The following is a 70,374-nucleotide window of genomic DNA, read 5'->3' as shown; positions in this document are numbered from 1 at the left end:
TGCTGGACAGGGTCATGGAAATCCCTGACTTCTGGCTGGTGGATGTAAGTGGCCTGTGGCTGCCTTGCAGCCCTGTCAGGCCTTGTTGCTCTCTCCATCCCTCCCTCCCAAACCCTGGTGTCTTGGGCACCTGAAGCCACCTGAAGGCAGCAGACAAGGATGGAAAGGGCAGCGGAGGAAATGGCCGCAATCCAGGGGCAGCACCATCCTCACCTGTGTCCCCTCCAGGTGCCAAAGATCATGAGGTGCATCCACCGAAACCTGGAGAGCATCAACGCAGCATCAGCCCGGCAGCGCGTGGAGTCCCTGCTTCTCCTGATGGCCAACAGGAGCCCTGGGGAGGTGGTCACGATGCTGCTGAGGATCACTCCACAAGGAGACAGGTACTGGCCTCAAAAGCCATCAGGGCTTGTTCTCTATGGGGAGAGGGACCCAGAGACGCTCTGGCTGCCAGAGCCAAGGAATCCTGCAGGACATTCTAGAGGAGCAGGACCCTCCATCCCACCACGCTTTCCAGCCCTGGGGGTCAGCCAGGCCTGCAGCAGCCACAGCTGAGCAAGCCAGCCCAGAGCCCCCCATTGCGCTCCTGACAGCCCCACGGGAGCACCAGCTCAGCCCTCTGCTGCTGCCCGGGGCATTCCAACCGTCCTGCAGCGCTGAGCCCGGCCACGCTGCTGTGGCCGAGGCTGCCCTGCTGACAGAGCGCTCTGGCTTGCAGGACTGCCCTGGACATGTGGAAGGTGGTGTTCTCTGCACCCAGGACTCTGGACAAGATCTTAATGGAGTTCCTCAGCAGACTCCTGATGGCAGACTACCTGTTGCTTGAAGGCCTCATCAGCCTGTCAGAAAGGCCTGACATGGTGAGCAGGGTGGCATCAAGGGGAGCCATGTTGGCAGCTGGGGCTGGGGCAGCGCATGAGGCGGCTGAATGGCCTTGGGTGGGGGTCAGGCAGTGGGTGAGAGCTCCAAATGCTCTCTCTGCCTTGCTGGGGCCTGATGGCTGCCCGGGGAGCTTTCCAGGCACGGAGGCTCTCCAAGCCATCTGCACCTTGTGGCCTGTGGGAAAAGCGGACAGCTGAGCAGGGCACGGGGAGTCCTTGCTTTTCTTCCCTCCCTGCCCTACTCTTTCTCTCCTGCATCCCCACCTGTGTGGCCATGGCCACCACCTGCCTGGAGGCTGCCACAGAGATTCCTGTGCCACCTGTGCCGGGAAGCTGGACAGGAGGCTGGTGCTCAGTGACCAGCATTTTTGCCAGGGTGCTCTTTGATCATTTCACAACAAGGAAACTGTTCTTCATACAGGCAAGAAAAATGCGGGTCCTCCCACTCTTTGTCATGGAGCTGATTTGGCATGGCAACACAGAAATCAAAAAGAAGGCGCTGGTCTTCTTAAAAAACATGATGGGTCACCTGAAGAGACAAGAGGCCAGCCCCATCGCTGAGCAACTGGCGAAAAATCTCCGGCCCCTCTTTGACGATGTAAGGCTGATGGAGGAGAACGAGCCCTGCGGGTGGGCAGCCTGCAGTGACAGCTGCCCTTCAGCCCAGCCCCGTGGGCAGCACTGGGAGCAGGCACTGCTCCCCTGGGCTCTCGTGGGCTGGCTTCTGGGCTTTGCAGCCCAGCACAGCTCCCTGCTGCATAATCTGACCCTGGAGCGTCTCCCCTCACATCAGCCCCGATACTGCCCCTGCTCACTGTGGGCAGACAGCTGCTGGTTTTAAAGTCCAACTTTCCGCCTTCCTCCCAGAAGTCCAGCCAGCTGCGAGAGCTCTCCATCCACCTCTTCAGAGAGCTGGTGCATTCAGTGGTGGGGTGCGACAAGAAGAGGATGAAGAGCTACGTGCGCCATGCACTGCACCCCCTCTTCTTTCATCTGAGTGATCAGAGCGACAGCGTGGCCATGGTACAGATTTCCACTGCCACCACCCTGGTCCCACAGGGCTCGGCAGATGCCCATGGCCACCGAGGCCTGAACAGGCTTGTCCCTACGGGCTCCTGAGCTGTCCCTGCAGGTGCTGGAGCTTGAGCTTTGAGCCTCAGTCCTGTCCCCCAGGGCTGTGCCCAAAAGAGCCCCAGATGTTTGAGCCCGGGCACGTCCCAGCTCCCAAAGGGCAGGATCGTCCCAGGAACAAAGCCAAGAGCAGGGGGACACCAAGTCTCCTTCCCCAGGCCGTGGTGCCATCTCCCAGCTTCTGCTGTTCTGCAGGCTGCCGGGGAAGCCCTCCTTGCTGCAGCAGAGCTGCTCAAGTGGAAACAGCTCAAACACCTGGTGCGGACGCAGCAGAAATGGAGGATTGGAGAGTGCTTGGTGAGGACAACCCCCAAGGCCCAGGGCCCAGGCCGGACGAGGGCTGCCCCACGTGTCTGGGCTGTGGGCTCTGCAGATGTGCCTCGCCTGCCCTGCTGCAGCCCCGAGCTGCGTCCTCATTCCCTGTCCTCAAGAGCAGAGCCCCCAAGGGCTCTTCTCTCTGCCTTTCTCCCCTCCCCTCTCCCAGCGGGAGGGAGGCCTCTCAGCACCCCTGGGACCCCTTTGCCTGTGTCTCCATCTCAGCCTCAGCCCCACAGGGCTCCTGGCTGGGAGATGGGAATTGCCTTGGAGGGGAAGGGGTACGGCTGCTGCTGGGAGGAGGGACTGGTCTGGCCAACTGGGGAGGGACAGTGACGTGCCCATCTCCCTGTGCTCTCTCCAGCTGGAGCAGGACAGGAGCAGGGCTGAAGAATACTTGAGTCAGAGCCTGCCATACCTGAGGGATGCTCAGGCCAGCTTGCGAGAGGCGGCCGTGAGGTTCATTGGTGAGTCACAGCCCCCGGGGTCCCTCTTCTGGCAGTCTGGCCCAGATCTCCGCTGCTGCTCTGGCACCAGGAGCAGCCCTGTGGCTGCCAGAGCCCCGGCTGCCCCGTGCAGGGCCTTGGCCTCCCCTCCCAGCCCTGCCCACGCAGGTGGCCTTGGTGGCCACCTTGCTCAGTCCCACCATCTCAGCTACTGGTCTCCCCTGGGGTCAGCTCTGATCACAGAATCACAGAATCACAGAATGTTAGGGATTGGAAGGGACCTCGAGAGATCATCTAGTCCAATCCCCCTGCCAGAGCAGGAACACCTAGGTGAGGTTACACAGGAAGGCGTCCAGGCGGGTTTTGAATGTCTCCAGAGAAGGAGAATCCACAACCTCCCTGGGCAGCCTGTTCCAGTGTTCCGTCACCCTCACTGAGAAGAAGTTTCTTCTCACATTTAAGTGGAACCTCTTGTGTTCCAGCTTGAACCCATTACCCCTTGTCTTACTGTTGGTGGTCACCGAGAAGAGCCTGGCTCCATCCTCGTGACACCCACCCTTTATATATTTATAAACATTGATGAGGTCACCCCTCAGTCTCCTCTTCTCCAAGCTAAAGAGACCCAGCTCCCTCAGCCTTTCCTCATAAGGGAGATGCTCCACTCCCTTAATCATCTTTGTGGCCCTGCGCTGGATGAGTGGAGGGATCAGGGGTCTGACGGTACTCTGTGCCCAGGGCTCGCTGCACGGCCCCTGAGGGACCGAAGGGAGGAGGAGAAGCTGTCTGAGGTCTGCAGCGGTGAGTAGGGGCTGTGCTGTGTTGGCCGGGGCTGGTGGGGCAGGGGACAGAGCCTGGGCAGGGTGCTGCCATGCCTGGCCCTGCTCCCGGGAAACATGAGGGGCATTTGGGGCATTCCTGCGCAGCCGCTTTCTCCTGACCGCAGAGCGAGGCGCTTGGGGCTGGCACGGGGGGGATGCCTGAGGGTCTCTGCAGACACTGGAGGTCATCTGGGCTCTGCTTCTTTCTGCTGCAGCCCTTCAGCCCTTGGAGAAGGACAGCGAACTCTCCATCGGCTCCCTGGCAGCTCAGACCACTCTCATCCTGAGCCATCCAAGGAAGCAGCCAAGATCATGGTGGACCCTGCAAGCCCTGTGCTGCTGGCGTTGCTAAGCCAGGCGGAGGTGCAGCTCTTCTCAGGGAAAGGGCTACATTTTATTATAATAAAGCTGGAGCAAGAAGCCCAAAGCCCTGGTGTCCTTCAGATGTGCAGCGCCCTGAGCGTGCTGAGCAGACAGCGTCATTCCTGGGCTCTCCCGCTGCTGCAGAACAGCTGCCCCTCAGCACAGCAATGGAGATATTTGTCAGCAGAAATAAGATCCTCTCAGAGGAAAATCCAGCGTCAGTCCAGTCTTCAAAAAGGGCAAGAAGGACGACCCAGGAAACTACAGGCCAGTCAGCCTCACCTCCATCCCTGGAAAGGTGATGGAGAATCTTATTCTGGACGTCATCTCCAAGCATGAGGAGGAAAAGAAAGTTATCTGGAGTAGTGAGCATGGATTCACCAAGGGGAAATCATGTTTGACCAACCTGATGGTCTTCTACGATGGTATGACCGGCTGGGTAGATGAGGGAAGAGCAGCGGACGTTGTCTACCTTGACTTCAGCAAGGCTTTTGACACCGTCTCTCACAACATCCTCATAGGCAAGCTCAGGAAGTGCGGGCCGGATGAATGCACGGTGAGGTGGATCATGAACTGGCTGGATTGCAGAGCTCAGAGGGCTATGATCAGCAGTGCAGAGTCTGGTTGGAGGCCTGTAGTTAGGGGGTTGCCCAGGGGTCAGTACTGGGTCCAGCCCTGTTCAACCTGTTCATCAATGACCTGCATGAAGAAACTGAGTGCACCCTCAGCAAGTTTGCCGATGACACCAAACTGGGAGGAAGGGTTGACACACCAGAGGCTGTGCTGCCGTTCAGCGAGGTTGTTCCTCCCCCTCTACTCTGCCATGGTGAGGCTGCATCTGGAGTTACTGGGTCAGTTCTGGGTTTCCCAGTAGAAGAAGGACGAGGAACTGCTGGAGATAGTCCAGCGGAGGGACACAAAGATGATGAGGGATCTGGAGCATCTTTCTTATGAGGAAAGGCTGAGAGAGCTGGCGTGTAATAATATAGAAACTTTGTCCTACTACTTTTTGTCTGGAATTAAAATATTTTATAATTTGATCTTATATCACATTTAATCTTTATAGAATATTTGCTATTTATATAATAAGTATATAAATTTCTCCCATGAATTTTTGTCTGGAGTTAATATATTTTAATATTTGATCCTTATATCATATTTGAGTAATATTTGACCTTTAGATCATATTTGAGCTCTATATCATCTTTACTATCTATATAACAGGTACATAAACTTTTCCCAGCAATTCTTGTCTGGCGGTAATATATTTTAATATTTGATCTTTAGATCATATTTACTATTTCTATAATAAATATATGAACTTTTTCCCACTGTTTTTTGTCTGGGCTTAGTCTATTTTCTTCTCTTAGACTTATCACTGCCTGGCAGTCGTGGTTTGTTATTCCACCTCACCCCACTTCTCTCACTGTCACTCTCTCCATCCCTTTGTCCCATTCTTCACCTCTTCCAGCTCGCACAGCTCCTCATCTGAGCTGTGTTCGCTTCAGCTGCCCCTTCAGTCCCCTCTTCCCCCAGCCCTGTTTTACTCTTCACATCACCCCCAGCACCACTTTTGTGCAGTTTGGGGTTAATTCCTGCCCGTAGGGATGAGGAAGCTTCTGCGTCCTCAGGGGCTGGAAGGGCTGTCCGGGTCGCCCCGTCTCTCCCCACGCGACCCATCGAGGGGCAGCAGCTCACCTCCAGCCCTCCCAGGCCCATCACAACTGCAGGAGCCTGGGGAGAGCTGAAGGCAAAGGGCAGCGAGGCAAAAGCCGTCCCAGTGCCTCAGTCACACACATCAACCTGCCCTTGCTGTGGAACAGGTTCTGCTCTTCTTTAAGCTTCTTTCAGTTTCAGGATTTCTCTTGTAACTGGGCCACTTAGACACAATTTTTACACCACCTTCTTCATGCAGTCTTTCTCTTTTGGGTCACCGAGTGACTTCTGCAGCAAGTTAATGCACAACAAAAACAGCTGTGAGTGTTTCCATCTTTTCGCCATTGTCTCTCTCTCAGCATTTTTTCCTCCTGGCCTCACAACCGGTACCTGCTTGGGTTTTTTCAAGCCCCTGCACACAATAGACGTGTTTGGAGTTCACATCACAGCCAATTCCCTTTGTGCACAGCCCCTCTTGCCCTCAGAGGAGCTGCCATTTCACAAGTCACTTCAGCACTGGGGGAGAGTCCTGAACCTGCCAGAAGTCACAGTGTGAGTCCCTGAGCTCTGGTCCCTGGAGACATCCCAGGCCAGGCTGGACGGGGCTCTGAGCAACCTGAGCTGGTGAAGATGTCCCTGCTCATGGCAGGGGGGGCACTGGGGAAGCTCGGGAGGTGCCTTCAACCCGAACTGCTCTTCGATTCTATGATATAAAAGATATATCTACACACATAAATATATGGTTGCCACCACCAACATGGACGGACATACTTGGTCTAGGGTGCTTTCGCTCCTTAGATTTCGGTTGCTTTGTTTGTTTATGGTTGGTTCTTTTTGGGAGGCGGTTTAGGTAGGTTGGTGTCTGTATGTGCTTTTAGGTAGGTTGGTTTAGGGAGGTTTGGTTTACACTGTTTAGGTTGGTTGAAGTGTTTCTGTTTAGCTTGCTTTAGGATGGTTGGCGTAGACTGGTTTAGTTGGTTTTAGGTAGGTTGGTTTAGGTAGCGGTTTTAGGTTGTTTTTTTAAGATGGGTTGGTTTAGTTTTTGGGGTTTAGTTTGGTTTAGGGTTGTTTAGGTTGTTTGTTGTAGGTAGGTTGGTTCAGGTAGGTTGGGTTTAGGTTCTTTGGTTTGAGTTGGTTTAGGTCATTTCGTTTAGGTTGTCTGAGGCTGGCTGGTTTCTTGAGGTTCGTCGGTTAGAGTCAGTTGGTTTTGGATGGGGGTTTTATGCTTTTTTAGGTTGTTTGTAAGTAGTTTGTTTCCAGCTTCTTTGTTTCTAGTTTCTTTGTAGCTTCTTAGTTTGTAGGTGCTTTGTTTCTACTTTCTTTTTCGTCAGCTTTTGTGTTTCTACCTTATTTCTACCCTGTTTGAATGCACGTTTCAGTTGTTTGTTTTAGCTCAGTTTATATTAGTTGGTTTTGGGTGGGTTTTTTTAATGCTGGTTGATTGAGGGGTGAATTTTCAGTCGGTTGTTTCGTGCGGAATTTGTTTATAGGTGATTTCTATGTTGTTTGTAGGGTGTGTGTTTCTAGGTCATCTAAGGTTGGTTGGTTTCTGTTGTTGAAGGTTGGAGATGTTTAGTTTAGGCTAGTTTTCTTAGGTTGCTTGGTTTAGGTTTGTTGGGTTAGCTTAGTTTAGGTTGCTGGCTTCAGGCTGGTTTATGTCCTTTTGTGAAGGCTGATTTGTGTTGTTTCCTGTAGGCTGGTTTTTCATTTTTTATCTTAGGTTGTTTGGTCTATGCTGTTTAAGGAAGGTTCTTTCGGTTTGGTTAGTTAGCTTGTTAGTTTGGTTTAGGTTTTTGGTTTAGATAGGTTCAGGTTGTTTCAGCTTGTTTTTCTGGAGGTTTTTTGCCTGTGGTTGTTATGGAGTCATTAGCACTTCAAAGAATGAATCCTGTTAGCAATGCCTAACCCAAGGATATGTAAATAGGTGGACACATTTCCGGGCAGTCTAGTCTTTTAAGAAAGAGAAGAACGATTTGAAGAACCCTCAATAAGGAGTTCTTGCAGCTTATACCTTCTTGCATCTGCACAGTTAGTTGAGTCTTCTTTAAGATATATCTTGAGACTGTTGTGTACAGTGTCCTTCAGCTGAACTTTGCTCATTATACACTCATTATTATACTAAACACGACACCCCCAGGAGGGAAGAGCCAGGCCCAGCCTGAGACCCCTCCTCAGGGAGCCTCCCTAGGGCTAAAATGGTTGTGTCACCGACATGCAAATGTGTCACCAACTGGCTCTTCAGGACTGGCCTGAGGGTGTGAATGTAGTGATGAGATTTTGTCTAGAATGGCTGCTCCTTTTCCTGCTGGCGTGCCGGCTTTGTTCCAGCATCCAGACGTGCACAACTCTGCGCTCGGCAGCCGGGTGCCTGCGCAGGGGTGCCGGGCCAGCTCAGGCCGCAGCCCGGCCCCGCTCCCCAGGGCTGTGCTGGGCCCTCGCGGGGGCCCCGGCCCCGGCCCACGGACACGGCGGCGCCGGGGCCGGTCCCGGCTTCCTCACAACGGCCGAACCGGCGCTGCCGCCAGGCTCAAACCAGCGCCCGCGGCCCGCCCCGCGGCCCAGCGCCGGCCAATGAGCGCCGGCAGCGGCGCAGGCCCTCGGCGGGGATTGGTCAGCGCCGCTGCAGGGCTCGGCCTGTCAGGGAGCGGCCGGAATCGGCCCCTCAGCCCCGGGCCGGGAAGCGGCGGCCCGTGGGGAGCACGGGGAGGGGGCGGCGTGGGCCGGGGCGGCTCCGCTCCCCGCGCCGGGCCCGGGCCGTGCGGCCCGCGGGTCCCCGGGGCCCGCTCCCCGGTGCCCCACCCCGCGCTGCCCCCCCGGGCCAGGGTGCGTGTCCGTGTCCCGGCCTGGCCCCCCGGGCAGCACCGGGCGCCCCCGGCCGACACGAGCGACTCGGCCCCGCCCTCGCCGCAGCCTCGGGTGGGCGCCGGAGCAGGACGGGGACGTTGGGGGGCGGCCCCCAGAGCCCCCCGAGCCGGGCCCTGCGGCCCTTCCCGGCCCAGCCCGAGGGCCCAGGGCCCGGGCAGCCGGGGCCGAGGCCGGCGGGGCAGCGGGCAGGGCCGCAGCCGGGCAGAGGCCCCGGGAGGGGCCAGCGCCGGGGACACGGGTGTCCGCACAGCGGCCACAGCCGGAGCCGCTGCCGTGGGCGGGGGGGCCGTGGGGCACACACACAGACCAGCCCAGGCAGGTGCCAGCCGCACGGGAACTGATGGTTCCTCTTCCAGCCCGAATCCTTGAACCGGCCAGAAGTCAAGAATGAAACGTGCTCTTAATCCGAGTCACTTGATATCTGTAAGAAACTGAAAAACGTAAATGTGACTGAGGAATGTAACTATTGCTCATCTAACTGAGATTGCATGTAAAGTGTATAATAGCAGGAATGCAAAACCAAAAAAGGCCAAAGGAGCCCAGGCCTGTGCTGTACAGCTTCAACATAAATTTCAGGCGTGTGTGAAGCTGCCAGATAAACTCAGCTCACTGTAGCCAAGGAGTCTGCCAGGGCCTGGCAGCTCCCGCTTGGTACCAGCGATTACGCCACCTCCGTGGCCTTGGCTGTATCTAAACTGCAGCGAGAAAAGAACAAAAATAGAAAAAGCTGCCTGCCTGCTGCTAAAGCAGCGAAAGGGGGGGCTTTGTCCCCCCGCCACAGCAATAGAGCTGTCAGAGCGGTAACACTGGATGAAGGAGCTGAGGGAATTTAAAGGCGTCCCTAGCAGATCCCTAATCCCAATGAAGCTAGGAAATTAAACCACCATTTTTTTTAATTGACTTATTGTGTAGTAACTAGTTGTAAGAGACTTCTTGGTAAATTCACCATGCCAGTTCTTGGGGTCATGGGAAAGAAAGAGAGAAAGAGAGAAAGAAAGAGAGAGAGAAAGAGAGAGAGAAGAAGGAAGGAAGACCATTTTTGAAACAGATGGAATTTTGAATTTGAAACAAAGTTTTAACCCATTAATTCTTGTATATGCCAGAAAGCCCTATACCTCTCTTAGGTCAAGATTTGTTCGGTAAATTGTAAGCTCAAATAGCGTTTTCTGAGAATTCTATGTAGTTGCATGTCCCACAGGAAGGTGCTTGGAAGGTGCAGATCTGCTTGCTGCAAGCAGGAAATCTCCAAGGAAATTTTGGATGCTGTGTTTCCACTACTATGGGCAGCTGAAGTATCTGGTAAAGCCAACACTACACTGATAGAACTGAAACAGGACTGCGAGCTGGTATACTTGGCTTACCTCGTGGATCCACCTCTTTTTAGACCTGTAACATGGTGGGATCCTGAAGTTCCTCTCTCCAACAATGACACACACTGGGTAGGTGGTACGTGGACACCACCGCAGGTCAGTTGCTGGAAAACAAGGATTGGATTAAATTTAATCAAACGCAACAGTATTTTGTCGAGACCCCTCCTGTATGTGTTTCTAAAAGGCCAATTAACAATTGTTTAATGATGTCAGAGAAGTTTCACTTGTTTTATCAACAACGAGAGAATGGAGGGGTAGTTCAAGGCAATTTAACTTTTATTTCCATTCCGGGTCTTGAACACCGAGATGTAGGTCACAATTCTACTTGGAAACCCCTGCTGACATTCCAACATGCAGCTATCTAGAGGAACCATAGGAGATGTTTGGAATTTGTACTGGGCCCCCTATAAATTAGAGGCACCAGCATGTCAAAATGGTACAAATTTACATGATTGGGATTGGGGACCCAGAGAGCATTTGATTTCAAGTTCATCTAAGCCTGTTAATTTTTCACAAGTAAGCACTGAGACATTAAAGTGATCAGAAGGCAGGTTTTCAGGACCAGTTTTGCAAGTACAAGTAAACGACAGCCTTAGTCCATTTCATTTGAAAATCTGGCAGTTAGTCTTGCCTTTTTTTATGAGGCATGTGGCTCATGGAAGTTATAAGAAAAGCCCAAATCAATACATATTAAAGCTCACTCACTGGCATAATGATACAGTTATGATTTGTGCTCACATCCTTAGGTGCTGGCAGCTGCTGCTGGTGTACAGGTATCAACGAAGGATTATACCTAGGTGGTAAATTTGACTAACCCTGTTTATGCCGACTGTCATCACCTTGACAGTCATTGTCCTCGCTGTCTTCTCGCTGGTGGCTCTGTACAGAATGTGCCAGAAGAAAACTCCAGAGAGACAAGAGAACGGCGCTGAGCAGGCCCGGTCAGATAAAGAAGTCGGACTTCTTTCTGTGAAGACAACTTCTGCGGGGACTGGAGAGCACTCATGTCAGGGGAAGAATAAACCTCAACAACTCTTCACACCTCTGCAATAAATATTTGTGAAGCAGCCTTGTTGTGGATAGGTGTGTACACATACGCAGGCACATCGCAAGAAGAGCCAGAGGCCACGAATGCATTGCAAAGAGCAAGTTTTATTTTAGTTACCTCTCTACTGGGGGATCTCCGATGTTGCACCTAGGCTCCCAGGCAGAGGTGACACAAGCGGGGACGCAGGCGCTGGTAAGTTCAGCCCTGTTGGAAGATCACTGCGCCTGCTGAGCTCGCCTGCATTTCAAGGCTTCAGGCAGGCGCAGCCTCCCGCTCTTTCTCACAACAAAGCAGGAATCTCAGACATAGTGATAAGGTGCGCAGAGTTTCTCACAGGCCTATGTCATCTAACACAGAGGTTCTACTCATCAAGCACACAAGGCCAGTAAAACAATTAGTGTGATGTACGTGCTTTTTCTACAGACAGGTGCAAGTCACTTTGAGCGTATTTACATTTAACTAACCTCCTCGCCAAATCTCCCGCTACGAGCCCATACAATAGGAGATAAACAAAATTCTTTGGGTACTAGACTAAAATTGAATTGGGAATATAGTTGTCCTGGTTTTGTTAAAAACAAGTTTCTCTTTTAGTGAATTTTTCCCTGTCAGCTAAAGTCCTCTGACTAACTGCAGTTTTCCTGAAAGTTAGGTACATGTTTTGGTAGGCATAGCAATGGAATGCAAGGTCATTGATATTGATGCATCCCACGAGATGTGCAAGCAGGAGGTGAACTGAAAAATTGACCTACTAAAGTATTCCATCCCATTCACGTCATACTTCATATAAAAGTGGGAGATCATGAGGATCTCGTTCCTTTTTCCTTAGGGCCGACATTGGGAGAAGACCTTGCGAGTTGTCCCTGCAAACTGAGGCCCAGTGACAGACTGAATCCAGCTCCGGTTGGCTGGAGAGTCCAGTCCAGGACTTTGGGTGCTGGCCCCAATTCTGCCAGAGCAGTTGCCGGGACTTTCAAGATTGGTTTTGTATATTTTGTCTTATTTTCTCTATTTTATTAGTAGCATGAGTAAAACATTTTTAATTTTTCCAACTCTCTTCTCTCTGTCCTTCTTTCCCTCCCAATTGCCTGTCCTTAGTGGGAAGGGGGGAGAGGGAGGGGCTAAAGGGGGAAGCGGGGAGAGAGGGTTAACAATACATCTGTCACGGTTTTATTGTCACCCCGCAATCAAACCACGGCAGATAATTGGTGCCCAACGTGAGGTGCAGAAAGGGTTAAAAATTTGGCACTAAAAAGTGGTACATTTGGAGGGTTTTGGCTTTCCCAGTGCTCTGACGTACTGTTCAATTTTCTTGGCGTGGTGCCAACTCATAGAGTTGTGAGACTTACGGGTCTGTGTGCTTCGGACATTATCTAGTGTCATTAAGGCAGAGTGAATTACATTGTTTTAAAGATGCTGTGGCCTAAGTTGTATCAGTTATTTTGTACATTGTGTTCCACGGTTCCCTACCTGTGCTGGGCATTCTTCGTGAATCGATGTGTATATTATATAACAACGAGAAACTGGACGATGGTTATGATGATACTGTGTGGTTTGGCACTGGTTTACTTCATTATACTGCAGCCGATAATGAATTTCTACTCGTTTCTCCTTTAGCTTGAAAAACCTCCAGGAGAGATAAAAGAGCAATACAGCTATGTGTTTGCTAGTTGGTCAAGCGAATCTTTAGAAAGGTTGACTAACAATACTTTTGCTTTCTCGCTAGGACAGTTTACAAATGTTTTTGAGAGCTTAGAGTATCCTTGGAGCTTTGATAGAACTATGATGGTGCTATCTGGCTTGCTGAATGTGCTTGTACTAGTGTTAAGAGAAATGAGGTTAAACAGGAGGTTCGCGTCTCTTTTGAGTCGTGAGACCTGCGTTGCGTCTGCTGAGGCAAAAAGCACTCCGAGCTGCTCGAAACGCAAGGCAGCTAAAGCCCCAGCCCCCCCGATCGAGGCTCAAGCTCCAGCTGCCAAGGTCACTGCTGCCTCCTCCACTGTAGATACTGTTACTCCTCCAGCCTCAAAGGCTGACAAGGCAGCGCCTCCTTCCTCACACACTGGGAGCTGTTGCTGTTGTAATCATAACAACCACTGTGATTATGCCAATGCCAGTGACAGTCATTCAGACTCTGGAAATAATTCAAAGGAGGGTGAGCCCATATCTGCATCAGTTGCCGGTTGTAAGAAAGTCACAAGAAAGACTTCTCATGCTGCAGGTGATGGCAAAGGGCTAGCAGGTGATGGCAAAGGGCCAGTAGATGATGACACAGGGCCAACATCAACCCAAGGGGCATCATCAGCGCAGGGACGAGAGGAAGTGACCACCACTCGGTCCTTTTCTCCAGGTGAACTGAGAGATCTGCGAAAAGACTTTAGTCGTCGTGAAGGCGAGAATATCGTAACCTGGTTGCTCCGATGCTGGGATAATGGGGCTGAAACAATAGAATTGGAAGGTGGTGAAGCCAAGCAGCTGGAATCTCTGTCAAAGGATTCCACCATTGATAGGGCAATTTCAAGAGAGCACAACTGCGCTACCCTCCGCACCCGCCTCCTGACAGCTATGAAAGTAAGATTTCCCTACAAGGAAGTTTGCATATGCACATTAGGGAAATGCAATACTATGGAGAGAGGTATCCAGTTCCTGAGAGAACTAGCTGTGCGAGAGATCATCTATTTTGGGCCAAACAGCCAAGAGGGGACAGACCCATATAGAATTGATTGTACACCACCTATGTGGCGCAGATTTGTACAAAGTGTACCACCTGCATATGCTAAGTCATTGGCAGGAATGATCTGGACAGCTAGTGGTAGATGTTTGTAACGGGATTGAGCAGCTTCGAGACTTCGAGGACAGCCTTGCTGGTTCTCTACGGGCTTGTGTCTCTGCTGTGGAGAGACCGTGTGAAAAATCTGATGACCGGTTTGAAAAGTTGTTGCAAGAAATCAAAGCACTCAGAGAAGACACGTACCATTCTTGACCTGCACGAACCTATGTTTCAGCTATTAGGAGAAGGTGCTTCCAATCCCAAAAGAGGGGACGGAGGCCGTCCACAAAAAGAGGTTCACTGTGGTTCCTCCTGCGAGAGCAGGGAGAAAACATGAATAGGTGGCATAGAAGACCTGCCTCAGAACTTCAAGGACGAGTACGTCAATATTGTTGGAGTGACTGGGAGATTCCAGGAACTGACTGTTGTAGAGGCTGAAATGAGCCTAACTGGAAAAAACTGGCAAAAGCATCCCATTGTGACTGGCCCAGATGCTCCGTGCATCCTTGGCATAGACTACGTCAGGAGAGGGTATTTGAAGGACCCAAAAGGGTATAGGTGAGCATTTGGTATAGCAGCTGTGGACACTGAGAAAATTGAACAGCTGTCTGATTTGTCTGGTCTTTCAGATGACCCTTCTGTTGTAGGACTGCTGATGGTTGATGATCAGCAGGTGCCAGTTGCTACCACGACAGTGCATCGTCGGGAGTATCGCACCGACCGGGACTCTTTGATTCCTATTCAGAAATTGATTTGTCAACTGGAAAGCCAGGGTGTGATCAGTAAGACTCGCTCACCTTTTAAGAGCCCAATTTGGCCAGCGCATAAGTCTAGTGAGGAGTGGAGACTAACTGTAGACTATCATGGCCTGAATGAAGTTGTGCCACCATTGAGTGCTGCTGTGCCTGATATGCTAGAACTGCAATTTGAACTGGAGTCAAAGGCAGCCAAGTGGTATGCCACTGTTGACGTTGCTAATGCATTTTCTCTATTCCTTTATCAGCAGAATGCAGGCCGCAGTTTGCTTTCACCTGGAGGGGCATCCAGTACACATGGAATCACTTGCCCCAGGAGTGGAAACACAGTCCTACAATCTGCCATGGACTGATTCAAACAACGCTGGAAGAAGGTAAAGCACCAGAACACTTGCCCTATATTGATGACATCATCGTATGGGGCAACACAGCGAAAGAAGTCTTTGAGAAAGGTAAGAGAATAATTCATATTCTTTTGGATGCTGGTTTTGCCATAAAACGAAGCAAGGTCAAGGGGCCTGCACGAGAGATCCAGTTTTAAGGAATAAAATGGCAAGATGGGCTTTGTCAGATCCCAATGGATGTGACCAACAAAATTGCAGCTATGTCTCCACCTACTAATAAAAAGGAGACACAGACTTTCTTGGGCGTTGTAGGTTTTTGGAGAATGCATATTCCTGACAACAGCCAGATTGTGAGCCCTCTCTATTGAGTGACTCGTAAAAAGAACCAATTTGAGTGAGGCCCTGAACGACAAGCCTTTGAACAAACTAAGCATGAGATAACTCATGCAGTGGCCCTTGGACCAGTTCAGACTAGACTAGATGTTAAAAATGTGCTCTACACTGGAGCCAGAGATACTGGCCCTACCTGGAGCCTCTGGCAGAAAGCACCAGGAGAAACCCGAGGTCGACCCTTAGGTTTTTGGAGTTGAGGATACAAAGGATCTGACGACAACTATACTCCAACTGAGAAGGAAATACTTGCAGCTTATGAGGGAGTCTGAGCTGCTTCAGAAGTGATTGGTACTGAAGCACAGCTCCTCCTGGTACCTTGGCTGCCAGTGCTGAGCTGGATGTTTAAAGGGAAGGTTCCCTCTATGCATCATGCAACCAATGCTACGTGGAGCAAGTGGATTGCATTGATCACACAACAAGCTCGAATTGGGAGTCCCAATCGCCCAGGGATCTTAGAAGTGATTACGGGCTGGCCAGAAAGTAAAGACTTTGGGATGTCCCCAGATGAGGAGGAAGTAACACATGCTGAAGAAGCACCACTGTATAATACCCTTTCAGAGACTGAAAAGCAGTATGCCCTGTTCACAGATGGATCCTGCCGACTTGTAGGTAAACCTTGAAGGTGGAAAGCTGCTGCGTGGAGGCACACACGACGAGTTACAGAAGCCACTGAAGGACAAGGTGAATCAAGTCAATTTGCAGAAGTGAAAGCCATCCAGCTAGCTTTGGACATTGCTGAATGAGAGAAGTGGCCAATACTTTATCTCTATACTGACTCATGGGTGGTGGCAAATGCCTTGTGGGGGTGGCTACAGCTATGGAAGAAAAGCAATTGGCAACGCAGAGGTAAACCCATTTGGGCTGCCACACTCTGGCAAGACATTGCTGCTCGGCTAGAGAGCCTGCCTGTGAAAGTTCGTCATGTAGATGCTCATGTGCCTAAAAGTCGAACCACCGAGGAACATCGAAACAACCAACAAGCGGATCAAGCTGCTAAGATTCAAGTAGCTGAAGTGGATTTGGACTGGCAACATAAAGGTGAGCTTTTCCTAGCTCAGTGGACTCATGATGCTTCAGGGCATCAAGGTAGGAATGCAACCTATAAATGGGCTCGCGATCTAGGGGTGGACTTAACTATGGACACTGTTTCACAGGTTATTCATGAATGTGAAACATGCGCCGAAATCAAACAAGCTAAAAGGTTAAAGCCTGTATGGTATGGGGGGCGATGGTTAAAATATAAATATGGAGAGGCTGGGCAGATTGTTTATATTACACTTCCACAAATTTGTCAGGGTAAGCGCTATGTACTTAAAATGGTAGAAGTAACCACCGGATGGTTGGAAACATATGCTGTACCCCATGCTACAGCCCGAAATATGATCTTGGGCCTTGAAAAGCAAGTCCTTTGGCGACACGGCATGCCAGAAAGAAATGAATCAGACAATGGTACTCATTTCAAAAACAGTCTTATAGACAATGGGGCCAAAGAACATGGTATTGAGTGGGTATATCACATTCCATATCATGCACCATCTTCTGGTAAAATTGAAAGGTACAATGGTTTGTTAAAACCTACACTAAAGGCACTGGGTGGTGGAACTTTTAAAAACTGGGATTCACATTTAGCAAAAGCCACTTGGTTGGTCAGCACTAGGGGATCAACCAATCGAGCCGGGCCTGCACAATCAGAACTTCTACGTACTGTAGAAGGAGATAAAGTCCCTGTAGTACACATGAAAAATATGTTAGGAAAGGCAGTCTGGGTCACTCCTGCCTCAGGCAAAGGCAAGCCCATTCGTGGGATTGTTTTTGCCCAAGGACCTGGCAGCACCTGGTGGGTGATGCTTAAGGATGGAGAAGTTTGGTGTGTACCTCAAGGGGATTTGATTTTAGGTGAAAATATTCAATACTGAACTGCATTACGTTAATTGCCATACTAACAGTGTCTAATAAGTGTCTTTCAGATCAAGACAGTGGTGATGAAACCAGAGCTAGCCTCTACGAGTGGCGCCTGACAACTTCTTCAAAGTTGATGTCTTTAACCCACAAACAGTGGTCATGAGATGCACTAGATGTATCATTTTTTCCTGCTCTAGGAGACTGTTGTGATGAATGAACTTAATGAACTTTTCGAAGGATGGACCATGGACTAAGAGAATGATGAATTACACCTGTGTATATATGTACATATGTGTGTATATATATAGTAGTTGTAATTAACTAGATTGTATTGATAAGGCCTAAGCATGCCATGAATGGCATGTCATAAGAGGTGGAATGTCCTGGTTTTATTAAAAAGAAGTTTCTCTTTTAGTGAATTTCCCTGTCAGCTAAAGTCTTCTTACTAACTGCAGTTTTCCTGAAAGTTAGGTACATGTTTTGGTAGACATAGCAATGGAATGCAAGGTCATTGATAATGATGCATCCCGCGAGATGTGCAAGCAGGAGGTGAACTGAAAATTGACCAACTAAAGTATTCCATCCCATTCACATCATACTTCATATAAAAGTGGGGGATCACGAGGATCTCATCCCTTTTCCTTATGGCCGACATTGGGAGAAGACCTTGCTAGTTGTCCCTGGAAACTGAGGCCCAGTGACAGACTGAATCCAGCTCCGGTTGGCTGGAGAGTCCAGTCCAGGACTTTGGGTGCTGGCCCCAATTCTGCCAGAGCAGTTGCCAGGACTTTCAAGATTGGTTTTGTATATTTTGTATTATTTTCTCTATTTCTATTAGTAGCATGAGTAAAACATTTTTAATTTTTCCAACTCTCTTCTCTCTGTCCTTCTTTCTCTCCCGATCGCCTGTCCTTAGTGGGAAGGGGGGAGAGGGAGGGGCTGAAGGGGGAAGAGGCGGGGAGAGGAGGTTAACAATACATCTGCCATGGTTTTATTGTCACCCCGCAATCAAACCATGACAATACTCAAAAGAATTTATATGTAACACCATTAAAATGGAATGATAGTGTTTATGAGTGGAATCAAGTGAAACAACATCTCCAGGGAGCATTTTCAGCTAGTATGCAAGGCCTGGTTAAGGGTTTATCCAGTGCCCTGCAAAAACAATTGCATAATTTTCAAGAATTAACACAGAAATACGTAATGGGGGACATTTTCTGATAGCATAAAGTGGTTAAACCCAAACCCATGGTTTTCAGGCCTCAATCTGTACACATGGGTTTTTGTGGGAATTGGATGTGCTTGTACGATATTTTTTTCTCGTAGTCCTCTGAATCATCTGAAGAATGATACAGAAAGTAACTAAGAATGAAGCCAGGGTCCTTGCTGCGCTCATTGTGAACCCGATGTTCCAAGACAAAAAAGATGTGGGAACGGCAGGACGTGTGGTTACAGCCACCTGGATGGTAAAAGAAGATAAATACTAACATGACCATCCTGATGAATAATACTAACGTGATTAAATCACAGCAATTAGTCAAAATATAAAGGGCCTTGGACAGGTTATACAGAAGTATGTTTTTATGAATGTAAGGAGTGACAGCCCAGGCCAGTGACAATGACATCTTGGGTTGCAACACCACGCCCATATGTGTGACATGTGAATGTTGGGCCTGGGCCTGTGTGTTTGGAATAACATTTTTTGAAAATATCATCCTGTTTAACCTCTTGGTCCAGGCCCGTGTCTGTGAAACTATAAATTGAGAAAGGCTAATAAAAGAAGTCTCAGCTGGCTCAGCTCTGCCTGGCTCTGCTCTCACTGCTAACAAATCTCTGTGTCTGCGTCTCTCTCTGCATCTCCATATGCGTCTCTGTATGTGTTGTTCTTAATCACTGCAGAATCCAGTTACTATACAGCCAGCTCAGACTCAGCGGATCCCCAAAACTTGAGGCTGATGATTACAGTTGTGCAATCACCCCCCTGGGTAAGATGAGGCTCAGCTTCCAAGAGGTTCTCCACACGGCAGCCCTGACCTAAGGGGATTGTCTCCAACTGGAGTTCCCTGGGTCTTCCTTTTCTCCCTTTTGAAAAATAGGGGTTACGTTTCCCCTTTTCCAGTCAGGGCGAACTTCACCAGACTGCCATGACTTCTCAAGTATGATGGACAGTGGCTCCACAACTTCATCTGCCAGTTCCCTTCAGACCCACCGCTTTGTCCCGCTCGGGCTCCTGAATAGTGGACGGGCTGTCAGTGGATCCGTCCGGGCTCTCAGGTTTCCCCAGGGGATACGTCTGACCCACGTCTGACCCTTCAGACCCACGGATGCATCTCATCAGGTCCCGTGTACTTGTGCACCTTCACGTTCCTCAGATGCTCTTGACCCTGATCTTCTCCTGCAGTGGGCAGTTCTTTGTCGCCCAGTCCCTGCCTCGCTGATCTAGTAGACACAGAAGTAACTGATGAGTTTCTTTCTTAGAATACATCTGTGAATTACTAGTAAAATAGAAGCTATGCACTCTGCTTCTAAACAATGTTTTACTTAATCTTCTGCCTCCCTCTTGTCATGCAGAAGAATCTAAAACTTTAACGATATCCCCTCATTTTGCAGGTGGTTAGAAAGCATCTCTCATGTCAATTGGTTCATGGTGGCTACGTCCTTTGTAACTTAACCACAGTATACATTAATTTAGCAGCTTCTCTTCATTTTGCTTGTGTGTCCAGATGCAAGCATGGGAGATATGCAGAAACTTTCTCCCAAACGCTGACAGTTGTGCACATGCTACAGCTCTTGTATAAATAAGGTGCCAGATAAACGCATGTGCATGTGCACCGACATGGACCAACACACGTGTCCACACACAGGAACATGTCCAAAAGCATCACTACCCACGTGTATAAACATACAACCACATGTACCTCTGTGCAGACTGACAAACTTATATGCAGACATTTGTACACTCACAGACACAGAGTTTGCTGCCTCCCTGGGGCCAGGGTTAAAGATGTTAGAAGGAAACTTCCTGCCCTGGTTAGGCCCTCAGACTACTACCCACTAATAATTTTTCAGGTAGGCAGTGATGAAACTGAAAAGGGAGAACTAAAGATGATCAAGAGAGACTTCAGGGCCTTGGGATGACTGGCCAAGGGATCAGGAGCACAAGTAGTGTTCTCCTCTATCCGCACAGTTGCAGGCTATGATAAGGAAACATACAGGAAGACCCAGCAGATCAATACCTGGCTGCAGGACTGGTGTCACTGGCAGAATTTTGGGGTTTTTCATCATGGGTCAGCTTACATGGCACCTGGTCTGCTAGCAACAAATGGGATGGACCTGTCTCAGAAGGAGAAAAAGATCCTGGGGCAGGAATTAGCAGGACTTATTGAGAGGGCTTTAAACTAGATTTCAAGGGGAAGGAAACCTGATGTGGCAGAGGCAAACCCAAAGGCGACATGCCAGCATCTGAGGGTAGTGTTAACAAGACTCTTCAGTCTGCCGTCGCAGTGGAATCAATGGTTCAGCTGAAGTGCATCTGTACGAATGCACACAGCATGGGCAACAAACAGGAGGAGCTGGAAGCCCTTGTGAGGCAGAAAAATAATGATTTAATTGCCATCACAGAAATATGGTGGGATGACTCCCATAACTGGAGCACTGCAATGGATGGCTATAAACTCTTCAGAAGGGACAGGTGAGGAAGGGGAGGAGGTGGGGTAGCCATGTATGTCAGGGAGGGTTTTGATTGTCTGGAACTTGAGGAGGGTGATTATAGGGTTGAGTGTCTATGGGTGAGAATCAAGGGGAAGGGCAACAAGGCAGATATCTGGGTGGCGGTCTGTTACAGACCACCAAACCAGGATGAAGAAGCAGATGAAATATTTTGCAGGCAGCTGGGAGAAGTCCCCTTATCACTAGCTCTTGTTCTTATGGGGGACTTCAGCTTACCCGATGTTTGCTGCAGGTACAACCCAGCAGAGAAGAAGCAGTCTAGCAGGCTCCTGCAGTGCGTGGGAGACAACTTCCTAACAGAGCTAGTTAGTGAGCCAACTAGGGAAGGCGACCACTGGATCTGTTGTTTGTAAATAGAGAAGAGCTTCTGAGCAACGTGTCGGTTGGAGATCGCCTTGGGCATAGCGATCATGAAATGATTGAGTTTACTATCCTTGGAGAAGTTAGAAGCGTGGTCAACAGAACTGCTACTATGGACTTCCAAAGGGCAAACTTTGACTTGTTCAGAAGGCTGGTTGGCAGAGTCCCTTGGGAGGCAAACCTGAAGGACAAAGGAGTCCAGGAGGGCTGGTGTCTCTTCAAGAAGGTAATCTTAGAGGCACAGGAGCAGGCTGTCCCCGTGTGCCGGAAGGCGAGCCAGCAGGAAAGAAGACCAGCCTGGCTGAGTAGAGAGTTGTGTCTGGAACTTAGAAATAAAAAGAGAATTTATAATCTTCGGAAGGAGGTGCAGGCCACTCAAGAGGAATACAAGAACTCTGTGAGGTTATGCAGGGAGAAAATCAGAAGGGCCCAAGCCCAACTAGAGCTGAGCCTGGGTACCGCTGTAAAAGGCAACAAGAAATGTTTCTATAAATATATCAGCAACAAAAGGAGAGCTAAGGAGAATCTCCATCCCCTGGTGGATGTGTGGGGAAACATAGTGACAGAATGAGGGAAAGGCAGAGGTATTAAATGGTTCCTTCGCTTCAGTCTTTAATAGTCAGAACAGTTGTGCTCCAGGTACCCAGCCCCCTGAGCCAGAAGACAGGGATGGGGAGCAGAATAAAGCCCTGGGGGGAAAGAGGAAATGGTTTGCAACCTGCTGCACCACTTGGATACCCACAAGTGTATGGGGCCAGGTGGGATCCACCCAAGGGTGCTGAGGGAGCTGGCAGAGGTGATCACTAAGCCACTTTCCCTTATCTACCAGCAATCTTGGCTAACTGGGGAGGTCCCAGTTGACTGGAAGTTGTCTAATGTGACGCCTATCTACAAGAAGGGCCGGAAGGATGATCCAGGGAACTACAGACCTGTCAGTCTAACCTCGGTGCTGGGCAAAGTCATGGAGCAGATGATCTTGAGTAACATCACACGGCACTTACAAGAGAACCATGTGATCAGGCCCAGTCAACATGGGTTTATGAAAGGCAGGTACTGTGTGACCAGCCTGATCTTCTATGACAAGGTGACCCAACTAGTAGATGAGGGAAAGGCTGTGGATGTTGTGCACTCAGACTTCAGTAAGGCCTTTGACACCGTATCCCACAGCATCTCCTGGAGAAGCTGCAGCCCATGGCCTGGATGGGTGTATCTGTGATGGATAAAGAAAAGGCTGGAGGGCCAGACCTGAAGAGTTGTAGTGAACGGAGCCAAATCCAGTTGGCAGCCGGTCACGAGTGGTGTCCCCAGGGCTCAGTATTGGGGCCAGTTCTGTTTGATCTCTTTATCAATGATCTGGATGAGGGGATTGAGTGCACCCTTAGTAAGTTTGCATATGACACCAAGTTGAGTGGAAGTGTTGATCTGCTGGAGGGTAGGAAGGCCATACAGAGGGATCTGGACCAGCTGGATTGTTGGGCTGAGGCCAATTGTGTGAGATTTAACACGGCCAAATGCCGGGTCCTGTACTTGGGTCATAACAACCCCAGGCTCTGCTACAGGCTTGGGGAAGAGTGGCTGGAAAGCTGCCTGGCAGAGAGGGATCTGGGGGTGTTGATTGACAGCAGCTGAATATGAACCAGCGTGTGCCCAAGTGGCCAAAAAGGCCAACAGCATCCTGGCTTGTATCAGGAATAGTGTGGCCAGCAGGACTAGAGAAGTGATTGTTCCACTGTACTCAGCACTGGTGAGGTCACACCTTGAATCTTGTTTTCAGATTTGGGTCCCTCATCATAAGAAGGACATTGAAATACTAGAGAGAGTGCAGAGGAGGTGATGAAGCTGGTGAGGGGCCTGGAGCACAAGTGTGATGGGAGCAGCTGAGGGAACTGGGGCTGTTTAGCCTGGAGAAAAGGAGGCTGAGGCGAGACCTTGTTGCTGTCTACAACTGCCTGAAGGGAGGTTGTAGCATAGAGGGTATTGATCTCTTCTCCCAAGTAGCAAGTGATAGGACAAGAGGAAATGGCCTCAAGTTGCACCAGAGGAGGTTTAGATTGGATATTAGGAAATAATTCTTTGCAGAAAGGGTTGTCAGGCATTGGTATAAGCTGCCCAGGGAAGTGGTGGAGTCACCATCCCTGGAGGGGTTTAAAAGGCATTCAGATGAGGTCCTTAGGGATGTGCTTTAGTGCCAGAGTTATGTTAGGTTATGGTTGGACTCGATGAGTTGGGGGGTCTGAAAGGGCCCAACAGCTAACATCCTCTGCTCCCTCCCGCTCTTGCAGGGTCATCTCCCTCTGTGAGACATGTCGTGCTACAGCCCATGCCTGCCAGCTGCCTGTGGCCCAGCCGCACTTGCCAACAGCTGCAACAAGCTGTGTGTCATCCAGCGCACCGACTCCAGCGTTGCCACCCAGCCCCTGCTGGTCCTGGTGACGCTGCTGGGCCCAATCCTCATCTCCTTCCCACAGAGCACAGCTGTGGGATCCACCACATTGGCTGCTGTGGGGAGCTCACTCAGTGCTGCCAGTATGCGCATGGCTTCTGGGGGCTCCCTGGGGCTGGGGGGCTTTGGGTGGTCTGGTCTGGGCCGTGGGCTCTGCAAGCCTCTGGGACAGGGCAATCTCTCATGCTGAAGCCCATGGATTACCTGCCCATGGTCAAGTGCCAGGAGCCTGGAGTAAACCCTGCAGCCAGTCCTGAGAATGCAGCCATGGTCTGCAGAGGAGCCGAGCTCCCACCGCTCCGCCTGGAGGAAAGGGCCTGCGCTGGCCTTCCACCTCTTCCCAAGGAAGACCCTCTCTTTCCTCCTCTTGCTCTGCTTGACCTTATGATCCCCATGAAATATGCCTGCCTGCCTGCCTGCCTGCCTTCCTGCCTTCCTTCCTTTACAGTGGGTCTAGGTAATACTTGATTGCCAGAGACTTGAAGATGAACTGGAAAAGAAGCATGCCTGGTGTGGAGGTTTTCCTTCAGATGGCAGCATTTCTCTGAGCTTTACTCAGCCTCCAAACTGCATTGCTTAAGCTCTCGTCTTTTCCATTTCCCTCTGTTTTTCTCATTAAAGACAGTTGGCATCAGCTCTGCAAAAGAGTCCTGTTTCATCCTCCCCTCTTCTCTAATGCCAGCCAGCTGAGTTTCCAAAACAGTTCCTCCCTTGGTAAAATGACAGGTTTACCCATAGTTCCTGGGTTTGAGAGAGCCTCGTCTTTTGCCCCTGACATCTCATAGCATTGGAGGCAAGACCAGATGGGGTGAGAGCTCCTGTGGAAGGAGCCCCATTACTCCTTGCCACACCTCAAAAGCCACAAAATAAAGTATGATGGTAGTCTGAAAACTCATAGAACCTCCCTGAGTGGAAGGGTCCTCAGAGGATGATCTGTTCCAAGGCTTTGTGGGAAAGAGAGCTTAGATGAGATTATCTAGTACCCTGTCCAGCCGCATCTCGAAAAGCTTCAGTCATGGGGACTCTGGCACCTCCCTGGAGAGGTTGTAAATTCCTTTGGAGGCACTGAACCACTCCAGGGTCACTCTCCCGTATTCCTTCCTGGGAAGGTGTGTGGGGCTCTGCTGTTCAGTCATTTTCTGATGTGAAAGCTGAGAGCTGTTTCCCAAAGGTCCTGAGAGCTCAGCCCAGGTATTGTGGGAGTGGGCCAGTCCCAAAAAGGCAAAAGCTGGAGGCTGGCTGCTTGCCTCCCATGTCAAACAGTGTAAGAGGGTGTAGGCATCAGGAGCAAGAGCTGGACTTAGAGCTGGAGCTGCAGCTGAAGCCAGAGCAGCAGGAGAAGGCACCGCAAGATCAGGAGCAGTGGCAGTGTCAGTGTCAGCAGCATCAGGAGCATCAGCAGTGTGCTGATGAGGTGGCCGAGTGGTGAAGGTGATGGACTGCTAATCCACTGTGCTCTGCATATGTGGGTTTGAATCCCATCCTCATTGGTCACTTGACAGTGGTCAGAATTCTTGAGTGTGAGCAGCTTGATGTGTGCCCCCCAGTTTTATGATGAGAGTTGCCTGAAAAAACCTTGCAAGGTTCTGAAGTGGCTCAGGACTCACCTCCACATAAGCAAGAAGAACAAGAAGGGAAAAAGGAAGATCCAGGGAACTCACAGGACAGTCTCCTCAACCCCTGGGAAGACAAGAGAGCGAAACAATCCTGGAAGTAGTTTCTAAACACAGGTAGCACAGGAAGGTGGTTGGGAGTAGAAAGCATAAAGTTGAAGTCATGCTGAACCAAGCTGGCAGCCTTCTACGGTGAGATGACTAGCTAGGTGGAGAAGAGAAGAGCAGTAGATGTTTTCACCTCGCCATCAGTAAGTCTCAACCAGCCACAGAAACAAAAAAGAAAACACACGTAAACCACTTTCTGTCACAGAACACATTTCAAATAAGATTTTTTTTTTTCTTTAATGGGAGGCATTGGTGTTATCTGTTCTCAGAATCTCTGAATCACTGGGGTTGCAAGGGACCTGCTGATATCCTTTAGTCCAAGCCAACTGCTCCAGCAGGGTCACCTTGAGCTGGTTGTGTAGGACATAGTCTACTTGGGTTTTGAGCATCTCCAAGGTTGAAGACTGCACAACCTCTCTGGGCAATCTGCTCCACTGTATGACACCCCACACCCTCCCAATAAGAAAGTGGTTTTTTTCCCTTCAGATGGAATTTCATGTGTTTTAATTTGTGCCCATTACATCTTGCACTGCCAGTACCGAGAAGAGTCTGGCTGACTTTTCATTCCCTTCCATTGGGTATGGTAAGAATCCCAGATCTCACAGCCTTCCATCATGTTTCAGACACACCAAGCCCTTAACCAGTTGTGTGACAAAGCAGGGTTCTGCAGGGAAGACCAGTGTGAGGGCTGAGTAGCTGGAAACCCGCCATGCCCCCAAGGGACGGCTTCAAAATGTCTAAAGTTGCAAGGTCAGTAGTCTCTATAGTTTCTGGTTAGGTGTTTTGCAAGTCACTCTTATCTCTGCTAGAGGAGGGATAAACCTAAAACTGAAAGGATTTACATATCTTTAAGTTAACAATTGCCAACAGGATTAATTCTTTTAAGTGGTAATGACTACAACCTCCCTCAACCTGCCGGCAATACTGTGTCTGATCCCACCCAAGACATCATTAGCCTTCTGTCAAAACGTAAAGGTTTTCTTGACCTGCAGGTCTGTAAAGATCACAACCATGGGTTCACAGGATTCTATAACACAGAAGATGGATGCTTTTATTCTCTAAATGTCTCTACTTTATTACGGATTACCACAAACAACTACAAAAATCACCACTAGCAAGTAAACTGCCACAAAAATCACCACTAGCAAATGTACCTCTAATTAATAAAGTTAATATGAATTAATATATATCAAGTTATTACAAATTACTATCAGCAATCAATAATGTATTATCAATCAAAAATATTATATCAATCAATAATAGCATCAATCAGTATTGTAGTACAAGCAGTTATGCACTATTACCGATGACAACTTACCATTAGTGAAGCAAACTTATCAACAATATGATATTGATATGACATTGATATGACAGTTTCCTTATATGAATATATACTATCACCGTTTACTGCAGGGTGACAATAAACCATGGCAGATGTTCTCTGTTAACCCCCTACACTCCCCACTAAGGAAAGGTAATAGGAGGAAAAGGAATAGAGACTTGCAAGTTAGAAAGTTTAAAATGCTTTACTAATGCTACTAATAAATAGAAAAAATAACACAAAATATACAAAACCAATCTTGAATTTCCCGGTGTAGTGGCAGAGCTGCTGTTGCTCCAGCGGCTGCAGGGCAGGGACCTGGAAGTTCTGGGCTGGCATCAGCAGTAAACTGGAACTGGATTCAGGGATGCAGGGCCTGGAACTAGGCCTAGGATCACAAGCAAAACTGGTAGGGTCCTCTTCAGATGACGGCCATGGTCGAAGAAAGCGAGACACGTGCGATCTCCCACTTTTATATGGTGTATGATGTGTATGGGATGGAATACTTAGCTGGTCAATTTTGGTCACCTGTTCTGTCTGCCCCTCCTTGGAAATAAGCCCCTCTCACTTACAGGACACGCAAAATTTATTAGTAACCTTGGCTGCCACAGCAATGAGTATAAACCTGTGCCTCTTCCGCATACCAACGCTACCGTTATCAGCTCCAGAGTGAAGAGTGTTTGAAGAAACATGCAGCTAAAATCAGAAAAGTGCTGTTACTTAGAACTTAGTTGAAGGAAAATTTGCTGAAAGAGAACTGGTCTTGTTTTAAACAAACCCAGGACATTACAATACCAATATGAAGCAAATTAGACACCTTCTTTGTAGCAAGGGCAAATTGCTGACTCACAGGACACCTTGGTCCTTCTCTGAAATGCTGCTTTCCACCTGGGTGGCCCCCAACATGTATTTGTGCATGGGTTTATTCCTCTCCAGGTAAGGACTTTGTTCGTCCATTGTTGAATTTCAAGAGGTTCCTGCCAGCCCACTTCTTCAGTCTGTTGAGATCCCTCTGGATGGCAGCACAACCCTCTGGTGTATCAGCCACTCCTCCCAGTTTGGCGTCGTCTGCAAACTTGTTGAGGGTACACTCCACCCCATCATCCAGATCATTAATAAAGATGATAAAGAGGACTGCACCCAGTATACGTCTCTGGGGTAGACTGCTAGTGACTGGCCTCCAGCTAGACTTCATGGTACTTATCACCACTGTCTGAACCCATCCATTTGGCCTGTTTTCAATCCATCTCATGTTCATCCAGCCCAAACATCCACAGCTTCTCTGTGAGGATCTTTTGTGAGACAGTGTTGAAACCCTTGCTGAAGTATCAGTAGGCAATATCCACTGCTCTCCCTTCATCTACCAGACCAATCATTTAATCACAGAACCTGGTTATCCAGTTGGTCAAGCATGACTTCCCTTTGTTGAAACCATGCTGACTACTGATTTTCTTGCAATTCATATGCCTGGAAGTTGTTTCCAGATGCTCCACCTCCTTTCCTGGGACCAAGGTGAGACTGACTGTGCTGTAGTTCCTTGAGTTCTCCTTCTTACCTTTCTTGAAGATGGGGGTGACATTTGCTTTCGTTGAGTCTTCAGACATGTCTCCCAGTCACCAGGACTGACCAAAGATTTTTGAAAATCTGCTGACAGTGATATCCACCAGCTCCCTCAGCACTGGTGGGCGCATCCCATCAGGCCCTATGGACTTATGTATGTGCAGTTTGCTTAAGTATTGCCTGACTTGATTGTCTTCCACTAAGGGTACATCTTAGAATCATAGAATCATCTCGGCTGGAAGAGACCCTCAGGATCATCAAGTCCAACCATAATTTAACTCTAGCACTAAACCTAAGAACCCCATCTATATGCCTGTTAAACACCTCCAGGGATGGTGACTCTACCACTTCTCTGGGCAGCCTGCTTCACTGCTTCACCACCCTCTCCATGAAGAATTTTTTCTTAATATCCAACCTAAACCTCCCTGGTGCAACTTGAGACCATTTCCTCTTGTCCTATCACTTGCTACCTGGGAGAAGAGACTGACCCTCTCCATGCTACAACCTCCTTTCAGGTAGTTGTGGACAGCGATAAGGTCTCCCCTCAGCCTCCTTTTCTCCAGGCTAAACAAGCCCTGTTCCCTCAGCCACTCCTCACAAGACTTGTGCTCCAGGCCCCTCACCAGCTTTGTTGCCTCCTCTGCACTCTATCTAGTACCTCAATGTCTTTCTTATGATGAGGGGCCCAAAACTGAACACAGTATGCTGGACATCTTATCAAGAAGGATATTGTGAGAGACAGTATCAAAGGCTTTACTGAAATCCAGAAAGATCACAATGACAAGTTTCTCCTGTTCAGCTAGGTGGGTAACCTTGTCATAGAAAGAAATTAAGATGGTCAGGCAGGACTTTCCCCTCTGCACCCGTGTTGGCTGGGACCAATGACTGCGTTGTCATTCATATGTCTTTCAGTAACTCCCAGAGCAATCCTCTCCGTGATTCTGCCAGGCATAGAAGTGAAGCTGACAGGCCTGTAGTTGTCAGGGTCATAGCTGTTGCACTTCTTGAAGATTGGAAGGTTTGCTAGCTTCCAGTTAACTGGGACCTCTCCCGATTCCCAGAAGCACTGAAAAATCATGGAGAGAGGTCTCATTACGACATTGGCCAGCTCTTTAATTACCCTCGGTTGAATCCCATCAGGCCCCATTGACTTGTAGGGATCTAGCTGGAGTACCAAATGGCACACAAGTACTGGATTGATTTGGAGTTTATTGTTCACGCAGCCATGGTTCTCTAACCCAGGGCTATTGGGGTCCCCAAGTCCATCTTTGGTGTTGAAGACTGAGGTGAAGAAAACATTAAACATCTTGGCTTTGTCTATGTCACTGTTCATGAGGTGGCCATGTTCATCAAGTAAAGGACCAATGTTATTTCTGGCTTGCCTTTTGCTATTAACATATTTTTAAAAGCCTCACAGTACTTTGCCAGCTTCGACTCTACTTGAGCTTTGCCCACATGGATTTCCTCCCTACAGTGGCGAGCAGCATCTCTGTAGTCCTCCCATGACCCCTGACTTTCCTTCCACTGACCGTAAACGTTCTTTTTTTGCTGTCATTCAAGAAGATCCCTGCTCAGCCAAGCTGTCTTTTTGCCTTGCCTACTTGACTTTTGACATTTTGGAATCTCCTGGTCCTATGCTTTTAGGAAGGTGGTACTTAAAAAGTGACCAACAGTGATGGACCCCAGCACCTTCAACAGCAGTTATCACAGAGACTCTGCCACCATTGCTGGTTGTGTCAGCTTTGGCCAGCAGTGGGTCTTGAAGCCAGCTGGAACTGCTCTGTCTGACATGGGGATAGCTTCTGGCATCTTCTCACAGAAGTCACCCCGCAGCTCACTCCCACCATCCTACTACCAAAACCAAATATAACCATTATCACACTCTGTACCCTTTATCCCAGGTCTTTTGTGGATCCCTATTTGGCATCTTGTAGTCCTGAGATATATATCTTCCTTGTTATGTTCTCAAAGTGCATGAAATACTGCAATAGTTTATTTACTTGAAGATGAACTTAATCACATCATAAAAATGTCTGTTTTCTCTATTGAAGTGATCAGCCCAGGTGTACATTCGCTTTGAAAACATGAGTGATACGAATTCCATGATTGTGTGGCTGCATGCAAGGAAAATATTTTTAGATGCTGATATAAACATAGTTTAAAATATACAAGGGAGCAGAGAGATAGATTATGGATTGTACTAGTAAAATAAATTACCATGGCCATTGAGACCTTTATTTTTGTTTATTTTTCTAATTTCAGGAATTCTCCATGGAGAATCATGGCGTGACGAAGACTGCAGTTGGCACAAACGAGAAGAAGATGAAGAAGAAAGTGCAGAAGGTCCTGCTCCCACTGTGAGTGACCAAAACAAGAGCGTGGCCAAGGTGCCGTGACCAGTGTCATCGGGAAGGGTGTGCTTCCTGGGGGCCACGGTCACAGCATGGGGCGGGGGGGACACACACCATCTCCCTTCAACCTTTACTTGGTTTCAGACACTCCCAGCCCCTCCCCGTCCCTGGGTGGATGCTGGTAGGGGGGCCCTGGGGGATGGAGGACCGCAGAGGACCCCCCTGGGTTCCAGGGAGAGGAAATGCCAGACCCAGTGCTATCCCTGACCACAACGCTGAAAGCAGGGGGGACTGCCAGGAGCTGCAGGTGGAAGGTGTGGCCGGTGACAAGACTCTGGTGACGCTGGAGGCTGCGCAGGGACAGAATGACCAAGGACAGCAGCAGCAGCCTTGGGGGGGATGTGGCCATTTCGGAGGTGAAGGAGTGTTGGGGTGTTGGGGTGCAGGGGGGGTCAGGGTATTGGGGTGCAGTGCATCTGGGGGGTCACCCAGCAGCTGCAGCTCTTCCTCAGGCTCGGGGGGTGACGGCGGCACTGGCCGTGCCAGCAGCAGGAGGTCGGGGCGCGGGAGGAGGGGGCTGGTAGCTGCAATGGCCACTGTCACCTGGCTGGCGGCCTCCCCGCTGCGGGTCACCTGTGGGGACAGGGACGTGGTGGCGGGGGGGGGGGTGTGTGGGGGGGGGAGATGGGGGGCGGGGAGATGGGGGGCGGGGGTGGTCATGGTTGAGGGGGTACAGGCTGAGACGACACAGGCTGGGGGGACATGGGGCCACGTCTGAGGAGACACCGGTTGTGGGGGGTGACAGGAAGACACAAGGATGTGGCTGAGGGGACACAGCCACTCTCCAAGAGCGGGCAGTTCCGCAGCTGCCCGTACCCCTCCTGGCGCAGGCAGCAGCACGGCCGCCGGCACAGCCAGCCCGTAACCGGGGCTGGAAGCGCGGGGGAGCAGCCCAGAAGGCGACATGGAGCTGGCAGAACCGGCCGCGGCGGCCCAAGGACAGGCGGCGTAGCCACCGCTCAAGATGGCGCCCCCGGCACGGCAGCGCGAACGACGCTGCGGGCAGGAAAGGCGCGTGGCAGCCCCGCCCCCTCCTGCTTTGCCCCGCCCCCATAGCGGGGGCAGCTCTGGAGTCTGGGGAGTCCCTGGTATCTGGGAGGGTCCCCAATACCTGAAGGGGTCCCCAGGGCCTGAGGGGGTCCCAGGGATCTGGGGGAGCAGTGGCAGCCCCCCAGTGTGTGCCTCTTCTCACACAGTGCCCCAATGGTGAGGCAGGTTGGAGGGGGGAAGGGGGTGATTTGGGGAGCTTTGGGGGGGTCATTGGGGAGTTAAGTTGGGATGTGTTTAACTGGGGGGCTGTGCTTTATTTGGGGGTGTATGTTTAATTTTGGGGGTGGGCTTAATTTTGGGGGGTGTTTAATTCTGGGAATGTGTGTTTAGTTGTGGGGGCTGTAACTGATTTGGGGGTTGCATTTAACTGAGAGCTGTGTTTAATTCAGGGGTTTAGGTCTAATTATGCAGCTGTATTTAATTGGGGGTCTGTATTTAATTGAAGGTTGTATTTAATTTGGGGAGGCTGTGTTAAATTGGGGAGTGTGTTTAATTGGGCTTGTGCTTTATTGGGAGGATCAATTGGAGTGGCTTCATTCTGGGGGTGCAGTACACCCTGTGATTCCCCGCCCTGCCCAGGGCTGGAGGAGGGGGGCAGAGGTGCCCCCCTGGAATAAACAGAATCCCCAGCTTCAGCTGCACCCACCTGCATCTGTCTGTCCTTCCTGGAGGGGATCCAGGGCTGGAAGGGGGACACCCACTGGCTGTGCTCACCCGTTCCCCCCCCGCCTCCCCATGTCCATCTGTCCTTCCTGGGGGGGCTACTGATGGATTGGGGGGTCAGGGGAGGGCCCCTGGGCTGGGGGAGAGGGGTGACAATGGGGTGACCCACTGGCTGGGTGGGTGTTGCCAGATGGGCCAAGAGACCATGAGACCCATGAGAAAGTTCATATTAGACAAATAATAAATGAGATGTCCAGCGGCAATTAACTTTTAATCGTAGAACAAAGCCTGTCCTGGAACTGATATGTCAGCCAGGAGCAGTCGATTGACTCCTGAGCGGTTAATGACACACTTGTGGATGTGCTTAACTGAAAGACAACTTTGCTCTTTATAATGTCATTTGAATACAAAGCCACATCTCCTGGTCAAAGGCTGCTCCCCTAAGGAGAAGCCCCCTCCTCCTTGAACGTGCATAAGAAGAGCAGTGTGCTGTACAGTGTGCTGAGCAGTGTGATATACCTTGTGTGCAGATGTTGTCAACATCAGCCCTGCCGGGCTGCCCTGAGCGGGGTGTGGAGTGATCACATTGGGTATAAATGAGCCCGACTTTGGGATCACTGGGCTGCTGCCTCAAGCCGACATCCAGACTGGGACAACGCTGTCGGAAAATCAACATCTGGGCTCAGTGGTCAGAATTTGGCTCTTTTGCAGCACAGTGGGTCAAGAGCCCTGTTTTTGGGACACTGCCGTGTCTGTCTGTCCTTCCTGGGGGTCAAGTCTGGTCCCAGCCCGGGGGCCGGAGGGGTGCACCCTCTCCCTTCCACCTTTATTGGGGTTCAGGCTCCCCCAGCCCTGCCCCATCCCTGGGAGGGTCCTGGGGGAGCCTCTGGGGGACGAGGGGCCGCAGGAGCCCCCCGGCCTCCCGGAGCAGGAAGAGGAGCCGGAGCCAGCGGCCGAACAGGCGCGGGAGGCGCGGGGGGGGCGCCAGGAGCTGCAGGTAGAAGGTCCGCCCGGTGACAAGACGCACGCGCAGCTGGTGACGCTGGAGGCTGCGCAGGGACAGACGGACCAAGGACAGCGGCAGCAGCCTGGAGGGGGATGTGTGCGTCGGGGGGTGATGGGGTGTTGGGGTGCAGGGGGGGTCAGGGTGTTGGGGTGCAGTGGGTCTAGGGGGGCTCACCCCAGCAGCTGCAGCTCTTCCTCAGGCTCGGGGGGCGACGGCGGCACCGGCCGTGCCAGCAGCAGGAGGTCGGGGTGCGGGAGGAGGGGGCTGGTGGCTGCAATGGCCACTGTCACCTGGCTGGCGGCCTCCCCGCTGCGGGTCACCTGTGGGGACAGGGACGTGGCGAGGGGGGGATGGGGCAGGGGGGGTGTGGGGCTGCGCAGGGGAGGGGAGAAATCGAGCGGGGGCCTCGGGGGAATTGTGGTTCGGGGACAGGCTGGGGGGGGCAGGGCCGGGTATGAGGGCAGATGGAGGGAGGGGGCAGGGACACAGCCGAGGGGACACAGGCTGCGGGGGCAGTGATGTGGCTGAGGACACAGGTGTGGGGAACAGGGCTGTGGGGGCCACGGCTGAGGGGACACAAGGCTGGGGAGGGGAACAGAGCCGTGGCTGAGAGCACACAGATCAAGGCAGGACAGGGAGGTGGTTGAGAGGACATGTAGGGACAGGGCCAGAACTGAGCGGGCAGAGGCCTCGGGGAATAAGGCCATGGCAGAAGGGACAGGTGGGGGACTTTTCCCATGGCTGAGCGGACACAGCCAGCGTGCGTGGGGCGGCCCCTCACTGCCCTCACCTGCAGGAAGTCGCTCTCGAAGAGCGGGCAGTCCCGCAGCTGCCCGTACTCCCCCCGGGCCAGGTAGCGCGACAGGCGGCCCATCCGCGTACTGGAGGCCGGGGAGCAGCCTGGGGAGGACACAGCGGTCCCAGCACAGGGACCCAGGGACGCCGGCTCGCCCCGGGGTGGCCCTGGGGGAGGCGTCGCTGCCACCGCTCACGGCGGCGCCCGCAGCACCGCGCGCTGCAGCGGGAACGGCTCGTGCCAGCCCCGCCCCCGTCTGCCCCCGTCACGCGGCAGGATGGGCGGGGCTGGGGGCGGGGCTGCCGCGGGCGGCGGGGCGGGCGGGAGGGGCAGGACGGGGCTGGTACGGGGCGCCGTTTGTGCTTGTGGGGGGGCCGGTTCCTCCCGGGGTGGTGCCCGACGTGGCTGGGCCCTACCCTGAGGCCGGGAGTTAATATTAATGGCGGGGGGGGGGAATCCTCCTATTGTCACTCATTAATATTAATGAGCGGAGTGGATCCCATCTGACGCTGGTTTGGTGGTACTACCGTAAGCCTGTTCGTTGATATTCATGAGGGGGTGGGTTCTGCGTAATGAGCAGTCATTCATATTAATGAGGATTCAGCTGTATCGAATGTACGTTGATTAGCATTAATGAGGATCGATCACTACTCCCCCACAGCTCATCTGTATGGGGGGGGGGCAGGCACTACCACGAGACTCATTAATATTACTGGGGGATGTGGGCTATCACGTGAGAACATTAATAGTGGTGAGGAAACGGTAGACCAGGGGGTAGCTCGTTAATATTCATGAGGGGGCGGGCAGTGTCTCACCCACGTTTATGAGGGGGCAGGAAGTACCCACTAGAAGGTCGTTAATATTAATGAGTTGGCAGCATTAGGGCTTCGCAATAGGAAAACTGTGTTTCATACAGGCAAGAAAAATCCTGGTCCTGCTGCCAGACATCATGAAGACCCTGCGGGATGCCAACGGCAATGTCAAGGTGAAGGCCCTGGCACTCTTCTGGAACATCACAGAATCACAGAATGTTAGGGATTGGAAGGGACCTCGAAAGATCATCTAGTCCAATCCCCCTGCCAAGGCAGGAACACCTAGGTGAGGTTACACAGGAAGGCGTCCAGGTGGGTTTTGAATGTCTCCAGAGAAGGAGAATCCACAACCTCCCTGGGCAGCCTGTTCCAGTGTTCCGTCACCCTCACTGAGAATAAGTTTCTTCTCAAATTTAAGTGGAACCTCTTGTGTTCCAGCTTGAACCCATTACCCCTTGTCTTACTGTTGGTTGTCACCGAGAAGAGCCTGGCTCCATCCTCGTGACACCCACCCTTTATATATTTATAAACATTGATGAGGTCACCCCTCAGTCTCCTCTTCTCCAAGCTAAAGAGACCCAGCTCCCTCAGCCTTTCCTCATAAGGGAGATGCTCCACTCCCTTAATCATCTTTGTGGCCCTGCGCTGGACTCTCTCCAGCAGTTCCCTGTCCTTCTTGAACTGAGGGGCCCAGAACTGGACACAATATTCCAGATGAGGTCTCACCAGGGCAGAATAGAGGGGAAGGAGAACCTCTCTCGACCTACTAACCACCCCCCTTCTAATACACCCCAGGATGCCATTCGTCTTCTTGGCCACAAGGGCACAGTGCTGGCTCATGGTCATCCTGCTGTCCACCAGGACCCCCAGGTCCCTTTCCCCTACACTGCTCTCTAATAGGTCATTCCCCAACCTGTACTGGAACCTGGGGTTGTTCCTGCCCAGATGCAAGACTCTACATTTTCCCTTGTTATATTTCATTAAATTTTTCCCCGCCCAACTCTCTAGCCTGTCCAGATCTCGCTGGATGGCAGCACAGCCTTCTGGCGTGTCAGCCACTCCTCCCAGCTTGGTGTCATCAGCAAACTTGCTGATAGTACACTCAATTCCCTCATCCAAGTCATTGATGAATATATTGAATAGTATTGGTCCCAGAACTGACCCTTGAGGGACTCCACTAGATACAGGCCTCCAACCAGACTCCGCCCCATTGACCACGACTCTCTGGCTTCTCTCCTTCAGCCAGTTTGCAGTCCACCTCACTACCCGATCATCCAGTCCACACTTCCTCAGTTTTGCCGTGAGGATGCTGTGGGAGATGGTGTCAAATGCTTTGCCGAAGTCAAGGTAGACCACATCCACTGCTCTGCCATTGTCAATCCACCTTGTTACGTCTTCATAAAAAGCTATGAGGTTGGTCAAACACGACTTCCCCTTGGTGAAGCCATGCTGACTGCCCCTGATGACCCTCTTATCCTTGATATGTCTTAAGATGGCACCAAGGATAAGGTGTTCCCTCACCTTCCCAGGGATGGAGGTGAGGCTGACCGGTCTAGAGTTGCCCGGGTCCTCCTTCTTGCCCTTTTTGAAGACCGGAGTGACATTTGCTTTCCTCCAGTCCTCAGGCACCTCTCCCGTTTCCCAAGACTTGGCAAAGATGATGGAGAGCGGTCCAGCAATGACTTCAGCCAGCTCCCTCAGCACCCACGGGTGCATCCCATCTGGATCCATGGATTTATGGATGTCCAGATTGCTTAATTGCTCCCTAACCCAGTTCTCATCAACCAAGGCAAACTCCTCCATTGCCCTGCCTTCCTCTGGGGCCTCAGGGGTACGGGGCTCCTCAGGACAGCCTCCGGCAGAGTAGACAGAGACAAAGAAGGCATTCAGTAATTCTGCCTTCTCTGTATCTTCTGTCACCAGGGCACCCACCCCATTCATCAGTGGGCCTACATTGCCTCTGGTGTTAGTTTTATCTGCCATGTGTTTGAAAAGGCTCTTCCTGTTGCCCTTGACCCCTCTCACCAGGTTTACTTCTCAGGAGGCCTTAGCTTTCCTAGTTGCCTCCCTACATCCTCTGACAACAGCCTTATATTCTTCCCAAGTGGCCAGCCCCTCCTTCCATGATCTGTAAACTCTTCTCTTCCACTTGAGCTTGCCCAGCAGTTCCCTGTTTAACCACGCAGGTCTCCTGGCTCCCTTCCTTGACTTTGTACGTGTTGAGATGCTCTGATCTTGAGCTTGGGCAAGGCCTCTGGTGTTAGTTTTATCTGCCATGTATTTGAAGAAGCTCTTCCTGTTGTCCTTGACATGATGCATCCCGTGGATGGGGAGGAGGCGAGCCCCATCGCTCTGCAGCTGGCGGAGAAGCTCCTGCCCGTCTTTGTCGATGTAAGGCTGCCGTGGGAGCCTGAGCCCCACAGATGAGCACTGGCAAAGACAGCTGCCCCTCAGCCCAGCCCTGTGGGCAGCCCTTGGGCAGGGCTCCCCTTGTGCTCCTCTTGTGTGGCCTTTCAGGGCTCTGGGGCCATTCAGTGGCAGCTACAGATCTGGCCTGTGGCTCCTGTGGTCAAGATCCGACCCCTGCCATCAGCCACACTGACACCCTTGCTCACCATGGGCAGGGAGCAGCTGCTGTAATTGAAGTTCCCCATGCTCCTCCCTACCGAGAGTCCAGCCAGGTGCAGGAGCTCTCCATCAGCCTCCTCATTGTAAAAGAGATGATCGAACGGTTGCAGCAGCTGTGTCATGCTGAGCATGTGCAAAGAATGCTCTTAATTGTGGAGAAGGCACTGCATTCAGTTATGAGATTCAGATTCACGTGCTGCAGGAATTCAGACTTTCTGATGCTGCTGCTGAACTTCTGCAGAATCCGCACAAATTCTTTCCTGATGAGCGATTTGGGGATGAAAGCCTGCTCCTGACAATGAGACAGTCTGCACGATGCCACGTTAACAGCACTCCCACTGCAGAAACCATGTTTACAGAACTGGACTCTTTTTGTGGCCTTCCATCCATCATTGCCCCTCCTTCACCTCCACACCACCCACCAGTAACGCGTATTCATGACGTGATGAAGACTGCGGTCAGCACAAATGAGAAGAAGATGAAGAAGAAAGTGCAGAGTGTCCTGCTCCCACTGTGAATGACCAAAACAAGAGCGTGGCCAAGGTGCCGTGACCAGTGTCATTGGGAAGGGCGCGCTGCCACCATGGTGGTGGCCTGGGCATAAGGGATGAGGGCTGCTGGACGTCAGAGTCTGGAAATCTGACGCCTTGGGGTCCCACTGCTCCCCTCCTTCCCTGCACTGGTCCCACCACTGCCTTCCTCCTTCTCCCTGTGGCAGAGGTGGATGTGGAGCTGCCAGGCCACTCTCCCCATTCAGCCCTCCTCCAGTGCAGCCCAGAGGAAGGGTCCCAGCATGAGCTGGGTCGGAGAATTTGGCACAGCCGTTTCCCAGACCTCCCTGCCTCGGCCAGCAGGGCTCAGCAGCAGCCAGTGGCCACCCCACACACGAGTCAGTACAGGCTTCCCAGCTGTCCCTGCAGGTGTGGGAGGCCAGGGCTATGAGCCCCCATTGCTGTCCCCCAGGGCTGTGCCCCAGAGACCCCCAGGTGTTTGGGCCAGGGACTACTCCAGCTCCCTGCGGGCAGGATGGCCTCTGGAACTAAGCCCTGCTCACCCAGGTGCCCCTGCATTGGGCCTGTTAACTCAGTCTGTGCAGGGGGGGTGCAGCACTTACAAGGGTTGCAGAGCCAGCTTGTTCCCCAGGGAACAGGGACAGAGAGAGCGGTGGGAAGGGAGATGCAGCTGGAAGGGGTCTGGCCCTGCATCTCAGGATCAAAACTCTGCCCACTGGGAGCCTGGGCATGAAGAGCTGGGGCAGCCCTGGCTGGAGAGCCAAGCTGGGCAATGCCCATGGGAGGTGCTGCTGGCTCTGTCCTGCCCCGGGGTCTCTGGGACTCCAGGCCTCGCTGCCTGCAGCCATGGGCCCACAGCATCTCTGCCCTTCAGGCTGCCCCCAGCCCTGGCGGCAGCTCAGCAGCTCTTCAGGATCTCTGTTCTGTTGGGCAGCAGCATGAGATACCTGAGGTGGTTGCTCCCCCATGTCCCTCCCCTGGGCACTGAACTCAGTTCAGACTCAATCCTCTGATGTATCTTTCCATAAGGGGCTCGGAATGGCTCAGAACTGGGCCAAGAGGAGGAGAGCACCAGGTGTCCTACCCTGGGCTGTGGTGCCATCTCCCAGCTTCTGGGGACACCCTGCTCGCCTGTGCAGATAGCCTTGGCTGGAGGAAGCTCAGCAACCTGGTCCAGACACATCAGAAACATCAGATTGGAGAGTGTTTGGTGAGGACAACCCCCCACCCCCAGGGCTGGGCTGGATGAGGGCTACCCCAGGTGCCCATGGGAAGGGCTGTGCAGCTGAGCCCTGCTCTAGCCCAGGGCCCACAGCCTGGAGCTGCATCCTCCTTCCCTGCCTTCAACCACAGACCTCCCAAGGGCTCTTCTTCAGGCCCCTCTCCTCTCCCTGCCCCCAGGTGCTAAACAAGGCCCTGGCATTGATACCAAAAACACGGTAAAAAGATTCCTTAACACTGTTTTGAAAGTGTTAAAAGCAGGCACTTTTATTGCAGTGCACTGGACGCTCAGAGGATTGTTCCTCTAATCAAGCGTGTGCACGATTCACACTTCTTAGTATTTTTACATATACCTATTGCATATTTGTTTGTTTCTACTGCTTAGTTAATGCCTTAAACATAAATTATTTATGTAACCCCACCCTTTGCCCACAGTCCAGCTTTGGTATTCAAGAGTCTTCATTAGCGTTCTCTAGTGGCCCCTAGTGTCTTCGCAGCTGGTGCCCCCCCAGTGTTGGCTTCTTGATCTAATTTATTCAGCATGCATACTGTCATTTTGTGCCACTACTCAGCAAAAGTCATGTAGCTCTTTCTTCATTTAGTGGGGCATTTTGTTTTCTCAGTCTGCAAGACAATGACATTTCACTTTGCCTCGTGTCCCATCTCCAGAGAGCTGTTGTTTCTCAATTAGGTTTCTGTTACATTATGCCTGATCTTGCTACATTAGGCCTGGTCTTGCTACGTTATGCCTAGGGGCTTCTAAGAGATTTTTGTTCCTCTTATCAGCACGTGTTCGCCCTGGCAGTGGGACAGAATGGTCTCAGTACTGCCAGCCCCCTGTGCCCTCTGTTCTCTCTGAACCTCAGCCCCACAGGGCTGCTGTCTGGGAGGCAAGGAGGGCACGGGGAGGAGGGACTGGTCCGGGATTGTCTGTGTCAGCCCCGCGCCCTTGTGCTCTCTCCAGCTCCAGCAGGACAGGAGCAGGCTGAAAGAACACCTGTGGCAGAGCCTGCCGTACCTGCAGGACACTCCCTGCGAGTGGAGGCCGTCAGGTTCATCGGTGAGCCACAGCCCCCGGGGACCCTCTGCTGGCAGCCTGGCCCTCGTCCCCACCACTGCACTGGCAGTAGCAGCGGCCCTGGGGCTGCCAGAGCCCCGGCTGCCTCCAGGAGGGCCCACCACGCAGGGGGCTCGCTGGGAGCCTTGCTCAGCCCCAGCGGCCTCAGGTCCCGTCCTTCCCTGGGCCAGCCCTGCCGAGCGGTGGAGGGTATGCAGCTGAGCTGGCAGGGCCGGGGCTGTGCTGTCGGGAGCGTGCTGGGGAGCAGAGGCCTGACAGGAGCTCTGTGCCCAGGGCTTGGCACACGGTACCCAAGGAACCGAAGCAACAGGGAGCAGAAGCTGTGGGACATCAGCAGAGGTGAGTAGGGGCTGTACTGTGCTGTCCAGGGCTGTTGGGCAGAGGACAGGGCCTGGGCAGGAAAACACTTCAGGGGCAGAGGACACGTCAGGGGCACACGACGATTCCCTGAGCAAGAGCTTCCAGCTGGTCTGTTTGTCTCATCTGCTCCTCCTGGCCAGGTAACGAGACAGTGGGGGCTTGGCGTGATCTGGAGAGTACTCCTGGGGGTCTCTGCAGGCAGTGGGGGTTCATCTCTGCTCTGCATCCCTCTCTTGCAGCCCTCCTGCCCTTGAGAAAAGACCCTGATCTCTGCGTCAAGTCCTCGGCTACTCAGACCCTCTACAACCTGAGGATAGAGTTGCAAAGAACAAAATGGAGCCTGCGGTCGCTCTGCTGCTGGCCCCGTGCATGTTGAAGAGATTAAATTCTCTCTCAAAAATGGCCATATTTGAATATATATTTTTTTAAATAAAGCTGGAAGAAAAAGCCCTGTCCCATGGTGTCCTTCCCATGAGGACCACCCTGATTGTGCCGAGCAGTGTCACTCCTGGCCTCTGCTGCTGCTTGCAGGGCAGCACACCTGGGCCCAGGGTGTCCTTGCAACAAAGCCCCAGTGAACTGCTGGACCACAGAACCTGAGGGGAGGAGGAGAGAAGCTCTAGCCCAGCCTGCCCCTCCTGAGACATCTCAGGGCATGAAAAGGCACCCATGCTCTGCCAAGGTGGCAAGTCATCCTTTGTCCCAGCATCAAACTCCTCTCCCTTGCTGGGGGGCTGTGCTGGTTTTGGCTGGGACAGAGTTAAATTTCTTCACAGTGGTTGGTATGGGGCTGTGTTTTGGATTTGTGCTGAAAATGGTGCTGATAACACAGGAGTGTTTTCAGTACTGCTGAGCAGAGCTTACACAGGTCAAAGGCTTTTCTGCTCCTCACACCACCCCACCTGCCAGTGAGCTGGGGGTGCACAAGAGGCTGGGAGGGGACACAGCCAGGACAGCCGACCCCAGCTGACCAAAGGGATGTTCCGCATATTATGTCGTGTCCAGCCATAAAACCGGGGGGATGCTGGCAGGGGGGAAGCTGCTCAGGGACCAGCTGGGCATCCGTTGGTTTTTCTTTCTCTTTGGTGTTTTCCTTTCCATTATAATTCATATAATTTTTATTATTGTATATTTTAATTTCAATTTTAAAAAATTATTTATTTGTTTATTTATTTATTTATTTTAAAATTCCAATTATTACACTGTTTTTAACTCATCCCACGAGTGTTCTCACTTTTACCCTGCCAATTCTCTCCCCATCCCGCTGCGGGGAGGGAGCGAGCGGCTGCGTGGGGCTGTTACCGGCTGGGGTTCAACACGACGGTCCTTTCTCCAGCCCTTGTTCCACCCCATGGACGTCAGGCTCAGGTCCCACTCGATCCAGTACGTCCTCACCAACCACTGCTCCCCTGCCCACCCTTTGATGTCACACACAGACAGTTCCCTCAGTCCATGGGCCGCCCCTGTAAAACGTCCATGAAATGTCACAACTCCCCGTTGAGCTCATGGAGTCCGTGGCTTTGGGCTCCGTCTGTTCCGTGGCCACTCCGGACAGCAGAGGTGTCTGTTCCGTGGGGTCACGGGCACCAAACCCAGCTCGGGTGGGAACCAAGAGGGTCCCCCCGTGTTCAGGGCCCAAAGCGCCGTCTGTAGCATCTGCCCGTCCTTTTGAGTGCCCAGAGCCTCCTTCTCGGGGCCCAGCCTTCATGTTTACGGTCCAAACGTGTCTTTTATCACCCACGGCCTTTGTTTAGGGCCCACATTTTCATTTTCAGGTGAAGTTCCTTGCCTGGCAACAACCGCCAGAAGTCTATGGGGAGTCTGTGGACCCAGGACAGCCAATCACCTTTGAGGAGGCGGGGCAAGTCATGTGATTGATATGTAACCAGCCAATCCAGCTTTGAGGCCTGCAGGAAAGGTTGCGAAAGTTGAACAATCCAGGCAGCGCTCGGGGGCGGGCCGTGCTGGCTGCACCAATCACGCCTGGTGAAAGTGCACATGGATGATTGATAAGCGGTCTGACCCATCACTGATGGGAGGAGAAAGGGAGAAGTCCCAGACAGCCAATCAAAGAAAACATCACCCCAGGGAAGGGTGGGTACCGTGGGGGAGCGACCCCTCAGACAGCCAATCAGAGAGAGCATCACCTCAGGGGAGGGTGGGCCCCAAACCAGGGCAGCGTCACAGTCCAGGCAGCCAATCAAATGCAGGATCAGCTCAGGTGACGAGACTGACAGCTCTCCCGACCAATGGTGGCGAAGACCAAGCTGAGCAGGCCAGGCGGAGCTCTGACATGGCGCCCCTGGAGCTGCCCAAAGGCTGAGCAGTCCCCGGCGCAGCCCTGGGGCGCTTTTTCCTCTGCACTGGGGCCCTGAGGATGTTGTTGCTGCATCTGGCTCGGGTGTGCGTGGGCCGCTCTGGCCTTGTTCTCCTGGGGTGGGGGAAAGGGGCAGGTGGGCACTTGCTGGCTTTGGAGAGGAGCCGCAGGGGCTGGAGCTGGAGAGAGCGGGAGAAGGTGAAGCAGCTGCAGGATGAAGTGCAGGGGATCCCCACAGCTGCTGCTCCAGCTGCACAAGAGGCAGCTGCCCCTGTGGGTGAGGAAGGGTCCCTGCGAGCAGCCTCAGCAGAGCAGATCACGAACGTGCCCCGCGGGTCTGTGTGAGTGAGGAGAATTACAGTACGGCCGTGCAGCGTGTGTGTGTGTGCGTGGTGTGCGACTGGGAAGCCTCGTGCGGTGAGAGCTGTGAGACACCCACGTGTTCCCTGCGGTGGAGGACGGGCAAGAGACTGGAGCTACAGCAGAGGAAGGGAGGAAAGGGCAGACAGACACAGACAGAAGGACCTGAACTCTAAAGTGTGCCTGGCCGTGCAGACAGCAGCTCTGATGAGTCCTGGCCCCTTGGGGTCATGTCGCCCTGTTCTGTGTCCCAGCCCCCCCTGCCCCCTCCCCTTTCCTTCTGTGTTGCCTTTTATTTCACTTCCCTGTACCTCGCTTCTCCTCTCTTGTTGTGGTCTGCTCCCTGTCCCCCCTTTGTCTTTTCTCCAAGTCTCTTTCTCGTTCATCCAACCTTTCCTCTACTCATTGCCTCTCTTTCCTGCTCCCTGTGCCTCTTTTTTGTTGTTGGTTGTTTTTTTGCTTTTTGGGTTTTTTCTTTTTTTTTCTGTCTCTACGCTGCAGGCCATCATGGTTTTCTCCTTCTTCAGCTCTTTGTCTTGATGTTCATCTCTCTCTTTTTCCCCCTAATCTCTCTGGCCTGTTCCCTGTCTTTTGTCTCTTTCTGCCTGTATGTCCTGCTCTCTGCCCTTGTCTTCCCCTCTCCCTCATTCCTTCTGCTTCACCTTCTTTCTCTCTCTCTGTTGCTCTGTTCACTGTTGCTGTGTTTTTCATTCTGTATCCCACTGTCCCTGTCCTCCTTCCTGTGCATCATACTCCCTCTATCTTGCTGCCCACCCCAGTGTTATGGATGTTTGTACTAGAACGAAAGAAAATGCAATTGTAATTCGTGTTTAAATAGACAAATGTTAGATTGCGGATGTAAAGATTGTGAGGCCGTGAAAGATAGCATAGCCAGCGGATTTTGTAGATACACCAAGTAATAACAAAGCAGTTCGTAGAAATCGTGAATAACAAAGCAGTTCGTAGAAATCACGACTTCCTGCCTAAAGCTTACCTAATTAGGGTATAATAGCACAATGTATAGGATTGCATAATCTAATCCCTGTCCTGCGCGTGCTTGAGCTGTAACCTCCAGTAACCGATAACGCAGAAGAAGACTACGACCTTCATCCCTCGACCACTGAGTGGCAGAAAAAGACCCCTTAGCAACAACCAGCACAGCCGCAGACAACAGCAGGCTAAGCCACATCAACCCAGAACCGTACCAGGAAACACCATTCTATAAAAGAGGGAACTATACCGAGAATAGGTGCGTGCCATTGGTTGAGTGAAAGCTTCCCAGCCGCCCAGCACTGCCTTTGCCTGTTTATCACTTGCTCTAATAAACCCCGATTTGACAACTTTGAAGGTGTGACATTTAGTTACTTATTACACCAGGCTTTTTCCTGATCTCTTTCCTGCCCCCAGCTCTTAGTTTTCTTTTTCTCTCTTGCTCCCTCTCCCTCTTGCAGTCTCTCTTCCTCCTTCCCTGTTGCTTCTTTCTCCATCTCTGTCCACATCCCTGTCCCCTTTTTCCTCTTACTTCTGTCCTTTTTTTCTTTTCTGTTTTTCTGACCTGTTCCCAGACCCATCTTTTCTCACTATATCTCCCTGTCCAGCTGGCTGCCCCCTCTTTTCCTCTCTCTCTTCCTCTGTTTTTCCTTTCTTCATTTCTTCATCCTCCTGCCCACCACAGTTGTTTTTTTCCTTCAGTGCTGTCCTGCTTCCTCTTCCTTTGCCCTTTCACTGTCACTCTGTCGTGCTCCCTGTGTATTTTTTGAAATTCCTTCCTCTCAGTCCTGAATCCTGTCATTTTTCTCCTCTTCTTCCACTCCTTTGTCCTGCTCCCTGCCCCTGTCTTTGTCTCTCCTTCCCTTTGTTCTGCTGCCCATCTCATTTTCACTTCTTGCTCCAGCTGTCTGTCCTGCTCCCTGCCCCTTGCACTCTGTTTCTCTGTCCTTCTCCCTGTCTGTTCCCCACTCTGTTTTTCTGTCCTGCTCTCTCTTCAGTTTTTCCACTCTCTCTGTCACTGTGTCGTGCTCCCTGTTGTCATTTCTCACTCCATGTTTGTTCTGCAGCCCAATGCTGGTTTTTGGTCTTTATCTCTGTCCTGCTGCCCAGCCCAGGCTTTTTGACCTCCGTGTCCTGCTCCCTGTCTCTTGTTTTTGCCCATCTTTCCCTTTGTCCCACCTCCCTGACCTTTTGTTTCCTCTCTCTGTGTCTCCCTGTCCTTCCCCGTCTTTGTGTTTCTCTGAAAATCCTTGTCCTGCTCTCTTTCCTTGTCTTTCTTTCTCTCTCCCATGTCCTTCTTCCATTCTTTTTTCTCTTCAACCTACCCCTCTGTACCTGCTCCTTCCTTCTCCACCTCTGTACTGTTCCCTGCCCCTTTTTTCGTATCACTGTCCTTCTGTTCTGCTTCCTGTCTCCTGTCTCTCTCTTTTCTGTCTTTATTCCTGTCCTGCTGCCTGTTTCATTGTTTCAGGCAACAGAGCCCAGTCCAGCTGGCTCTCTCTTTTGTTTGTCCTCTCTTCCTCTTTCCTGCTTCTCGACCCTCTTTTCCTCTTCCTCCAGCTTGTTGCTGCTTTTTTCCCCTTGTCAGTCTCTTCATCCTGATCTGAACTTTGCTTTATTTCTCAGTCCCTTTGTTCTGTTCCCTGTCCTTCTTTTTCTCTCTTCATCTGTACATAGAATCAGAGAATCATTCAGGTTGAAAAAGACCTTTCACACCATCAAGTCCAAGCGTTACCTGCCAAGTCCACCACTAAATCCCATCTCTAAGCACCATCTACACACATCTTGCAGTGCACGACTGCTTGGATGTGATGGAAACACCAGTGTCAGACCCAAGGGATCTGTTTGTGCCAGAGGTTTATACCTTCAGCATCCTTGAGCTCCTCACCTTTTTAACAGCAATATTATTCGGGTGCCGTTTGTTCTCCCTCTGCAGCAGGAATAGTGTGGCCGGGTCTGTGTGCACTCACACGAACCACCCACAGCTCCACCATTGTAGTCACTCTTGAAATGAGCAGCAACAGAGCACTAAGAACTGTTTCCCACTTAACACACTGCATGTGAGAAAGTGCTTTAAAAGCAAGTGTTGTCTAGCGTGCTTTAATTAGGCTGTTAATTAATATGTTTTACTGATATAAATCACTGAACCAAGAAAATGAGTGGTGCCATCAACACTTACAGCATAAGAGCAACACTTCTGGTTTGAGATCAGAGAATTGACATCCAGCCATCCAGACAAGATCTTCCCTTCAGATCTTATCTGGTCACCTCCACTTGCTCTCAGCGGCTCTTGCACAAGCACCTGGGAGTGTAAGTACTGCAGACTTCTAGGCACGTAGAATTGCTGGTATTAGATATATATCTAGTTAAATACAGTGAATACAGTGGGGGTTTTTTTTGTTTGTTTTGTGGTTTGTCTTGGGGGGGGTTGGTTTGTGTTTTTTCATTGTTGTGGGGGTTTTTTTTTGTTTTGTTTTGTTTTGAGGGGTTGGGTTTTTGTTTTGTGTTGTTTTTTTAATTGATTGCCATGTGATTCCCTCTTTCCCTGTCACTTTAGCCATTGAACAGAGTATAGTTATAGAGGTTTGCTCTGGAGGAAGATTCTGATCAGAGGCTTGAAATATAAACTAAAAATGTAGCTGCAGACTCTCTGGGGCACAGCAGTAATATATTTCAGTAAACAAGTGGGAAAAAATAAGAGCTGACATGTGAGCATAAGGAAAAAACATTTAAGCAGCTGGCGCTGCCTCTCAACAGCAGTGTTACCAGAGCAGTAACTTGAGAGCGTGGGGGTGTTGGTGCTTCAGTCGTACGGGCTTCGAGACGGGGTTCTCAAATCCATCCCCCACAAAGCTCTTGGCAATCAGGCAGCCCTGAGCCTGAGGGAGGTTCCTTGGTAGTGGAAACGCCAGCCTGGAATTTGAACCTGTGCAGATCTCCCGAGGAGAGAAGGTCTCTAAAGTGCAAAGAGTAAATATCTACAGTCAAAGAAGGCAAAATAATGGTGGTCCTTCTAAGGAGAGAAAAGCAAATGAATGGGCCCAAGCTGGTGCTGATCAGCACCGTGTGTCAATCCCCCAGAACAGAGTATTTCCCACCAAAGAAACACTTGTCAGCCAACAAAAACCATTACACTACATTGTCATCCACAGAACTCCTCCTGTTTAATCACTGACAGCAAGGAGCACGAGGGCTTCTAGGAACAATCAATTTCCCACACAACACAGCACCAACACAGCTACGGGAACTACCCCTGTGAAAGGCTGTGAAAACAAACCTTTCTGAAGACATCTTCATCTGGTCTACTACCTCAAAAATTAGGATGTCTTACGAATTTTTAAATACTTGTTAGAACAGTAGGACCAGAATCATTCTTGTTCTCCTTTTATTTCTACATGGGATGTAAGGCAAATGTATCTCCCAGCACAGAAAGATTTTTAAATGCTCTTCAACAAATCCTGCATATGAAGAAAATGAAGCACTTTAAGTGGCTTAAGCTTTAGGGGCATCTCAAAATGCCAAGACGCAGAAGAATCTCTCCAGTCTCTGGGACAACCGAGAGCAGCAGCAGAGCGCTGTGGGCAGTGCCTGTGACGGGTTTCCTCATGGGTCGTGTTCAGAGACAGCAACGTTGCGTTGCAGTGCTGGAGCTCTTGGAAAGCAGTTCTGCTGTGGCAGGAGGCATGTGACATCCTGCTGTGGCAAGATCTGTACCTCTGGTGTACCCTGAGCTGCAGATCTGTTGGCTCCAGAGCTGGAGAAAGACTTGCTGTAGTTCCCCTTCCCTGTCCCTTTCTTTCTTTACCCCCTTCTTTCCTCTTCTTGTCTCCAACCCCTGTCCCTCTCTCCTGCTCGTCAGCCCTGCTGTTTCTTCCTCCATGTCTTGTCACGGCTCCTCATCCCTATTTGCCTTAATCTCTCCAGCCTTTTCCCTGTGTGTTTCTTTCTCTCTGGGCTCCTCTGTCTTCTCTCTTGTCTGATTTGTATCTTTCTAGTCCTCTATCCTTCTCCCCAGCAGCTTAAACTGAATGACCAGGTGTCCCTGTGCTCTGGTATTTCCTGAGCACTGCCCTGGGGAAGATCTGTGTCTGTAGGGCTGCGGACCATTTAGGAGCTGGTCTCCTTCTGCAGACGGCAGAGCCAGGTGTAGTTCTGGCAGAGGTTGTTCTCAGCTGCTGCTCTGTGCAGCTTGTTGGAAGAGATGTCTGTGGGCCTTCTTTTGAAGGAAGGTTTCTTGTTCTGTGCTCACTGCTCCTCGGGACCCTGCACAGGAGCTGTGTTGGGGTCTGCAGGGATGGTTGGGACCTGCTGTGATTCCTCGTAAATGTGAACTGAACTTGTCCTGATGTCCTTGAATGAAACTAGACTGAGTGTAGATGGTTTTCTTCCCAGCTCCAGTTCCAACCTACGTGCTCAGCGATAATGAACAGGAGACCTTGAGCTATTTTCCGGACGTCAGTGGCTGCGAATTACCTGCAAATTCCCTTAGGTAACGGGGCAGGTGGTTCGTGGTCAGGGATGTGGACTTGCATGGAGGTGCTTTCATGAACATTTTCTGGTCTTGCCACTTCAAAGCCCTTCCTTTTCCTGGAAATTTTAAGATGGAATTTCTTATTCCGAGGTTCAGACTGGAGCCGGACTTAATGCTGAGTAGCTGATATAATGGGCTCCATAAAATATAAATAAGAACTTCACTTTTTTGGTTTTGTTTTCTAATACCTTCTGAACTTTGGTAAGCTAGAGGAAGAGTGGTTGACAGAGTCTGTTTTTTGAGAGTAATGTATTCCCGTAGTATGCCTGTCTTTGTATGGTGAACGTTTCCTGCCTAAAGTATGATTTTGCTGGGCTGTGATGCTCTACTGGAGCAGCAGAGGTAAGAACTGGTTTCTATTATGGTAATGAAATTTAGTAAAACTAGTGGGAAAAGCTAGTTTCTTCCTAGAATGCTGCCTGACAAAAATAGTAGCAAGTAAAGGCACTCAGAATTGGCTTTTTTATTCAGTCTTCATGTGGAGCTTTTGGTATTGATTGATTTCTGGGAAGCAAGACCTGAGAACCGGTGCACTCCCATAGGCAGTGCTGCCTGCCAGAATAGATCCATGCTTCTCCATTTCTGCTCCTTCCACGCTCGTGTAGAACAAGGACATGCGATTGTGTGCAGATTTGGCAATTCCCTGGCAATGGGTGTACATTGCGGGGCCTGGTGGAGGGCGCGGCCTAATGGGGCTGTGAGGTCACAGCCCCCCCGGTGACGTGTTGTGCTGTATCTTGGCAGCATCAGCAGCATCATGGTGTGAGCGTGGGGGCCATGGTCCTCACCCACCTCTCTTGCTGGTGTCCCTGCCAGCCCAGGATGAGCACAGGGGGCAGGTGGGCGGGCAGCGGCAGCTCCCAGCCTGAGCAGCTCAGCAGGGCAGCAGTGGGGCCAGGGCTGGGGCTGGGGCCGGGAGAGCAGCCGGGCTGGGCCGGGCAGGGCAAGCCAGGCAGCTCCAGGGTGTGGGCAGGGGGGCAGACACCCCATGGGGAGGGGTAGAGGGGCTGCAGCTGCTTCAGGGGCAATTTGTGGGCAACCAGAGGAGCTGGGAGCGGCAGCGCAGGGTGAGAACCCCAGCGCTGGGTCCATGTGGGGTTCTCCCTGGCACCCAGCCGTGTGCCACACTGCCCTGTCCCAGGGCATGTTTTGGCTCTTTGGACTGTTATTAACACAAATTTGGGCACACTTTGGCTCTTTGGGCCTATTTCAACCCAAATGCAGGCTCTTCTGGTCACCATTGACCCAAATCCGGGCACACTTTGGCTCTTTGGGTCAGTTTCAACACAAATCTGGGGTTTCTTTGGCTTTTCAGGCCAGGGGTTTTTTCCCAAATCTGGGGGTGTTTTGGCCCTTTTGGGCCAGTTTGGACCCAAATCTGAGCACACTTTGGCTCTTTGGGCCAGTTTCATTCCAAATCTGGACATGTTTTGCCCCTTTTTGGCTAGTTTTGGCCCAAATCTGGTGGTGCTTTGGCTTTTCTGGCTCTTTTTGCTCCAAATATTCAGGTGCTTTTTCCTTTGTGCCCTTTTATATCCCAAATATGTGCATCATGATCCCAAATATGGGTTGTTTTTTCCTTTATTGCCAGTTTTGCCCCCAAATTTGGATACTTTTACCTCGTTTGGCGATATTTTTCCCAACTCTTCAGATAGTTTTGCCTCTTTTGGCCATTTTTTTCCCCAAATATTTGATGCTTTTGTCTTTATGCCCATTTTTCCCCAAATACAACTATTTCTCCACCATATATGGGCATTGTTGTCCCAAATATGGGGGTTTTTTTCTCCTCTTTATGTCTATTTTCACCCCAAATTCAGAGAGGATTGCTCTGTGAGTGTGGAAACTTCTCTGATCTGTGCTTGATTCCAGGGTATGACATTGGCAGTGCTTATGGAGCTTCTCAACTAGATCCTGGTTATGAACCTTAGGAGTGTCCCAGAGGTGAATTGTCAGTGTCTGTCTCCTTGAGGGAATAAACACTCATGTTTTAATAGGTTATTCATGTGCAATTTTACCAAAGATCCTTCTAAGGCCTTCCAAGAGATTTTTGTGCCTTGGGGGCATGGCACAGATAAGTCATTAATATTTCTTTAACTGTAGAGCTGCTGGGTCTCCACAAAAAGGTCACCCATGTTCCTTTTTAGTTGTGGGAGACCTAAGCCTAACTCTAACTCTACCGCCTAACCCTAATCTAACCCTGACCTTAAACCTTACCTAACACTAACCCTAACCATTACCTAAACTCTAACCCTTATCCTAACCCTAACTCTATACCTAATCCTTATTCTTAATCCTAACTCTAACACTAAATTAACCCTTAAACTAACTCCTAACTTTTACCCTAACTCTAACATTTCCTGTAAATCCTAACCCTAACTCTAAGTCTAACCCTAAAACCTAATGCTAACTCTAGCCCTAACCAAAACCTTAACACCAAACACTAACTCTAACCCTTCCCCCTAACCGGTAAAGCTAATACTAATCCAATCCTTACCCTAACCCTAATACTAAGACTGAAACCTAACTCTAACATAACCTAACCTCATACATAAACCCAAACTCAAAACCTAACGTAACACTAACTGTAACCAGAAATCTAACCCTAATTCCAACCCTAACCCTAACCCTAAACCCCATTTTACTAGAACCCATACTCCTAACGCTAAGAGTAACCCTAACCCTAGCTCTAATCCCTTCCTCTAAATTTAATCCTAACTGCAATCTTAACTGTTAAACTAACTCTAACCTGAAACCTAACCCCAAACCTTAGCCCTAACTCCAAGACCTAACCCCTAACTCTAACTACTTCCACTAATAATACTCCCTAACCCTTAACCATAACAATAATCAAACCCTAACCCTAAATGCTTAAAATAACATCTAACCCAAAATGAAAACCAAAGACAAACCTTAACCTCAGACCCTAGAACCTAAATCCTAACCTAAACCTCTAACACCTAATTCTTATCCTAACTCTAACCTGAAACCGAACTAGGAAGCCTGGTTTTAATTTGTCTGTTTCTGGGATAACTGAAGAGATGAGGAGGTCCAGGGTCAACTTCTGGATAGAATGTAAAACTGAGACATTCTCCGGGAGGGCTCTAAACCCTTTGTGTGTCATATGGATATATTTTTTCCAGCCATGCAAACAGACATGGAGGGGTTGGGGAGGTGAGGATCGAGTTTGTCTATACAGTGATGGACCTCAAGGGACTTCTTTTCCTACAGGTCCACACCTCCTTAGAAGGCACTCTGCATTGATACCGTTTGAAGAATTCTTCTATCACTTCTTCTAAGTGCTCTTTAGGTACATTCCTCTCTAACCACACTCTTGAAACTTGTCTAATTAAACGTACAGTTTTGAAGACTAGATGTAAATGATGGAGGTGACATGGCTCTGTCTGTCTTCTCTGACAACTGCCAGTCCCAGGAAAATACCTCAGCTATAGTGGGGCCTCTTGAGGTTTGCACTGGATGCTTATGGTCAGAGCATGGAGCTCTGCCTGAATACGTGTGAACTGATCCCAGTACTTAAAAAAACCCCAAACAAACAACACAAAAATGAAAAAATACACCTTAAGTCAGTTGAAATGATTAAATACTTTCAATGAAATGTCCATGGAATTTCTCTCCTGCCTAAATATGAGTTTTCACAATGTGGATTAATTGTGGTAGAAGAAATATTGTCATTACCCTGTGCTTGCATTACCTGAACTCTGTCTATCATGCTGTGTATTTAATCTCCCTGAACTTTCAGGTGTTTCTGCCTGCCCTTATTCAGCTCACCATGTCTGAAGTCATCTCTTCAGAAACCTGTCTGGACATTTGCACTTTCCACTGTTCTCCAAAGTTTCTTCCTTCTCTTACTCTTTGCTCATTCAGAGTCTCTCACCACTCACCTTGCTTTGAGCTTCAGGGAGGCAAAGCCAAATTGTCTTTCAGCAGTTTCTCTCATATTCCCTATAGGAAACTCTTCAATTGTGGCCATGAACCTCACTAGAAGTTGCTTAAACTAACCATACAGCTGAGAAGTGTACTTTGTTGTTTGTTAAGTTCTATTGTGTTTTATTTTTTCTTTTCTTTTTTTCTCTCCCCCAGTTTAAAAAAGCTCCTCTGTGCCTGTTTACATCATGTTTACATCCAAGGCCCTGAGCAGGTGGCTCTGATGCTCAGATAGCCCTTGGTTTGCTTTCTGAAGCAGAAAGGAGAAGCCATGACCTCCAGGCGATGGGAAGGGGGATCCTGTCCCTCACATGTGGCTCTGGGCTCTGCCTGGGATCATGGGATGTGGGTGTGTAAGGCCGAGGGAAGGGCAGCACTGGTACAACAACTTCCAGCTTCCCCATGGGGCTGCAAAGAGGCAATGATGCCCCAGTGTCATGAGAACAACATGTCTTCTCCTAGGCCTCAGTGGCAGAGACAACTGCCAAGGCCAAGAGGACAAAGACCTGGGTTCTGTTGGTGCTGTCCAGCCTTTGCCATCTCCACCACAGGCTGTTCTACACAGTCCTACACCTGCCCCTCTTTCCCTGCAGGCTGCAGACACTCATCTTGCTTCCCCACCTTGCTCTCACTCCAGCATTTCTGTACCTTCACTGATGTGTCTTCACCTTCACTGGCTGTTCTTTGGAAACAAAACCATGGGCCGATCCAAACTCTCTTTGAGTGACCTCTTCAGCCAGGGCGCTACACTTCCAGTGACATTTCTTCCTCCTGATATCCAGTGTCCACCTTCCTTTGTGACATTTTTTCCCTCTCCTGCTTTTTCCCACTCTCAAAAAAGCTCTGCCATGTCATAAACTGCCCTTCAAGCAGGGAACCCAGCCCTTGGGGCTGGCCTTTCAGCTTCTCTGATAGACATGACCATATGCTTGCTGCTGTCCCGTCATGTACTCAGGTGGAATGGACCTGAGAACCTGTCTCCAAGCCCTCTTCTTGGACAGGGCCTATGGGGCACTTTGGCAGAGGCACTTTCCCAGCCATGTCCCTGCTGCTGGCCTGTCACCTCCAGAGACAGAACTGACCTCACAGTCCCCTTCACAGCCACATACTTCTTCCTGGATTATGAGTTTCTGAGACACAACTGACCTCATAATACCCCACCATCCATTACCCTCCTTATGGCCCAGGACCAGATAAATGTATGCTTGTTTTAACAAAGTTATCAAATCTATTTCCTACTAGCAATTTGAGTGCAGAAACATTCTACACAGGAACTACTGTATTTATGGCAACACCTTCTAGATCTCCTGACTTTTTCTTTTTTTTTCCTTCTTTTCTTCATCCTCCACCCATTCTATCTTCAAAAACCTCTCCAAGAGAAAGACTCATTGAATCACAGAATAACTCAGGTTTGAAGAGATCTCTGAACATCATCTTGTCTCACTCTCCTGCTCAAGGCAGGGTGAACTAGATGAGGTTGTTCAAGGCCTCCACCCAGCATTGCATCATCCACAAAGGAGCTGAAAGTGAACTGTGTCACGTCATACAAGGGGAAAATAAAGACATTCAATACTCTTGGCCCAAATGCTGGTCACTGAGGGATGTCACCAGTAACTGGCTACATGGGGGACTTTTTACCACTCATGACATTTGGGCTTCATGGTTCAGCCAACTTCCCATGCAACATCCACTTCTTCAGCCCAGAGCACCGATCAGGCTATAAGGACACCAGGTAAGACCATGTCTGAGGCCTTGCAAAAATACATGTAAGCAAGACACTCTTCTTTTCCTTGCCCATTCTGGTTCAGTAATTCGTTTCTTGTCCTCGAAATGGCTGCAGGAGGACATGTCACATCCCCTTCCCAGGGACAGAGGCAGGCTGACCAGCCTGTAATTCTCCCAGTTCACATTCCTGCTCTTCTTGAAGATGGGTTTGACGTCTGCCTTTTCCAAGATCCCCAGAACCTCTCTGATTTTTCTGGCTCTTTTGAGAGCACAATCCAGAATCACGGGCAAGGGTGGTGTAGCAGGCGGGAGCACTTGCAAGGAGCCCACTGGCATGGTGGGATTTGTTCCCGGAGTCACACACAGAAATGTCAGGGTTCTGTGAGGTGCCAACATCTCAGCTAGCCTCATGCACCTCTCATACACACGGGTAATTCAGAGACATGAGTTCTTCCCATGCCAATGCACAGACAGTGCATTGCAGAAGACATAATGTCTGCCTGGCCTCCTGTTGCCACTCCCAGAAGCTGGGTGGCATCTCGCCCTCACCTTGCTCCAAACTCATCTGAGATGCCCCATGGCATGAAGAATGGACATGGAAACTTCAGGTCAAGGAAGCACACCCTAGTGCAGCATTTAGGTGGTTTCCCAAGGGATGTTATTCTCAATGTGAAATGACCTCAAGACACTAGCTGTCCCACGGGCCTTCATGGCACTCTTTTTGTATCTGTGAAAAGGATTATCTTCCTGCCCCTACCGTCTTTTCTCCCCTTCCCGTCCCTCTTATCCTCCTCCCCTTTCCCTCCGGTGCATTTTTGGTTATGTTTGCTCTGTACATCCTCTTTTGCAGTTTACGTGACAAACAATAGACTCCGCTGATGCGGATTGTGCTCAGTCGGGTTCATGTCCCCACAAGTACAGTGTGCATGCTCACATCTTGTCTGTGAAATGCTGATGTGCCCTTCTAACCTAGTTGTCTGCTGTCTCTCCATGGAGGGACAAAACACCTTTACCAGCCAGGGTGAAGGGCCAGTGCTGGAAATGGTGGTGGTTATTAGCTGATCTGTGATGATGCCCTGGGGCAGCTTCCACAGGGTGTCCAGCAAACACGGGCACAGAACAGACCCTGCTCCGCTGGTCCTGCAGGTCTCTGGCAGGAGGCCTGGCTGTGAGAGGACACTGCTGTGTGCCCCCACCCTGCACACTCACACACTTTATCTGTTCACTGGTATTTTCCTCTCTGGGGCATTTGCCCGTTCAGCCCTCCCATCCCCTCTGGAATCTTGCCACCTCCCTGCCCTCTCCCCAGCCGAGCCCAGCAGAGCAACAACACTGGAAGTGGTCCCGTAGAAGGAAATGGAGGCCAGTGAGAATATTCATCCAGCTGGCACGCTGATGAGATCTCCAGCCCAGGCAGTTGGCAGTTGGCAGCCTCAGGTGCCAAACTGCTCCTCTGATCTGTGCACGTTTGGGCTGTGGCACCAACTGCTTCCAGGAAAGTCTGGGAGCAAGGACCCAAGAGCCAATGTATGGAAAGGCTTTGCTTCAGGGCACAGACATGCTGGAGCGTTTGGTAGATGACAAGGTAATGAGGAAATGAGGTGCCCACAGAGAGAGCAAACCCTGCTGTCCCCAAGGCCAGAGGCAAGGCTGGGCAGTGACACCTCACCCAGAGAGGGCTTTGGTGTTTCTGATAAATTTTGCAGAGCTGTGGGGCTTGCCAAACAAACTCCAGCAAGGACAGGGGGCTTCAGAGAAAGTCTTTGGGTGTAACAGATTTTGATCCAGCCCCACTGTGAACATTATTGTCATCTTCCCTCTTCAGATCATCAGACAGGTGAGTAGATATTCAGAGAGAGAATGGTCAAGGGTTGAGAACACAGGTACAGGGTGGGGGGCATCCTGGTGTGATCTGCCTCCCAGTCCTGCAGTGCTCTGGGTGAAGACAGGACAGGCCTTGCATCTATGCCGTGTTGTTGGTGTTCAGATGGTACTCAGGTCCCAGATCCACCTGGGGTCCCTGGGTTGTCTGGCCCACACCAGGTCCAAGAGGACACAGCCCTTCTGGAGGTTGAGCGCTGTGTTCACCTGCTGAGTGCAGTTGTGCTTGGCAGCCCAGCATGGCGCTAGAGGCTTTTTTTTTATGCCATTAAATGAGAGGCCTTTGCTCAGAGCAGGCGTGTGCATGTCACTTAGCTTTGCAGTGACTGGAGCTCTAGTGAGTACTGTGGATAAAAAGAGGTCACAGAATCACACAGAATCACAGAATGTCAGGGACTGGAAGAGACCTCGAAAGATCATCCAGTGCAATCCCCCCGCCGGAGCAGGAAGACCCAGAGGAGGTTACACAGGAAGGTGTCCAGGCGGGTTGGAATGTCTCCAGAGAAGGAGACTCCACAACCTCCCTGGGCAGCCTGGGCCAGTGTTCTGTCACCCTCACTGAGAAGAAGTTTCTTCTCATATTTAAGTGGAACCTCCTGTGTTCCAGTTTGCACCCATTGCCCCTTGTCCTATCATTGGTTCTCACCGAGAAGAGCTTGGCTCCATCCTTGTGACACTCCGCCTTTACATATTTATAACCATGAATGAGGTCACCCCTCAGTCTCCTCTTCTCCCAGCTCAAGAGACCCAGCTCCCTCAGCCTTTCCTAACACGGGAGATGCTCCACTCCCTTCAGCATCTTCATGGCTGCGCTGGACTCTCTCCAGCAGTTCCCTGTCCTTCTGGAACTGAGGGACCCAGAACTGGACACAATATTTGAGATGTGGTCTCACCAGGGCAGAGTAGAGGGGCAGGAGAACCTCTCTCGACCTACTAACCACCCCCCTTCTAATCCACCCCAGGTCCCACTGACCTTCCTGGCCACAAGGGCACAGTGCTGGCTCATGGTCACCCTGCTGTCCACCAGAACTCCCAGGTCCCATTCCCCTACCCTGCTCTCCAACAGGTCATTCCCCAACTTATACTGGAACCTGGGGTTCTTCCTACCCAGATGCAAGACTCTACACTTGCCATTGTTATATTTCATTAAATTTTCCCCGCCCAACTCTCCAGCCTGTCCAGGTCTCTGGATGGCAGCACAGCCTTCTGGCGTGTCAGCCACTCCTCCCAGTTTGGTGTCATCAGCAAACTTGCTGACAGTGCACTCTATTCCCTCATCCAAGTCATTGATGAATACATTGAATAATACTGGTCCCAGTACGGACCCTTGAGGGACTCCACTAGATACAGGCCTCCAACTGGACTCTGCCCCATTGACCACGACTCTCTGGCTTCTTTCCTTCAGCCAGTTTGTGGTCCACCTCACTACCCGATCATCCAGTCCACGCTTCCTCAGTTTAGCAGTAAGGATGCTGTGGGAGACTGTGTCAAATGCTTTACTGAAGTCAAGGTAGACCGCATCCACTGCTTTGCCGTTATCTAGCCGCGTCGTTATGTCCTCATAAAAAGCTATGAGGTTGGTCAAGCATGACTTCCCCTTGTTGAAGCCATGTTGACTGCCCCTAATGACCCTCTTCTCCTTGATATGCCTTGAGATGGCACCAAGGATAAGTTGTTCCATCACCTTCCCAGGGATGGAGGTAAGGCTGACCGGTCTAGAGTTGCCTGGATCCTCCTTCTTGCCCTTTTTGAAGACCGGAGTGACATTTGCTTTCCTCCAGTCCTCAGGTACCTCTCCCGTTTCCCAAGACTTGGCAAAGATGATGGAGAGCGGTCCAGCAATGACTTCAGCCAGCTCCCTCAGCACCCACGGGTGCATCCCATCTGGATCCATGGATTTATGGATGTCCAGATTGCTTAATTGCTCCCTAACCCAGTTCTCATCAACCAAGGCAAACTCCTCCATTGCCCTGCCTTCCTCTGGGGCCTCAGGGGTACGGGGCTCCTCAGGACAGCCTCCGGCAGAGTAGACAGAGACAAAGAAGGCATTCAGTAATTCTGCCTTCTCTGTATCTTCTGTCATCAGGGCACCCACCCCATTCATCAGTGGGCCTACATTGCCTCTGGTGTTAGTTTTATCTGCCATGTGTTTGAAAAGGCTCTTTCTGTTGCCCTTGACCCCTCTCACCAGGTTTACTTCTCAGGAGGCCTTAGCTTTCCTAGTTGCCTCCCTACATCCTCTGACAACAGCCTTATATTCTTCCCAAGTGGCCAGCCCCTCCTTCCATGATCTGTAAACTCTTCTCTTCCACTTGAGCCTGCCCAGCAGTTCCCTGTTTAACCACGCAGGTCTCCTGGCTCCCTTCCTTGACTTTGTACGTGTTGAGATGCTCTGATCTTGAGCTTGGGCAAGGCTATTTTTTTAATGCGATTAAACGAGAGGCCTTTGTTCAGCGCAGGCATGTGGATGTGACTTAGCTTTGCAGTGACTGGAGCTTTAGTGAGTACTGTGAATAAAAAGAGATGTGGGTCTCTGCTGTGACAATCCTCCATTTGGTCAGCTCAACGGCTCTGCATGCTCCAGGAGATATTTGATAAAGGTACGTCAGTGGCTGGTATAATTGTGGGTGGCAAAGGATGTCCCCCTTCCCTCTCTGGCCCTCAGCTGATCACAGAATCACAGAATGGTTGGGGTTGGAAGGGACCTCTGGAGATCATCCAGTCCTACCCACCTGCTAAAGCAGCATCACCAGTGCAGATCACACAGGAATGCATCCAGGCGGGTTTTGAATGTCTCCAGAGAAGGAGACTCCACAATGCGTCTGGGCAGCCTGTTCCAGTGCTCTGTCACCCTCAAAGTAAAAAAGTGTCTCCTCATGTTGAGATGGAACCTCCAGTGTTTCAGTCTGTGCCTGTTGCCCTTCATCCTATCGTTGGGCACCACTGAAAAGAGTCTGGTCCCATCCTCTTGACACCCACCCTTGAGATATTTATAAGCATTGATAAGATCCCCTCTTAGCTTCTCCAGGCTGAACAGCCCCAGCTCTCTCAGTCTTTCCTCATAAGAAAGATGCTCCAGACCCCTCAGCATCTCTGTAGCCGTCTGCTGGACTCCCTCTAGTAATTCCTTCTCTTTCTTAAACTGGGGAACCCCAAACTGGACACAGTACTCCAGATGCGGCCTCACCAGAGCAGAGTAGAGGGCGAGGAGAACCTCCCTTGACCTGCTGGTCACACTCTAATTAACGTACCCCAGGATGGCATCGGCCTTCTTGGCCACAAGGGCACGTTGCTGGCTCATGGTCAATCTGCTGTCCACCAAGACTCCCAGGTCCTTCTCTGCAGTGCTGCTTTCCAGCAGGTCCACCTCTCGCCTGTACTGCTGTCTGGGGTTATTCCTCCCCAGGCACAGGACCCTACAAAGCAAAGGCGGCATTCAGTAACCTTGCCTTCTCTGTATCTTCTGTCACCAGGGCACCCACCTCATTTAGCAGTAGATCTACATTTTCCCTAACCTTCCTCTTGCTGCTGATGTACTTGAAGAAGCCCTTCTTGTTGTCCGTGACATCCCTGGCCATATTTGCTTCCAAGTGGAGCTTGGCCTTCCTCACCACATCCCTGCACACTCTAACAGCTGCCTTATATTCCTCCCAGGTGATCACAGAATCACAGAATCACAGAATGTTAGGGATTGGAAGGGACCTCGAAAGATCATCCAGTCCAATCCCCCTGCCAGAGCAGGAACACCTAGGTGAGGTTACACAGGAAGGCGTCCAGGCGGGTTTTGAATGTCTTCAGAGAAGGAGAATCCACAACCTCCCTGGGCAGCCTGGGCCAGTGTTCTGTCACCCTCACTGAGAAGAAGGTTCTTCTCAAATTTAAGTGGAACCTCTTGAGTTCCAGCTTGAACCCATTACCCCTTGTCTTACCATTGGTTGTCACCGAGAAGAGCCTGGCTCCATCCTTGTGACACCCACCCTTTATATATTTATAAACATTGATGAGGTCACCCCTCAGTCTCCTCTTCTCCAAGCTAAAGAGACCCAGCTCCCTCAGCCTTTCCTCATAAGGGAGATGCTCCACTCCCTTAATCATCTTTGTGGCCCTGCGCTGGACTCTCTCCAGCAGTTCCCTGTCCTTCTTGAACTGAGGGGCCCAGAACTGGACACAATATTCCAGATGAGGTCTCATCAGGGCAGAGTAGAGGGGAAGGAGAACCTCTCTCGACCTTCTAATACACCCCAGGATGCCATTGGCCTTCTTGGCCACAAGGGCACAGTCCTGGCTCATGGTCACCCTGCTGTCCACCAGGACCCCCAGGTCCCTTTCCCCTACACTGCTCTCTAATAGGTCATTCCCCAACCTGTACTGGAACCTGGGGTTGTTCCTGCCCAGATGCAAGACTCTACATTTTCCCTTGTTATATTTCATTAAATTTTTCCCCGCCCAACTCTCCAGCCTGTCCAGGTCTCGCTGGATGGCAGCACAGCCCTCTGGCGTGTCAGCCGCTCCTCCCAGTTTGGTGTCATCAGCAAACTTGCTGATAGTACACTCAATTCCCTCATCCAAGTCATTGATGAATATATTGAACAGTATTGGTCCCAGAACTGACCCTTGAGGCACTCCACTAGATACAGGCCTCCAACCAGACTCTGCCCCATTGATCACAACTCTCTGGCTTCTTTCCTTCAGCCAGTTTGCAGTCCACCTCACTATCCGATCATCCAGTCCACACTTCTTCAGTTTAGCCGTGAGGATGCTGTGTGAGATGGTGTCAAATGCTTTGCTGAAGTCAAGGTAGACCACATCCACTGCTCTGCCATCGTCAATCCACCTTGTTACGTCTTCATAAAAGGCTATGAGGTTGGTCAAACATGACTTCCCCTTGGTGAAGCCATGTTGACTGTCCCTGATGACCCTCTTCTCCTTGATATGTCTTGAGATGGCACCAAGGATAAGGTGTTCCATCACTTTCCCAGGGATGGAGGTGAGGCTGACCGGTCTATAGTTGCCCGGATCCTCCTTCTTGCCCTTTTTGAAGACCCGAGTGACATTTGCTTTCCTCCAGTCCTCAGGTACCTCTCCCGTTTCCCAAGACTTGGCAAAGATGATGGAGAGCGGTCCAGCAATGACTTCAGCCAGCTCCCTCAGCACCCGCGGGTGCATCCCATCTGGACCCACGGATTTATGGATGTCCAGATTGCTTAACTGGTCCCTAACCCAGTCCTCATCAACTGAGGCAAACTCCTCCATTGCCCTGCCTTCCTCTGGGGCCTCAGGGGTACGGGGCTCCTCAGGACAGCCTCCGGCAGAGTAGACAAAGAAGGCATTCAGTAACTCTGCCTTCTCTGTATCTTCTGTCATCAGGGCACCCACCCCGTTCATCAGTGGGCCTACATTGCCTCTGGTGTTAGTTTTATCTGCCATGTATTTGAAGAAGCTCTTCCTGTTGTCCTTGACCCCTCTCGCCAGGTTTAACTCTAAGGAGGCCTTAGCTTTCCTAGTTGCCTCCCTACATCCTCTGACAACAGCCTTATATTCTTCCCAAGTGGCCAGCCCCTCCTTCCATGATTTGTAAACCCTCCTCTTCCACTTGAGTTTGCCCAGCAGTTCCCTGTTTAACCACGCAGGTCTCCTGGCTCCCCTCCTTGATTTCCTGCGTGTCGGGATGCACTGATCTTGAGCTTGGTAGAAGCAGTCCCTGAATGTTAACCAACTATCTTGTGCCCCTTTTCCTTCAAGCAGCCTTGCCCACGGGATTTCCTCCAGCAATTGTTTGAAAAGGCCAAAGTCGGCCCTGCTGAAGTCCAGGGTTGCAATTCTGCTCGGTATTCTGCTCCCACCACAGGAGATCCTGAACTCCACCATCTCATGGTCACTGCAACCAAGGCAGCCCCCCACCTTTACTGCTTCAACCAGACCCTCCCTGTTAGCGAGGACGAGATCCAGCAGCGCACCTCTCCTAGTCGGCTCCTCCACCATTTGCATCAGAAAGTTATCGTCAATGCACTGGAGGAACCTCCTAGACTGAGGCTGGCTGGCTGAGTAGTCCTTCCAGCAAACATCAGGGTAGTTAAAATCCCCCATAACAACCAGAGCCTGTGACTGTGAGGCCACGCTCAGCTGCCCGTAGAAGGCCTCATCAACATCCTCACTCTGATCTGGTGGCCTGTAATAGACTCCCACAACAGTATAAGCCCTGCCAGCCTGCCCCTTAATTCTCACCCACAGACTCTCAACTTGCTCCTCAACCGCACCTGGACAGTACTCTATACATTGTAGTTGCTCTCTCACGTAAAGAGCAACTCCACCACCACGCTTGGCCGGCCTGTCTTTCCTGAGAAGGACACAGCCATCCATGACCACATTCCAGTCATGTGAGCTGTCCCACCATGTCTCTGTTAATGCCACCAGATCATAATCTCCTGACCGAACGCAGGTTTCTAACTCCTCCTGCTTATTCCCCATGCTGCGCGCGTTGGTGTACAGGCATTTCAGGGAGCGAGCCGAGTACACCGATTTCAGCCTAGGGGCCTGGGGGGCCTCCTGGTCTTTATGGATTCCAGCATGCTGCCCCACTGATGCAAGCCCAGCTACAACCCCATCCCCCTTCAAATCTAGTTTAAAGCCCTCCAAATGAGCCCTGCTAATTCCTGTCCCAGCATCCTTTTACCCCTGTGGGATAAACCTTTCCCACATATCACTGACCGGACTGGTGTCTTATAAAACCAGCCGTTATCAAAGAACCCAAAGCCCTGCATGTAGCACCAGTCCCGAAGCCAATCATTTACGGACTCAATTTTTCTATTCCGTCCCACATCATCATCCAAAAATGGAAAGAGGGAAGAGAAGATAACTTGAGCCCCAGACTCTTTCACCGTTTGCCCCAAGGCCTTGAAGTCTTTCTTCATTTCCCTCAGACTACGGGATGCTGCTTCCTCCCCATCTGTCTGGAAGATCAGTAGGGGGTAATAGTCCGTTGGGCGCATCAGTTTGGGGAGGGCCCTGGCGATATCCCTGATCCGCGCTCCAGGTAGGCTACAAACTTCCCGATGCTGAGGATCAGCTCTGCATATCGGGCCCTTCGTCCCTCTCAGAAGGGAATTGCCTACCACAATTACCCTTCTTTCTTTTTCATTGGAGGCAGTCTTGAGACGTGGAGTCGATCGCCTCTTCCTATGTGACCTCATAGGTGGCCCTTGCACCACGTCCCCACCTACATCTTCTTCAATATCTAGGGCCTCAAACCTATTACAGAGGGGCACCTGGGGAAGCAAAGCAGGTAGGGAGGGGGGTTGCCCGCGATGCCTAACTGGAACTCGCTTCCAACCCTCCTCAGCTGTTTGACCCCCAACTTCTGCCCGACAGCGACAGGGCAGTGGCTCTCTCAGATCTTCCCTCTCTGCCCGACAGGGCAGGGGGTCCATCACCTTTTGGGGGGTTCCCCCTTGGGGCCTTTCTGCCTGGCACGCCAGGGAGTTACTCCACCAGTCGATCTCCCTTTCACACTCCCTGATGGACCTCAGTGTCTCAATCTCCTCCTTAAGTTTTGCAACCATGACGAGCAGATCTTGCACCTGCTCGCACCTCACACAGGCTAAATGCTGCCTCCCTCCCCCGGCAGCAGCAGGCTCTGGCACTCCCTGCAGCCGGACACCTGGACAGCCACGGTTCGAGGCAGCAGCTCCGCCTGAGTCGACACAGTCTTCTTTAGGCAAGCCCTCTTCCTGGAGGAGACCTGTCCCTTTTTCCACATTACATAAACATCCTTCTTCCATTTGTGTTTTGACGTGAGCTCCTTACTCATCCATGCTGGCCTCTTACTCTCTTTACCTGATATTGTGCTCACAGGGATGCATTGGTCTTGAGCTTGGAGGAAGCAACGCTCTAATATTCACCAGCTCTCCTGGACTCCCCTACCTTCTAAAGCCCTATCCCATGGGATTCTTCCAAGTAGGACTTCGAAGAGGCCAGAGTTCACTCTGCTGAAGTCTATGGTTGTAATCCTACTTATTGCCCTGTTCCCTCCTTGCCAGATCCTGAACTTCACCATCCCATGGTCACTGCAACCAAGGCTGCCCCCCACCACTACATCTCCTTGGTTTGTTAGGACAAGGTCCTTCATTTTCAATAGCGTATTATAGTGTTGCCTGGGATCCTGGACAGGTTAATGAGGGTTAACAGTAGTCAACATAGGAAACAGTAGTCAATATAGGATGGGTACATATATATATATATGTTTTATATATATATATATATATATATAGCGGCAAGGTATAATTCTGCACAGGCAGCTTTTGTTTTCTTTATATTATGAGACTGGTTGAGGAAGTGACAATAGTAAAAAAAGCATTTCCTGAGCCATGGCAATGACAGGTTCTGTACAGAGAGGGAAGGGGAAAGTGATTCAAATTTGAGTGACCGCACACAATAAACTAGATATTTTTCCAGACATTATGCTAAAGACATCATGGCTTTTTAAACAGTGTCTAAGTAGCCCAGCACTACGGTATGACACAAGGTTTTTATCTGGACTGTATATCACAGAATTGCATCATAGGAGAAGACCAGATTTAAGACCACCTGAGGAACCTGAAAATACCTAAGTCCATGGCACCCAGCAAGACACAACGCAGGGTCCTGAAGGAAATGGCTGATGTAGTTGCCAAGTCACTCTCCATCATGTTTGAAAAGTCATTGCAGTCAGGTGAAGGCCCCAGTGACAGGGAAAAGGGAAAAATCGCTCTTTTTTTTTTTTTTTTTAATGGAGGAACTGGGAACTAGCATCACACTCGTGCCTGTGAAGATCACGGGACAGATGCTCCTAGAAGATATGTCAAAACGTATGGAAGTCAGGGAGCTTGTTAGAGACTGCCAACACAGCTTCAGCAAGGTCCAATCAGGGGGAGACTATTGACGAAGCCTTCTTATTCCAGCTGCAGGAGGCATCACACTTGCGGAGCCTCATCCTGCCGGGGGATTACAACCACCTTGACTTCTGCTGGGAAAGTAGCACAGTGAGATCTAGGCAATCCCAGAGACTCCTGGAATGCATTGAGGAGAACTTCCTCAGCCAGGTAATAGCCCTGCCGGGAGGGGATGCGATACTGGACCTGATGGTCACCGATGCAAGTGAACTAACTGAGACTGGAGGTAGCCTGGGCTGCAGTGACCATGCACTTGTGGAGACTGGAGTCCTGAGAGATGCGTGATGGGGAAAGAGTAAAGTCAGGACTCTGAATTTTAGTAAAGCCGACTTCCAGCTCTTCAAAGAGTTAGTCAGGAGGGACCCCTGGGAAACTGCCCTCAGGGACACACCACACAGTGGAACCTGCAGTAACCAAGTGGTTGGGGATGACACACAGGAACGTGCCCTGAGTCAGCCAATGCCTGGGTGGCAAAGTGTGTGGGAGATTTTGGACAGGTGTCTAGAATAGTTTTCATTTCCAATGACCTGGGAAGTGATGACCAAACAGACATGTAATCTTGCTGAAATGGCAGATCATGTGAAAGAAGGACTCCTTTTTTATACCAAAAAGAGATGGTGAATTCTAATGCTGAAAGGTAGAAGTCCTCTTTCTTCTGAAAACTCGTTTTACCACAAGACAAAGCAAGGTCAAAGGACTGCACAAAAGATCCAGATTTGGGTAATAAAACGGCAAAATGGGTACTGTCACATCCCAATACATGTGCTCAACATGATAACAACATGTCCCCACCGGCTAGCAAAAAAGAAACACAAGCTTTCCTGGGCATTTTGAGTTTCAAGAGAAAGTATATTCCCTCTTGCAATGTGAGTCCTCTTACTTGAGTGGCCTGAAAGACCAACTCTTTCAACTGGGACCCTGAGCTGCAATGAGACTTTCAACAGACCAAACGAGATGGTTCCTGCAGCAGCTCTTGGGACAGGCTAGAAAGGACCAGCTGAGAGGTGTGTACTGTACACCACAGCTAGGGAGCATGGTCTCACCTGGAGCCTTTGGCAGAAAAACCTTCAGAGAAACCCAAGGCTGACCTCTAGGGTTTTATAGGTGGGGGAATAGAGGATGTCACTACAGCCTGAATGAAAATGAGTGGCTAGTAGCATCTGAGGGGAATTGAGCTTCTTCAGAGGTCAGCATGGATTTATGAATGGGAAATTATGCTTAACAGACCTGATAGCATTCTACAATGAGATGACTGTCTTGATGGATGAGAGGAGGCTTCAGTAAGGCTTTTTGAACTCTGTTCTGTAACATCCTCATAGACAAGCTGAAAAAATATGGACTAGCTAACTGGATAGTGGGGTGGACTGTAAACTCGCTGAACTGTGCTCAGGGGATTATGATCAGGGGCTCAAAGTCCAGCTGCAGGCCAGTCATCAGTGGAGTACTCCTACAGTCAATACTGAGTCCAGTACTATTTAACCTCTTCATTAGTGACCTGGATGGTAGGATAGAGTGCCCTCTCAGGAAGTTTGCTGATGATACAAAGCTGGGAGGAGTGTTGGCAGACCAGATGGGTACACTGTCATTCAGGGAGACCTCAAGAGGCTGGACAAACGGTGAAGTTCAGCAAAGGGCAATGCCAAGTCCTGCACCTGGAATACCCCATGCTCCAGTACAGGCTGGGGACAAACTGGCTTCAGAGAATGTTTTTGAAGTCTTTGTGGTTTAGCAGGATTCACCAGATACAGTTGTCCAGGGCTCTGTCTAGTCATGTTTTCAATATCTCTACAGGGGAGGCAGCACAACCTCTCTGGAAAACTTGTTCCGTTATTTGAGCGTATTCAGGGTAAAGAAGTTTTTTTTTCTTCTGTTCATATGGAACTTCCTGGTTTTTAATTTGTGCCCGTTGCCTCTTCTCCTCTCACTGGGCACCACTGACAACAGTCTTGCTCTCTCTTTTTTGTTCTTTCCCATCAGGAGTTTGTACACATTTGTAAGATTCCCTCTGACCCTCCTCTTCTCCAGGCTAAACAATCCCAGCCCTCTCAGCCTTTCCTCATAGGAGAGATGCTCCAGTCTCTAATCGTCTTTGTGGCACTTTACTGGACTCTCTCCAGTATGTCAATCTCCCTCTTGTACTGGGGAGCCCAGAACTGGACACAGTTCTCCAGGTGTGGCCCCACCATCACTGAAGAAAGGGGAAAGATCGCCTCCCTCAAACTGCTGACAATGCCTTGCCTGATGCAACTCACAGTACCACTGGCCTTTTTTGCAGTCAGGGCATACTGCTGACTCTTGTTCAACTTGTTGTCCCGGAGGACTCCAAAGTATTTCTCTGCAGCACAATTTTTTTTTTTTTTAGAGTGTCTAAGTAGAAGTTTAATGGATTTTCAAAAAGCATCACATATATGGCTTTAAAGGGGTATTCTCAGTCCTGGAGTGCCCTTTTCTGATGTTCAAGGAGAATCAGCTGCAGGAGAATGAGGTTTCCATTAGGTACCACGTCATATCAACCAGCACCATGAAGACTCTGCTGAAACATCCTTTGAACATCATGGAGTAACAACCAGATATGCAGACATCTACATGGAACACCTTTAGATGTTTTAGCCAGCTAGCTGGAGCTGTTCTAATTTCAGTAACAGTTCAGTTGCCCAAACTGTATGTATGTAATGAGCTGCAGTTCTCTGAAGACTCCATTAAGTTTCTTGCGGTGGCATTCTTGGGTGTTCTTTCTTGCAAAGGGAGTGGCCTCTAGCCAGTAATTGATCAGCTACAAGCCATATTGATATTAGACCATCATGATCTGCGGGGTGTGCATTCAAGTACCCAAACACAACTGACCAGTGCTACCTAAGATGCCATAGAATGACATATTGTGTGGAGCTTGCAGACATACACTGGGTGTAAGTGAAACCCAGAACTTTCTGAATTGGGTGTGGATGATCAAGTAGGATATGCCTGGCGCTTTGAAATTGTGCTTTATGCCTGTGTGTGGGTAAATAAACAACAGAGCTAGGGAAGACCAATTCCTCACTGCCTGCCATCTCCAGATACCTACACGTTTTCTGCTTCCCACACGGTCATCTTAGCTCCTTCTACCATCAGAGGATAAACCACATTTGGAGCTTAGTTCATGTTTTTGGTAGATCTTGTAGAAACTCATATGTTCCATTCGGAAAGTTCCATTGCCTCTCTGGTAAAATGCTGACAAACCTTCATTAAATCAATTTCCACATACCGTCACATCATTTGAATGGCTCAACAGTAGCAGAAGATACCTCCTCCGCTTGCCCCTGAAAAGTAAAATGAACAGCAAGATAAAAACACAAAACCCACAAACAAAACAAAAACCCAGTCCAAACCAAACAAAAAACAAAAACCAAACCCAAACAACCAACCCCTCAAAAAAATACAGAAAAAGCCAATCCTTATCTTTCCTCCATCTCTGTCTTGATAGGTTGGAGGATTCAGTTTTCTCTGAGATACCAGGCTCAAACTCCTAGAAGTAGCTTCTGCCTTTTAGAAAGACACTGAATAAATCAAAGTCTCAAAAACAGAGTGATAGCAAGCCCAATTACCCTTAGATGCTTACTGAAGTTCAGGCTTACTGAAATGCAGTCTTCTATTCTTAAATATAAGAGAGCATTGGAACAGCTAATTGAGGCTGTCTGCTGCTGCATTCTTATGCGGAGAGTCCTGCTTTCATTCAGTAAAATATAGCCAGGTCCTACCAGGAGGATGCCTGATGCAACTTTCCATCTCCTGTGGAGGCTTGGAACCTGTTGTTTCTCCTTCTAAATAGTCCATAACCAACAAAATCAGACTTTCCTAGGAAACAAGACTACCTACAATCACATATCACAGAATCACAGAATCACAGAATGGTTAGGGTTGGAAGGGACCTCCTGAGATCATCTAGTCCAACCCACCTGTTAAAGCAGGGTCACCAAAGTAGATTGCATGGGAATGTGTCCAGGCAGGTCTCGAATGTCTCCAGGGAAGGAGACTCCACAACCTGTCTGGGCAGCCTGTTCCAGTGCTCTGTCACCCTCAAAGTAAATAAGTTTTTCCTCATATTCAGATGGAACCTCCTATGCTTCAGTCTGTGCCCATTGCCCCTCAGCCTGTCGTTCAGCATCACTGAAAGGAGTCTGGTCCCATCCTTGAGACATCTGTAAATGTTGATAAGATCCCCTCTGAGCCTTCTCTTCTCCAGTCTGAACAGACCCAACTCTCCCAGTGTCTCTTCATAAGAAAGGTGCTCTAGAACCCTAATCATCTTTGTAGTCCATTTCAATGCTTATTGTCCAACTGAAATGAAGCCATGCCAGTTAACAGGCTAAGTGGTACAAGAAGAATGACTGCGCAAGATGGCTGTCATCTCTTCTGCAGCTGGAGGAGCACTGTGAGAGAGATGATGTGGTGTTCCTTCTGGATCTCAATAAGAAAGGTCAAACAACAAGTGACTAAATAAACCAGCTGCTTTAATACAATAAAAAGGAGTATGGGTAGTGAGCAAATCTTATGTGCCTTCCAATAGGAAGCCTGCGTTCATGCGGCATTGGATGGACTTTCCCACATCATGGTGCGGAGATCCTGTCTATGGAGGTAGCTCTCCCTTTTGGTCACATGTAGTTACTTAACTACCAGGATCGTCTGTAGTTGGTTCTGCTGTGGTTCATCTGAGTGCCAAGCTAGCCTCACATCCTATGAATACGCAGACTACTACATATTCAGTTTCACATTTCAGGGTGTTTTAGTGCCTGTACCTGGGAGTTTTTCAAGCTTTTACAGAAACACTGTAGAACAAGTAGTTCCAGGAAGCAAGAACTGGAAGCCAAGCCATTCGCAGAAGAGTGTGCTAAGAAATAAGTTGTAAAAATTAGCTCAGCCATTGAATACAAGTCCTAGAAAGCCATGGAGGAAGGAAGCTAGCCAGGAAGCTAGAATGTCATTCGTTCTGAAACCTCCTC

General features: G+C 50.4%; 1 protein-coding gene, 1 long non-coding RNA gene and 1 other non-coding gene across 3 annotated transcripts; 2 read left to right on the top strand and 1 right to left on the bottom strand.

The window, feature by feature from the left end:
* The first annotated feature begins 24,994 nt into the window (after positions 1–24,994).
* On the top strand, positions 24,995–25,076 carry TRNAS-GCU (transfer RNA serine (anticodon GCU)). Its single transcript has one exon. It is a non-coding gene; the product is annotated as a tRNA-Ser (tRNA).
* A 7,574-nt stretch (positions 25,077–32,650) lies between these two features.
* LOC135997111 (Golgi-associated RAB2 interactor protein 5A-like) lies at positions 32,651–34,294 on the bottom strand. The gene is made up of 3 exons (XM_065649549.1): positions 34,109–34,294; positions 33,493–33,638; positions 32,651–33,400 (listed from the first exon to the last, which is right to left on the bottom strand). Exons 1-3 carry the CDS (start codon positions 34,190–34,192, stop codon positions 33,139–33,141), a joined length of 492 nt encoding a protein of 163 aa, XP_065505621.1. The 5' UTR covers positions 34,193–34,294; the 3' UTR covers positions 32,651–33,138.
* A 5,834-nt stretch (positions 34,295–40,128) lies between these two features.
* LOC135997112 (uncharacterized) lies at positions 40,129–41,112 on the top strand. The gene is made up of 3 exons (XR_010607363.1): positions 40,129–40,347; positions 40,639–40,704; positions 40,965–41,112. It is a non-coding gene; the product is annotated as an uncharacterized LOC135997112 (long non-coding RNA).
* The last annotated feature ends 29,262 nt before the right edge of the window (positions 41,113–70,374 follow it).

The sequence above is a fragment of the Caloenas nicobarica genome, chromosome 21 (assembly GCF_036013445.1).
Source record: "Caloenas nicobarica isolate bCalNic1 chromosome 21, bCalNic1.hap1, whole genome shotgun sequence".
In the NCBI taxonomy this organism is placed as follows: Eukaryota; Metazoa; Chordata; class Aves; order Columbiformes; family Columbidae; genus Caloenas; species Caloenas nicobarica.
This window is presented reverse-complemented; position numbering and strand designations above follow the sequence as displayed.

What these genes read in the sequence shown, in the direction of transcription:
- LOC135997111 (XM_065649549.1), bottom strand. Translation starts at nt 34,192, where the DNA reads ATGGGCCGCCTGTCGCGCTACCTGGCCCGGGGGGAGTACGGGCAGCTG. An exon ending in TCGAGAGCGACTTCCTGCAG is followed by an intron (nt 33,639 to 34,108) that starts GTGAGGGCAGTG and finishes CTGTCCCCACAG; the next exon opens with GTGACCCGCAGCGGGGAGGC. An exon ending in GAAGAGCTGCAGCTGCTGGG is followed by an intron (nt 33,401 to 33,492) that starts GTGAGCCCCCCT and finishes ATCCCCCTCCAG; the next exon opens with GCTGCTGCCGCTGTCCTTGG.